The sequence below is a fragment of the Eumetopias jubatus genome, unplaced genomic scaffold, assembly GCF_037043125.1.
Source record: "Eumetopias jubatus isolate StellerSeaLion01/CBP00866 unplaced genomic scaffold, mEumJub1_p1.0 scaffold_16, whole genome shotgun sequence".
Classification (NCBI taxonomy): domain Eukaryota; kingdom Metazoa; phylum Chordata; class Mammalia; order Carnivora; family Otariidae; genus Eumetopias; species Eumetopias jubatus.
Genome location: NW_028274822.1, coordinates 62,178,624 through 62,250,712, shown reverse-complemented (window position 1 = coordinate 62,250,712; position 72,089 = coordinate 62,178,624). Strand labels below are relative to the sequence as shown.

General features: G+C 41.6%; 1 protein-coding gene and 1 pseudogene across 1 annotated transcript; one reads left to right on the top strand and one right to left on the bottom strand.

Annotated features, from left to right (window-relative positions):
• Window positions 1–19,110: 19,110 nt before the first annotated feature.
• Window positions 19,111–70,318, top strand: AFG3L2 (AFG3 like matrix AAA peptidase subunit 2). The gene is made up of 17 exons (XM_028089338.2): window positions 19,111–19,398; window positions 23,621–23,720; window positions 24,321–24,398; window positions 34,420–34,526; window positions 34,665–34,817; window positions 37,299–37,373; window positions 40,663–40,787; window positions 42,569–42,842; window positions 44,027–44,164; window positions 46,745–46,898; window positions 54,779–54,886; window positions 54,985–55,110; window positions 57,280–57,390; window positions 60,010–60,125; window positions 63,372–63,572; window positions 65,667–65,861; window positions 69,483–70,318. Exons 1-17 carry the CDS (start codon window positions 19,282–19,284, stop codon window positions 69,723–69,725), a joined length of 2,421 nt encoding a protein of 806 aa, XP_027945139.1. The 5' UTR covers window positions 19,111–19,281; the 3' UTR covers window positions 69,726–70,318.
• Window positions 47,232–52,380, bottom strand: LOC114198067 (WW domain-binding protein 11 pseudogene; annotated as a pseudogene).
• Window positions 70,319–72,089: the final 1,771 nt, after the last annotated feature.

Here is a 72,089-nt window from a genome sequence, read left to right as displayed (position 1 = left end):
TTGCCATAAACTGTGATCCGCGGCCCAGTCGGGCCACTGCTCCTCCAGCAGGGACCCAACAAGCGGCAGAGCTGGGGAGACTCCCCTTTCTCCCCCGGGAGGAGCGGCGCGGGAACGCACCGCAGGGATCTGCTGGGTTTGGAGACTCCACACGGGTGGACTCTAGAGATAGAAACGCTCGGTCACAGGCCGGGTGAGCACGGAGTGCGGCCGGAGACCGGGGACACGGGAGTGACTGACTGCTTTTCTCTGGGGACGCACTGAGGAACGGGGCCCCGAGTCCTCGGCTCCTCTGGGGCGGAGACTGGGAGGCCGCCATTTTCACTCTCGTCCTCCAAAGCTGTATGGAAAGCTTACAGGGAACAAAAGCTCCCGAGAGCAAACCTGAGCAGATTACTTAGCCCAGACCGGCAAGGGCGGGGCAATTCCGCCTCCAGCAAATACATTTGGGAACCACGGCAACAGGCCCCTCCCCCAGAAGATCAGCACGAACAGCCAGTCAAGACCAAGTTTACCGATCAATGAGAAAGGCACTAGGGGAATACTGCACATAGAATTCATGGCCTTTTTTCCCCCTAATTTTTTACTCTTTCAAAGTTAATTTTTTAATTTTCTTTTTTCTTTTTCTATTTCTTTTTTGAATTTTTCTTTTTCCCCTTTTCAACCAACATCTTATCCATCCCTTTTTAAAAATTTTTTTTAGTTTTCATTTTTACAGTTATATTCTATGCCTTCATTGTAGTTAACCTTATTTTTGGTATATATATATATATATATATATATATATATATATATATATATATATAGGTTGTTTGCTCTTTAAAATTTTGGGATTTAGTTTCCTCTAACAGACAAAAATATACCCTAAATCTCTAGTGTATGGCTTTCTTCTAGTCTTCTGCTTGATCACATTCTCTCCTTTTTTTTTTAATTCTCTTCTTTCATTTTTCAACCAACTTATCAATTTCTTTTATTAAATCTTTTATAATTTTCATCTTTACACTTATATTCCATCCCTTCATCATATTTACCCTTATTTTTGTACATATATAAGTTTTTCTTTCTTTAAAATTTTGGGAAGCAGTTTCTCCTAACAGACCAAAATACACCCAAAATCTAGTGTGTGGCACTGATCTATTCACCAGCCTGATCATATTTGATCATGTTCTTTTTTTTTTTTTTCTTTCTTTCCGTTTCTTCTCCCCTGGTTTCTGGTCTCTTCTGATTTGTTTAGTGTATATTTTTCTGGGGTCATTTTTACCCTGTTAGCATTTTGTTCTCTCATTCATCTATTCTACTCTGGACAAAATGACAAGACGGAAGAACTCACCTCAAAAAAAAAAAAACAAAAACAAAAAACAAGAGGCAGTACCAACTGCCAGGGACCTAATCAATACAGACATTAGTAAGATGTCAGAACTAGAGTTCAGAATGACAATTATAAAGATTCTAGCTGGGCTTGAAAAAAGCATGAAAGATACTAGAGAACCCTTTCTGGAGAAATAAAAGAACTGAAATCTAACCAAGTCAAAATCATAAAGGCTATTAATGAGGTGCAATAAAAAATGGGGGCACTAACTGCTAGGATAAATGAGGCAGAAGAGAGAATCAGCTATATAGAAGACGAAATGATGGAAAATAAAGAGGCTGAGAAAAAGAGAGATCAACAACTACAGGATCACGAGGGCAGAATTCAAGAGATAAGTGATACGATAAGATGAAACAACATTAGAATAATTGGGATCCCAGAAGAAGAAGAAAAAAGAGAGAGGGGGGCAGAAGGTATACTGGAGCAAATTATAGCAGAGAACTTCCCTCATTTGGGGAAAGAAACAGGCATCAAAATCCAGGAGGCACAGAAAACCCCCCTCAAAATCAATAAAAATAGGTCAACATCCCGACATCTAATAGTAAAACTTACAAATCTCAGAGACAAAGAGAAAATCCTGAAAGCAGCTTGGGACAAGAGGTCCATTGTAACCTACAATGGTAAAAACATTAGATTGGCAACAGACGTATCCACAGAGACCTGGCAGGCCAGAAAGGACTGGCATGATATATTCAGAGCACTAAACGAGAAAAATATGCAGCCAAGAATACTATATCCAGCTAGGCTGTCATTGAAAATAGAAGGAGAGATAAAAAGTTTCCAGGACAAACAAACACTAAAAGAATTTGCAATCACCAAACCAGCCCTACAAGAAATATCGAAAGCGGTTCTCTAAGCAAAGAGAGAGCCTAAAAGTAACATAGACCAGAAAGGAACAGAGACAATATACAGTAACAGTCATCTTACAGGCAATACAATGGCAATAAATTCCTATCTTTCAATAGTTACCCTGAATGTAAATGGGCTAAATGCCCCAATCAAAAGACACAGGGTATCAGACTGGATAAAAAAAACATGACCCATGAGGGGCGCCTGTGTGGCTCAGTCATTAAGCGTCTGCCTTCGGCTCAGGTCATGATCCTGGGGTCCTGGGATCAAGCCTCACATCGGGCTCTCAGCTCGGCAGGAAGCCTCCTTCTCCCTCTCCCACTCCCCCTGCTTGTGTTCATTCTCTCACTCTCTCTCTCTCTCTATCTCTCTCAAATAAATTTAAAAAATCTTTAAAAATTTTTTTAATTAAAAAAAAAAACAAGACCCGTCAATATGCTGTCTGCGAGAGACTCATTTTAGACCCAAAGACACCTCCACATTGAAAGTGAGGGAGTGGAAAACCATTTACCAAGCTAATGGACATCAAAAGAAAGCTGGGGTGGCAATCCTTCTATCAGACAAATTAGATTTCAAACCGAGGACTATACTAAGAGATGAGGAAGGGCACTATATCCTACTTAAAGGGTCTATCCAACAAGAAGATCTAACAATTGTAAATATCTATGCCCCTAACATGGGAGCAGCCAATTATATAAGCCAATTAATAACAAAAGCAAAGAAACACATTGACAACAATACAATAATAGTGGGGGACTTTAACACCCCCCTCACTGAAATGGACAGATAATCTAAACAAAAGATCAACAAGGAAATAAGGACTTTAAATGACACACAGGACGAGATGGACTTCACAGATATATTCAGAACATTCCATCCAAAAGCAACAGAATACACATTCTTCTCTAGTGCACATGGAACATTCTCCAGAATAGAACACATCCTAGGTCACAAATCAGGTCTCATCCAGTACCAAAAGATTGGGATCATTCCCTGCATATTTTCAGACCACAATGCTCTGAAACTAGAACTCAATCACAAGAGGAAAATCGGAAAGAACCCAAATGCAAGGAGGCTAAAGAGCATCCTATTAAAGGATGGATGGGTCAACCAGGAAATTGAAAAATTTAAAAAAATTCATGGAAAGCAATGAAAATGAAAACACAACTGTTCAAAATCTTTGGGATGCAGCAAAGGCAGTCCTGAGAGGAAAGCATATAGCAATACAAGCCTTTCTCAAGAAACAAGAAAGTTCTCAAATACACAACCTAACCCTACACCTAAAGGAGCTGGACAAAGAACAGCAAAGAAAGCCTAAACCCAGCAGGAGAAGAGAAATCATAAAGATCAGAGCAGAAATCAATGAAATAGAAACCAAAAAACAGTAGAACAGACCAATGAAACTAGGAGCTGGTTCTTTGAAAGAATTAACAAGATTGATAAACCCCTGGCCAGACTTATCAAAAAGAAAAGAGACATGACCCAAATCAACAAAATCATGAATGAAAGAGGGGAGATCACAACCAACACCAAAGAAATACAAACAATTATAAGAACATATTATGAGCAACTCAATGCCAGCAAATTAGATAACCTGGAAGAAATGAATGCATTCCTAGAGATGTATCAACTACCAAAATTGAACCAGGAAGAAAGAGAAAACCTAAACAGACCTATAACCACGAAGGAAATTGAAGCAGTACTCAAAAATCTCCCAACAAACAAAAGCCCAGGGCCAGATGGCTTCCCAGGGGAATTCTACCAAATATTTAAAGAAGCATTAATATCTATTCTCCTGAAACTGTTCCAAAAAATAGAAATGGAAAGAAAACTTCCAAACTCGTTTTATGAGGCCACCATTACCTTGATCCCAAAACCAGACAAAGACCTCATCAAAAAGGAGAATTACAGGCCAATATCCTTGATGAACATGGATGCAAAAATTCTCACCAAAATACTAGCCAATAGGATCCAACAGTACATTAAAAGGATTATTCACCACGACCAAGTGGGATTTATCCCTGGGCTGCAAGGTTGATTCAACATCCGCAAATCAAACAATGTGATACAATACATTAATAAAAGAAAGAACAAGAACCATATGATCCTCTCAATAGATGCAGAGAAAGCATTTGACAGAGTACAGCATCCTTTCTTGATCAAAACTCTTCAGAATATAGGGATAGAGGGTACAGACCTCAATATCATAAAACCCATCTATGAAAAACCTACAGCAAATATCATTCTCAATGGGGAAAAACTGAGAGCTTTCCCCCTAAGGTCAGGGACGCGGTAGGGATGTCCACTATCACCACTGCTATTCGATATAGTATTACAAGTCCTAGCCACAGCAATCAGACAACAAAAAGACATCAAAGGCATCCAAATCGGCAAGGAGGAAGTCAAATCCTCACTGTTTGCAGATGATATGATACTTTAGGTGGAAAACCCAAAAGACTTCACCCCAAAACTCCTAGAACTCATACAGGAATTCAGTCAAGTGGCAGGATATAAAATCAATGCACAGAAATCAGTGGCATTCCTATACACCAACAACAAGACAGAAGAAAGAGAAATTAAGGAGTCATTTACAATTGCACCCAAAACCATAAGATACCTAGGAATAAATCTAACCAAAGAGGCAAAGTATCTGTACTCAGAAAACTATAAAATACTCATGAAAGAAATTGAGTAAGATACAAAGAAATGGAAAAACGTTCCATGCTCATGGATTGGAAGAACAAACATTGTGAAGATGCCAATGCTACCTAGAGCAATCTACACATTCAATGCAATCCCCATCAAAATACCAACCACTTTTTTCAAAGAAATGGAACAAATAATCCTAAAATTTGTATGGAACCAGAAAAGACCCCGAATAGCCAGAGGAATATTGAAAAAGAAAAGCAAAGCTGGCGGCATCGCAATTCCGGACTTCCAGCTCTATTACAAAGGTGTCATCATCAAGACAGTATGGTACTGGCACAAAAACAGACACAGAGATCAATGGAACAGAATCGAGAGCCCAGAAATGGACCCTCAACGCTATGGTCAACTAATCTTTGACAAAGCAGAACAGAATGTCCAATTCAAAAAGACAGTCTCTTCAACAAATGGTATTGGGAAAATTGGACAGGCACACGCAGAAGAATGAAACTGGACCATTTCCTTACACCACACAAAAATAGACTCCAAATGGTTGAAAGACCTAGATGTGAGACAGGAGTCCATCAAAATCCTAAAGGAGAACACAGGCAGCAACCTCTTTGACCTCAGCTGCAGCAACTTCTTCCTAGAAACATCACCAAAAGCAAGGGAAGCCTGGGCAAAATGAACTATTGGGATTTCATCAAGATAAAAAGCTTTTGCACAGCAAAAGAAACAGTCCACAAAACCAAAAGACAACCGACAGAGTGGGAGAAAATATTTGCCAATGACATATCAGATAAAGGGTTAGTATCCAAAAATCTATAAAGAACTTATCAAACTCAACACCCAAAGAACGAATAATCTAGTCAAGAAATGGGCAGACAACATGAGCAGACATTTTTCCAAAGAAGACATCCAAATGGCCAACAGACACATGAAAAAGTGCTCAACATCGCTCGGCATCAGGGAAATCCAAATCAAAACCTCAATGAGATACCACCTCACACCCGTCAGAATGGTTAAAATTAACAAGTCAGGAAATGACAGATGTTGGCAGGGATGTGGAGAAAGGGGAACCCTCCTACACTGTTGGTGGAATGCAAGCTGGTTCAACCACTCTGGAAAACAGTGTGGAGGTTCCTCAAAAAGTTTAAAATAGAGCTACCCTACGACCCAGCAATTGCACTACTGGGTATTTACCCCAAAGATACAAATGTAGGGATCCGAAGGGGTACGTCCACCCCAATGTTTATAGCAGCAATGTCCACATTAGCCAAACTGTGGAAAGTGCCAAGATGTCCATCAACAGATGAATGGATAAAGAAGATGTGGTACATATACACAATGGAATATTATGCAGCCATCTAAAGGAATGAGATCTTGCCATTTGCAACGACGTGGATAGAACTGGAGGGTGTTACGCTGAGTGAAATAAGTCAATCAGAGAAAGACGTGTCATATGACCTCACTGATATGAGGAATTCTTAATCTCAGGAAACAAACTGAGGGTTGCTGGAGTGGTGGGGGGGTGGGAGGGAGGGGTGGCTGGGTGATAGACATTCGGGAGGGTATGTGCTATGGTGAGCACTGTGAATTGTGCAAGACTGTTGAATCACAGATCTGTACCTCTGAAACAAATAATACAATATATGTTAAGAAAAAAAAAGAAGATAGCAGGAGAAGAATGAAGGGCGGGAAATCAGAGGGGGAGATGAACTATGAGAGAGGATGGACTCTGAAAAACAAACTGAGGGTTCTAGAGGGGAGGGGGTGGGGGGATGGGTTCGCCTGGTGATGGATATTAAATAGGGCACGTTCTGCGTGGAGCCCTGGGTGTTATGCACAAACAATGAATCATGGAACACTATATTAAAAACTAATGATGTAATGTATGGTGATTAACATAACAGTAAAATTTTTTAAAAACTGAAAAAAAAGAAAGGATAAGAACCACATGATCTTGTCAGTAGATGCAGAAAAAGCATTTGACAAAATATAGCATCCTTTCTTGATAAAAACCCTCAAAAAAATAGATGGAACATACCTCAACATCATAAAGGCCATATATGAAAGAGCCATAGCTAATATCATTCTCAATGGGGAAAAACTGAGAGCCTTTCCTCTACAGTCAGGTAGAAGAAAAGAATATCCACTCTCACCATTGCTATTTAACATAGTACTGGAAGACTTAGCCTCACCAATCAGATAGCAAAAAGAAATAAAAGGCATCCAAATTGGCAAGGAAGAAGTCAAACTTTCACTATTTGCAGATGGCATGATACCCTATGTAGAAAACCCAAAAGACACCTCCAAAAAAATGCTAGAACTAATACATGAATTCAGCAAAGTTGCAGGATATAAAATCAATATGCAGAAATCTGTTGCATTTCTATACACCAAAAATGAAGCAGCAGAAAAGGAAATCAAAGAATTGGTCCCATTTGTAATTGCACCAAAAACAATAAGATACTTAGGAATAAACCTAAGGAGGTAAAAGATCTGTACTCTGAAAACGATAGATCGCTTATGAAAGAAATTGAGGAGGATACAAAGACATGGAAAAGCATTCCATGCTTATGGATTGGAAAAACAATCATTGTTAAAATGTCTATACTACCTAAAGCCATCTACACATTTCATGCAATCCCTATCAAAACACCACCAGCAGTTTTCACAGAGCTAGAACAAACAATCCTAAAATTTGTACGGGACCACAAAAGACCCCAAAGCAATTCTGAAAAAGAAAAACAAAATTGGAGGCATCACAATTCCAGATTTCAAGCTATATTACAAAGCTATAGTCATCATGACAGTATGGTACTGGCACAAAAACAGACACATAGATCAATGGAATAGAATAGAGACCCGAGAAATGGACCCACAACTGTATGGTCAATTAATCTTCGACAAAGCAGGAAAGACTATCCAGTGGAAAAGAGACAGTCTCTTCAACAAATGGCATTGGGAAGACTGGACAGTAACATGTGGAATAATGAAACTGGATCACTTTCTTACACCATACACAAAAATAGACTCAAAATGGATGAAAGACCTAAATATGAGGTCTTTTACATATTGCTAGATTTATTTCACGTTTTTCTGATATTGTAATGGAATTGCTTTTGAATTTCAATTTTCAAGTGTTTGTTGATAGTAGATAGAAATATAATTGATTTTTACATGTTGCTCTTGTATTCTGCAACCTTCCTAAACTCAGTCATTCTAGTAGCTTCTGTACCTACTAGTAGCTTCAATCAGATTTTCTATATAGAAGATCATGTCTTTATATGTGAGAAAAATAGTTTTATACCTTCCTTTCCAATCTGCCTTATTTCCTTTTCTTTCCTCAATGCACTGGCTAGAACTACCAGTACAATATTGAACAAAAGTGTTAGGAATGGACATCCTTTTTTTTGTCCCCAATCTTAGGGGGGAATATTCAATCTTTCTCTGTTAATTATGATGATAGCTGTTAAGTTTTTCATAGTTTTTTTTTTTCTATCAGTTTGGAGTTTCCTTCCATTTTCAGTATGCTGAGAAGTTTGTTTTGTTTGTTTGATTTTAATCAGGAATAGATGTTGGATTTTGTCAAATGTTTTTGTTCTGCATCTATTCAGATGACCATCTGGTATTCTTATATATTAGCTTTACTATGGTGAATTACACTAATGATTTGAATGTTAAAACAACCTTTCATTCCTAGGATAAACCCCACTTGGTCATAATGTATTATGCTCTTTCTATATTGTTGGACTCAATTTGTCAAGATTTGATTAGGAATTTTTGCATCTATGTTCATGAGGGATATTAGTATGTCGTTTTCTTTTCAGTAATGTCTTTGGTTTTGATATCAGGGTAATGTTGGTTTCATAGACAGAATTAGGAAGTATTTCCTCATTTGAATTTTCTGTAGAACTGGTATTATTTCCTCCTTAAATGTTTGGTAGAATTCCCTAATCGAGCCATCTAAGCATGGACTGTTCTTTGTGGAAGGTTTTTAACTAACAAATCAATTCTTTTAATAAAGATATAGTTTTTAAGTTATCTGAAAAGTGAGTTTTGGTAACTCGCATCTTTTTTTTAAAAGATTTTATTTATTTATTTGAGAGAGAGAGACAGAAATAGTGACAGAGAGCATGAGTGGGAAGGAGAGGGAGAAGCAGACTCCCCGCTGAGCAGGGAGCCTGACGCGGGGCTTGATTCCAGGACCCTGAGATCATGACCTTACCCGAAGGCAGACACTTAACCGACTGAGCCACCCAGGTGCCCCGGTAACTCATATATTGTAAGAATTTGTCCAGTTCATCTAATTTGTCAAATTTCTTGGCCTACAGTTGTTCATAGTATTCCATTATTATAATTTTAATGTATGTAGAATCTGAAGTGATGTCAACTCTCTATTCCTGATATTGACAGTTTATGTCTTTTTCCTGATAAGTCTGGCTATTGATTTTCTCAAGGAAACAGCTTTTAGTTTCATTCATCTTTCATTCTCTCCCTGATCTCCCACCCTATTTTCAATTTCATTGATTTTTACTCTGTCTTATCCTTTCTTTTTTCTTCTTTGGTCTTATTTCCTCTCCTTTGTCTAGTTTCTTAAGGTAGAAGCTGAGATCATTGATCTGAGAACTTTTTCTTTTCTAATACAAGCATTTAGGGCAATAAAAATCCATCTACCTACTGCTTTAGATTTATCCCACAGGTTTTTATGTTCTTTCATTTTTATTCAATTTTAAAAATGTTATAACTTCCCTTTTGATTTCTTCTTTGACCTCTGGGTTATTAAAAGTATGTCTGAGTTTCCAAGTATTTTCCTGACATATTTCCAGATATATTTCCTGATATTGATTTCCAACTTAATTCCGTTGTGGTCAGAGAATACACTTTGTATGACTTGATTCCTTTTAATGTGTTTTTTCTTTTTTTGGCTCAGAATATGGTTTAACTTAATAAATGCTCCATGTGCACTTCAAAATAATGTGTATTCTGCTGTTGTTGAGGGCTGTTTCCTATAAATGTCAAATAGATTAAGTTGGTTCATCATATTGTTCTAGTCTTCTCTATACTTAACTGATTTTCTGTCTAATTGTCCTGTTAGTTATTGAAAGAAGTATTTGGGTTTTTTTTTTAAAGATTTTATTTATTTGACAGTGAGAGAGAGACAGCAAGAGAGGGAACACAAGCAGGGGGAGTGGGAGAGGGAGAAGCAGACTTCCTGCTGAGCAGGGAGCCCGATGTGGGGCTCGATCCCAGGACCCTGGGATCATGACCTGAGCCAAAGGCAGATGCTTAACTGACTGAGCCACTCATGCATCCCTGAAAGAAGGATTTGAAAGCTCCAAATATAATTGTTAAGTTGTAGTTCTGTCAGTCTTTGTTCCATGCATTCTAAGGCTCTCTTAATGGGTGCAAAGATGTTTAGGATTATTATGTCCTCTTGATGAATTCACCTCTTTATCTTACAAAATGATACTCTTTATAAATCCCTGGTAATATTACTTGCTCTGAAATTGCCTTTGTCCTTTCTTTTTTTTTCTTTCTTTCTTTCTTTCTTTCTTTCTTTCTTTCTTTCTTTCTTAAGATTATTTATTTATTTATTTGACAGAGAGAGTAGCAGGTGGAGTAGCAGGTAGCGGGAGAGGGGGAAACAGGCTTCCTGCTGATCAAGGAGCCCGACGCGGGGCTTGATCCCAGGACCCTGGGATCATGACCTGAGCCCAAAGCAGTTGCTTAGCCAACTGAGCCACCCCGACGCCCCTATATTTCTTTTTTTTTAAGATTTTATTTATTTGAAAGAGAGAGAGCAAGAGAGAGCACAAGAGGGGGGGAGGGTCAGAGGGATAAGCAGACTCCCCTCTGAGCAGGGAGCCTGATGTGGGCCTCCATCCCGGGACTCCAGGATCATGATCTGAGCCAAAGGGAGTCTCTTCACCAGCTGAGCCACCCAGGCACCCTGTCCTTTATTTCTTTTCTTTGAAATCTACTTTGTCTATTCAGTTTTCTTTTGATTAGTGTGAACATGGTATATCTTTTTCTATTCTTTTATTTTTCACCTATTTGTCTTTATATTTAAAGTGGGTTTCTACATGCAGATATGGTTTTGTTTTGTTTTTTTGTTTGTTTGTTTTAGCCATTCTGAAAATCTCTGCCTTTAAATTAGGCTGTACAATTTACATTTAATGTGATTATTGATATGATTAATTTTTAATCTACCATCTTGCAATTTGCTTTCTCTTTGTTTCAACTGTTCTTTGTTCTCTTTCTCACCTTTCTTCCCCCTTCTTTTGGATTAATTGAGTATTCTTTTATTCTATTCTATCTCCTCTATTAACTTTTTAGCTATAACTCCGTGTTGTGTTATTTTAGTGGTTATTTTAGATTTTACAGTATACATCTCTAACTTACCACAATATAATATCGTGATAATAACCTCTCTGCACATAGTAACATTACAACATTATATGACCATTTTTCACCTCCTGGCCATTCTGCTTTTGTGGCCATACTTTTTACTTCTATGTATGTTATACAACCCAGAATACATTCTTACTATGTTTACTTTAACAATAGACTATCTTTTAAAAAGGTTTAAATAATAAGAAAAAAACCCTCTTTTATTTAACTACGTAGTTACCCTCCCCTGTGCTCTTCATTCTTTTGTGTAGATCTAGATTTCCATCTGAGAACATCTTTCCTTCTGCTTAAAGGACTTTTATTATTTGTTTTAGTAGATCTTGTGATGAATTCTTTCAGCTATTGTTTGCCTGAAATAGTCCTTAATTTGCTTTGATTCTTTTTTTTTTAAGATTTTATTTATTTGACAGAGAGAGACATGGGGAGAGAGGAAACACAAGCAGGGGGAGTGGGAGAGGGAGAAGCAGGCTTCCTGCAGAGCAGAGAGCCCGATGCGGGGCTCGATCCCAGGACCCTGGGATCATGACCTGAGCCAAAGGCAGACGCCTAACGACTGAGCCACTCAGGTGCCCCAGTTTGCCTTTGATTCTTAAAGATATTTTCACTAGATGAAGAATTTTCAATTGACAATAAAAAAAAAAATACTTCAACATGCTGTTCTTTGATGTCTCTTGGCTTTTAGTGTTCCCCACAAGCTATCATCCTTATATTTGTTCCTCTGTACCTGTTTTCCTTCTATGGATGATTTTAAGATCTTTTATTTTATTTTTAAAAAAATTTTATTTATTTATTTGACAGAGAGAGACACAGCGAGAGAGGGAACACAAGCAGGGGGAGTGGGAGAGGGAGAAGCAGGCTTCCCGTGGAGCAGGGAACCTGATGCAGGGCTCGATCCCAGGACCCGGGATCATGACCTGAGCCAAAGGCAGACGCTTAACAACCGGGGCTACCCAGGAGCCCCTAAGATCTTTTAAATTGCTAGTATTGAGCAATTTTATTATGCTGTGTCTTGCTGTAGCTTTCTCCATGTCTCTTGTGCTTGTGATTCATTGTGCTTCTTAGATCTATGGGCTTACAGTTTTCATAGTTTGTAAAGTTTCTGATCATTATTTCTTCAAATATTTTTTTTCTGTCCCTCCCTTTCTGTCCTCTCCTTTGGGAAACTCCAATTACACATATATTAAATCAGGAATTCCACAATTTACTGATGCTTTGTTAATTTTGTTGTTCGGTCTCTTTTCCTCTCTGTTTTATATTGGAGAGTGTCTGTTGTTATGTCTTTAAATTCACTAATCTTTTTTTTTATGTTATGTTAGTCACCATACAGTACATCACTAGTTTTTGATGTAGTGTTCCATGATTCATTGTTTGCATATAACACCAAGTGCTCCATGCAGTACGTACCCTCCTTAATACCCATTACCTGGTTAACCCACCCCCCCTCCCCTCTGAAACCCTCAGTTTGTATCCCATAGTCCATAGTCTCTCATGGTTCTTCTCCCCCTCCGATTCCCCTCCCTTCGTTTTTCCCTTCCTTCTCCTAATGTCCTCCATGCTATTCCTTATGTTCCACAAATAAGTGAAACCATATGATAATTGACTTTCTCTGCTTGACTTATTTCACTTAGTATAATCCCCTCCAGTTCCATCCATGTCGATGCAAGTGGTGGGTATTCATCCTTTCTGATGGCTGAGCAATAGTCCATTGTATATACGAACCACATCTTCTTTATCCATTCATCTGTTGAAGGGCATCTCGGCTCCTTCCACAGTTTGGCTATTGCGGACATTGCTGCTATGAATATCGGGGTGCATGTGGCCCTTCTTTGCCCTACATCTGTATCTTGGGGTAAATGCTCAGTAGTGCAATTGCTGGGTCATACGTAGCTGTATTTTTAACTTTTTGAGGAACGTCACTAATCTTTTCTTCTGCAATGTAATCTGCCATTCATCCCATTCAGTGTCTTTTTCATCTCAGACATTGTAATTTTCATCTCTAGATGTTCAATTTAATTTTTTAAAAAGATATTATTTATTTATTTGGCAGAGAGAGAGAGACAACAAGAGAGGGAACACAAGCAGGGGGAGAGGGAGAGGGAGAAGCAGGCTCCCCGCTGAGCAGGGAGCCTGATGTAGGGCTCGATCCCAGGACCCTGGGATCATGACCTGAGCCGAAGGCAGATGCTTAATGAATGAGCCACCCAGGCACCCCTGTTCAATTTAATTTTTATATTTCTGAGTTCCAAGTGTCTATTTAATATGTTCAATCTTTTCTCTTGTTTCTTGCAGATGTAGTAAGAAACATAAAATTAAAACAAAAAATAGTTATAATAACTCTTTTACGTGTCCTTGTCTACCAATTCTAACACCTGTGTCATTTTGGGATTAATTTTCTTTGCTTGGTTTTTCTCCTCTTTATGGGTCTTCCTAGGTTCCTAGATCCACATCTTCAACTCAGAAAAACCACTGGGCTCTGCCTGTTTCCCCTCTGTGCTTCATTGCCTGGAGACTGTCTCCTGTAATAAGGTGGGGTAATCCTAGGGCTCACCTTGTTTGTCCCTGTCTCTCAATGATTACTGTCTTCCATTGCCTGATGTTCAATGTCTTAAAAATTGTATTTCATATATTTTGCTTTCCTCCCCACCAGTTGTTTCAGGCCCTATTGCTCCTTCTTGTAAGGGAGCAGAAGTTTCTCTCATTTAAAAAAATTGCTGCTATATCAAACATCTTTTTACCCACCATAACAGTATGAAACTAGAAATCAATTACAAGAAGAAAACTGGAAAAACCACAAACACATGAACACTAAATAACATGTTACTAAACAACAAATTGGTCAATGAATAAATGAAAGAGGAAACCAAAAAATACTTTAAGACAAATGAAAACGGAAACACAACTTTCCAAAATCTATGGGATGCAGCAAAAACAGTTCTAAGAGGGAAGTTCATGGTGATACAGGCCTACCTGTATCAAGGAAACAAGAAAAATCTCAAATAAACAATCTAAGCTTACAGCTAAAGGAACTGTAAGATGAACAAACAAAGCCCAAAATTAGTGGAAGGAAGGAAATAATAAAGACCAGATCAGAAATAAATAGAGATTTTTAAAAATAATAGAAAAGATCAATGAAATTAAACCTGGTCCGTTGAAAAGATAAATAAAATTGGTAATACTCTAGCCAGATTTATCAAGAAAAAAAAAGAGAGGAACCAAATAAATAACATTGGAAACGAAAGAGGTGAAATTATAAAGGACACCACAGAAATACAAAGAATTATAAGAGACTACAATGAAAACTTATATGCCAACAAATTAGACGATCAAGAAATGGTAAATTCCTAGAAACACTCAATCTCCCAAGTCTTAATCATGAAGAAATAAAAAATCTGAATAGTAATGACAATTACAAGTAATGACATTGAAGCAGTAATTTAAAAACTCCTGAAAACCGGAAGTCCAGGACCAGACAGCTTCACAGATGAATTCTGCTAAACATTAAGAAAAGCATTAGTAGTTATTCTTTTCAAATTACTCCAAAATATTGAAGAGGAAGCAAGACTTCTAAACTCATTTTATGAGGCCAGCGTTACCCTGATCCCCAACACTAAGACACCATGCAAAAAAAGAGAACTACCAGCCAATATCCCTAATGAACATAAATGTGAAAATCCTCAACAAAATACTAGCACACTGAATTCAACAATACATTAAAAGAAGCATACACCATGATCAAGTGGGATTTATTCCAGGGATGTAAGGTGGTTCAACATGTACAAATCAATCAATGTGATACACCACATTAAAAAAAATGAAGGATACAATCATATGATTATCTCAATAAATGCAGAAAAAGAGCAAAATTAAACATCAATTTATGATAAAGTGGGTATACAAGAAATGTACCTCAACATAATGGGTATGGAAGAAACAAAGTGGGTATAAAGAAATGAATCTCAATGTAATAAAGGCCATAGATGACAAACCTATAGCTAACATCATACTCAATGGAGAAAGCTAAAAAAGCTTTTTCTCTAAGATGAAGAACAAGACAGGAACGCTGCTCTCACTGCATTTATTCAACATAGTATTGGAAGTCTTAGCCACAACAATTAGGAAATAAAATGAAATAGAAGGCAACAAAATTAGAAGGGAAAAAGTAAAACTACCACTATTTACAGATTACATGATATACACATAGAAAACTTTAAAGACTTCACCACAAACACTATTAGAACTAATAAATGAGTTCAGTAAAGTCTCAGGATACAAAATAACATACAGAAATTGGTTGCATTTATATATACTAATAATGAGCTATCAGAAAGAGAAATTAAGAAAACAATCTCATTTTAAATTGCACCAAAAAGAGTAAAGTACCTAGGAATAAATTTAACCAAGGAAGTGAAACAAAACACCTGTACTTTGAAAACTATAATACATTGATGAAAGAAACTGAAGATGACACAAATGAAAAGATATTTCATGCTCATTGATTAGAAGAATTAATATTGTTAAAATGTCCATACTACATGGGGGGGATGGATGAAATAGGTGTTGGGGATTAAGGAGTGCACTTGCTGTGATGAGCACTGGGTGATGTATGGAATTGTTTAATCACTATATTGTACACCTAAAACAAATATAACACTGCATGTTAACTATACTGAAGTTAATATTTAAAAAAAAGAAAAAATGTCCATGCTACCCAAAGTAATCTACAGATTCAATGTAATCCCCATCAAAATACCAAAAGCATTTTGAACAAAGAATAACTAATCCTAAAATTTGTATCGAACCACAAAGACCCCAAATAGCCAAAACAATCTTGAGAAAGCAGAACAAAGCTGTAGGTATCACAGTCCCTGATTTCAAAGTATACTATAAAACTATAGTAATCAAAACAGCTTGGTACTGGCACAAAAACAAACATAGATCAATGGAATAGAACAAAGAGCCCCCCAAAAAAACAACTCTAGAAGACAAGGATATACAGTAGGAAAAGACAGTCTCTTCAGTAAATGGTGGTGGGAAAACTGGACAGCTACATGCAAAAGAATGAAATTGGATTACTCTTTTACACTATATACAAAAATAAATTCAAAATGGATTAAAGACTTGAATGTAAGACCTAAAGCCATAAAACTCCTAGAAGAAACCAGAGGCAGTAAGGTTTGACATAAGCCTCAGCAATAACTTTTTGGACCTGTCCCTTTAGGCAAAAGGGCAACAAAAGCTAAAATAAATAAATGGGATTACATTAAACTAAAATGCACAGTGAAGGAAACCATCAACAAAATGAAAAGGTAACCGACTCAATGGAAGAAGATATTTGCAAGTCATGTATCTGATGAGGGGTTAATATCCAAAAAATATAAGGAACTTACCCAACTTAATATTTAAAAAGCCCAAATAACCTGATTTAAAAATGAGCAGAAGACATAGACATTTCTTCAAAGAAGACATACAGATGGCCAACAGGCACATGAAAAGATGTTCAATATCGCTAATTGTCAGGGAAATGAAGATCAAAACCACAATGAATGTCATCTCACACCTGTCAGATTGGCTATTATCGAAAAAACAAAAAATAGTATGTGTTGGTGAGGATGTACAGAAAAAGGAACTCTTGTACACTGTTGGTGGGAATGTAAACTGGTGGAGCCACTGTGGAAAATGGTGTGGAGTTCCTCAAAAATTAAAAATGGAGGGATGCCTGGGTGGCTCAGTTGGCTAAGTGTCTGCCTTTGGCTCAGGTCATAATCCCAGGGTCCTGGGATCGAGCCCCACATTAGGCTCCCTGCTCAGCGGGGAGCCTGCTTCTCCCTCTGCCTGCCACTACCCCTTCTTGGGTGCGCTCTCTCTGACAAATGAATAAATAAAATCTTTTAAAAAAATAAGAATTTTAAAAATTTTTTTAAAAAAAGGAAATACCATATGATCCAGCAATTCTACTTCTAGGTATTATCAAAAGAAAGCAAAACACCAATCAGAAGAGATATACGCACCCCTATATCCATTGCAGCATTATTTATGATAGCTAAGATATAGAAGCAAATTAAGTGTCCATTGATAGATGAACGGATAAAGATGTGGTATATATATATGAATATTATTCGGCTATAAGAAAGAATGAAATTTCACCATTGCAACAATATGGATGGACTTAGAGGGTATTATGCCAAGTAAAATAAGGCAGACAGGGAAGATTTCACTTATATGTGGAATCAAAAGAAGAAAACAAACAAAACAAAACAGACACGGACTCATATGTACAGGAAGCAAACTGTTGGTTACCAGAAAGGGAAGGGTTGAGGGGTGGGTGAAATAGGTGAAGGGGATTAAGAGGTACAAACTTCCAGTTATAAAATAAATAAGTCATGGAAACATAATGTACTGCACAGATCATATAGTCAGTAATATTGTAATAACTTTGTATGGTGATAGATGGTAATGAGATTAATGGGGATCATTTCATAATGTATAAAAATATTGACTCACTATCATATACACCTGAAACTAACAGGATACTGTATGCTAATAAGACTTCAATAAAAAAATTTTAATAATGGTATGAATTTACCATTGTTTTTAACAGTCCCCTATAGATGAATATTCGAGTTATTTCCAATAATTGTGACTACAAACAATGCTGTTAATTATTACCCTTGTGCTCACAGCATTTTATATGTGTGCAGGCTCGTCTTTAGGGTTCATTTCCATAAATGGAATATCCGGGTTAAAGAACACATGCATTTGACATTTAGGCAGACATTGCCAAATTCCCTTCTATACACTGTCATCATTCTTGTGCCCACCAGTTATTTCTGAGAATGCCTGCCAGTAGAGTGAGTTGTCAGTATTTTGGATTTTGCCCCTGTGACAGGTAAGAAATTTCATTACCATTTTATTGTCTATTCTTCCAGTTTTTTCGTATCTGTATATGTGCATATGTGAATAAATTTCTGATGCTACCTTTGTACCCCTCCTCAGGCTCATCTCCTGCCTTTCCTTTTCCTCCCCATCCATAACATCAGCTACCTTTTATATCATACATACTACTGGCAGGGCTTTAGAAAACAGAGTGACATGTGGAACTTGGCTCCAAAGTCCTCTCTCTACTCCACAGTCACGGTGTGCGAAACAGCGTGCAGTTCCATTGAGTTCGTCTGAGAATCATTTCCCTTTGAAACGGTTCCCGATGGGCCCAAGCCAGATGTCACAGTCTCAGCACTTTTATTATTGCATTTAGCTCACTGATTCGTGATTATTTCCATTGCTCTCCTAAGGTTGGGATATGTTTTAGCATGTCCAGAGCCTTGGACGATGCCGCCACTGATTAGACGCTCAATAAAATATTTCACGACACACCCAGGGTGAATGCCTAAAATGTAGAAAATGGCCTCGTGCCCAACCCAAACAGGGAAAGGTCCATTTGTCTCGGGCCCCAGCAGCCTCTGCGGCTCTTTCCCCGCAGGTCCCAGCTGGCCCCGCCCTCCAGCCCCTACCTCGGCTCGCCCTCCTTCCGTTTGGTCTCGCCTCTAGCTCCGCCCCGGCGCTCCTCTCCTGCCCCGCCCACCACCCTCACACTCCTCCCTCTAGGCCCATCTTCGCGCCCGCCCTTCGCACGCCTCCCTTAAGCCCTGCCTCCAAAGATGCACCCCTCCATTTTCCCTTGTTCCCCGCCCACCACCATTCCTCGCTCTCCACGCTCCTCCTTCTTCGACCCCGATTCTAGTGGAGCGGGGACGCTTCGGCCCTCGACCCAAGCGCCCGCTGTACGGCTGACGTCAGCACGCCGGGAGGGGCGGGGCTGGGAGAAGACGCGCGCGTCGAGAGCGTGAGCTCGCCTGTGAGACGGGGGCTAGCACCGCCGTTCGCTGACTCTGCTCCGGGCCGTCTCCCGTGGCCCGAGGCCGCCCGTCGCCTCCTGCCCGCCCGCCGGCCGCAGAGCCGCGCCTGCGCAGCGTCCCCGGCCCGAGCAGGCGGCGCCGGCGGCCATGGCGCACCGCTGCCTGCGGCTGTGGGGCCGGGGAGGCTGCTGGCCCCGCGGCCTGCCCCCACTGCTCGTGCCTGGTGGCCGCATGGGCCCCACCGAACGGTCCTGCCTCCGGACGGTGAGTCCCGGGGGCCCAGCGTCCTCCGCCCCCGGCCCGGCCCGACCCTCGGGCCTGCTTCCGGCCCGGGAGGGCAGGGTGTCAAGGTCACCGGCCCCCGGGCGCCTCGCGCCCGTCCGGGCGTCCGGGGCGGGTTCGTGAGCCTGCGTACGCTGCGTGTTCAATGCTGGGTCGCCCCAGCGTTTCGGGTCATTTATCCCGTGGTTCCCGTAAGCACGCAGTGCGTGTCAAACCCTGGGTATAGAATTGGATTTTTGAAAACAGAATCAGATATTTGTGCGTCAGGGAGCTTCAAAAAGATCATCTGGGAGGGTCCTCTGACTTCATTCAGGACGAACCCATTTTACAGATTAGAGCAGCTGAGACCTAGAAACGTTAAGGAACTTGTCTGTCATATCACCAGTATAGGTTGCCTTTCTTTCACCTGCTTTCATAGTACTGGAAAATAGCAGCTGTCGTCCATGTGTTTTAAGGGTTGGCAACGTGAGCATGATTTAATGAAAGCACAGGTTTTGGAGGTAAGCTACTCAACCTCTCTGAGTCTACATTTCTCCATCTGTTGAATGGGGCTATTGCTGCCATTCTGGGTCTGGCACATAGTAGATAATACATATTAACTATGATTATTAACAACATCACCTCCTCAGAGTAGAGAATGTGTTTTTTGTTGCATAAGAAGGCCTGTGTTTAGTAGGAGGCTATTTCTCTGTTGGTGGTAACGAGCAGATACAGGGCTCCAACGTGTGGGCTACGGTAGTATGTTTTTCTGAAGTGATGATAATGTGTTCTCACGGAACAGCGGCAGTAATCTGTCAAGTAAAGGTTCATGTAATGGGTGGGTAGTCGATATCAGCTTTTTCAGCCACACAGTCTCTTGCTGTCTGCCGGCTTTTTAGAGACCAGCCTTGCATTGGTTTGCTTAGGGGCATAGGGGCAAAAGAACATGGTGGTTAAGGCCCTGAGTCAGTCAGTCACAGGAATCTGTCACTTACTAGCCAGATGCCCTTGAGGAAATTATCTCAGCCTCTCCGCTTAAAATGGGATGTTAATGGTACCTGCATTCATGATTTTCTTTGAAAATCTTGCCAATCTTGGAGCATCTTCATCTTTTTCTTACTCTACTGCCTTGCACTAGGCCTAACATTCGCATTGCGTCCGTGTTGCCATCTTACATTGTTTGTCCCTAGTGAATATTGGACTCAGACAAGAAACAGTTAGGGATCTGCCTTGTGAGTTTGCAGTTACGATGTCAGGAATCTTATCTGAACCCCCTTTCTGTTTTGAGTGGCACTATTGTCCTGTGAGTCTTGGATGCTGAGGTATATAAGGAGGTCTGTGCTGATAGCAGTAGCTGGCTGATTGGGGGGTCTGTGACACATTCCCTGGTGTTGCTTAGAAGATCTCTCTGGGGCTATTAGGGCATTGCTGTGCTACCTGTAGCAAGGGAGTCTGAAAGAACAGATTTGCCTTTAGGTTTGTGCTGCTGTTAAGGTCAGACACAGAAGTATGATTCTCAGTTTTTCTGGGGAAAAGATTTTGGTATGAGATGTCATTCTCAGGTTTATGCTCAGAGGAATAAGGACTGATGAAAAAGTAGCTAAAAAGTGCTCATACTGTCAAACATAAAAGCTAATCCTCTAATATGAGGTACTCTAAACTTATATTTTGTGAGTTGATACTTTTTATCTTATCCTTTGAGTGGGTTTGGACTAGATAAGCAGAGAAAAGTTTCATTGATGGTGCCCTTAGAGAAAATAACCTCAGAGTTAAAATCAGTTACAGGATTATTGCTAGAGGTATTCCAGGTCAACACAATTTGAAAATAGAAGGAGATTTATCGGTCAATAAATGTTTATGGAGTACATACCTTGGGCCCGATTCTGTACGGTGACATAAAGACTTACTTTATATGGTGATGTAAAAGAACCCTTACTCTCCAGTGGCTTTCAGAATAATTGGGAATGGCAATTTAAATCTAGGTATCACCATATGATTTTAACAGTGCTTTTACATACATTATTACATTTGATCCTCATGGTGGCATCCCTGGGAACTAGTTGTTTTCTCCCATTACAGATGTGTAACTGAAGTTCCTAATATGAGATGTGTTAAAGATCGTCGTTCAAAAAGTTCAGATTTCTAGCTTTAACAAAATTAAAAGTTCTGACACCATCTGCCTAGTGATTACAGGTCCTTCAAATCCCAGGCCTAGAACTTTTCTTATAACATCTGTAGGTCCCGTGAACATGTAATCACTTCCTCTGTGCTACCTCTCTTGCATATACTTAGAGGTTTTGTATTGCTGTGTATTATACCATCCTGTAATAGATTTGTCCTCAGGACTCTCTCCTTTGCACTTCTGAGTTTCTTAGAGGTAGGGATTGGTTCTGACTTCCAGACCCCCACCATTTACCAGTGTGTGGCCTGGAATAGATGGCTCAGTGGATCAGTGTGACTTGTTATCTTACCCACCTTAACTAACAGGTCATTTTAATCTGTACCCTTTATGGATTTGGTATTGGAAAAGCTTTATTCACTTACGATACATTATTATTTATTATCAGTGGTGGTTTCATAGGAAGTGTTCCCAGGGGTAAGGGAGGGCCTAACACAATAGAAGCTCCAAATTCTGTCGGACCAGCATTGCTGTCAACCAAGATCAGTGTCAGTGTTTCTGTCCTATTTTGCTGTGTAGAATTGTATATTAATTTGAAGTTAAATCAGCTCATGCTTTATTCTTTATTGACTTTTTTATTCACATCCCATAAAATTAATCATTTTTAGTGTACAATTCAGTGCTTTTTAGTATATTCACATGGTTATACAACCGTACTACTATCTAATTCCAGAACATTTCAACTAGTAACTGCTAATCTATAGTCTCTGGATTTGCCTGTTTCGGACATTTCATATGGGTGGAATCATATAACATGTGGCCTTTTGTGTCTGGTTTCTTTAATTTAGCATAATGTTTTTAAGGCTTATCCATGTGGTAGCATGTATCAGCACTTCATTCATTTTTATGGCTGAATAATACTCCATTGTTTGAGTATACCACATTTATCTCTTCATATCACTTGATGGACATTTGGGTTGTTTCCACTTTTTGGCTCTTGTGAATAATGCTGTTATGAACATTCATGTACAAGGTTTTGTGTGGACATGTTTTCCATTTCCTTGGGTATGAGTGGACTGACTGGATCACATGGTAACTCTGCATTTAACTTGTTCAAAGTGGCTGCACTGCTTCCCATTCCCGCCAGCAGTGCCCCATGAGTCTCCACATTCTCACCAGCGCTTTTTATTGTCTTTTGATTATAGTCATCCTGACAGACCATAAATGGGGCAACGCTGGTGGATACTAATACAAATGAACTTCTCTTTAAACATTCTCATATGTATTTCAAAGTTTGTTCTCCCCAGAAATGGTGATGATTTTTCACTTTGCCAAGGGATAGGATAACTTGAAGTTTTTCACTGTATTCGGATGTATCCCCTCAATGCACCTTGCTTTTAATTGTGAACCTAAAAATTTAATAGGGAGCTTGTTCAATTTGTTTATGTTATAATTCAGTTTACCTGGACTGTATTTAAAAAAATAACTTTATAGCAACATACTGTTACTTAAAGCAGAGATGTGTCTGTAACGGGACTTGCATAACCTGCATTCTCACCAGGATGACAATATATCAAATACCTTTAACAAATGTTGCTAGTGTAAGGATTTTTTTTTTAAGGATTATCAGTGATGTCGGACCATAACTTCCTTATCCTGGAACTAAGATGAATTTAGTATTATGTTTGCAAGCAGTGCTGTTGTAATTTCAGGTGAATAGTCTTGTAGTTTTACACACCCTGCAAACAAGACAGCATGAAGGAGCAGATTTTCTGTGTCAGTTTGTCTTTTGAATGCTACAAATTGATAATGCCAAAGTGAATGTGTTGGTGGAGGATAGTAATTGGGCCACAGTTCTAACCTAGGCAGGAGTTTGAAGTATTCTTGTCTTCTGGATCATAATTTATGTCTCCTGGGGAATAGAGTGCCACAGTCCTGGGCAACTGGAGGCCTCCCTTTTAAAGGGGGGAATCCCCTATGCTAGTGTGTAACCACCTGTTGAGGGGAGAAACATTTCATTCACTTTGAGATATTAGGAAAGGAAGTCCTCTTAAATGTTTTATCTTGATATAATTTTTATGCTTTTATTTATATGTCATGTTGCAGCTTTATCAATATGCTACAACTCAGGCAACAACCAGCAGAAATTCTCTTCTGACAGATGTAATTGCTGCTTATCAAAGATTCTGTTCTCGACCTCCAAAAGGTAAACACACTCAGTGTGATTATAATGTTCTATATTCTTGTTAAAGATGTACCAGGAGCAGCGTGCCTGGGTGGCTCAGTCGGTTGAGCATCTGCCTTGGGCTCAGGTCATGGTCCTGGGGTCCTGGAATCAAGCCCCGCATTGGGCTCCCTGCTCAATGGGGAGTCTGCTTCTCCCTCTCTCTCTCTCTGCCCCTCCTCCTGCTAGTGCTCTCTTGCTCTCTTTCAAATAAATGAAATCTTAAAAATAAAAAATGTACCAGGAGCAGGTGTTTACTAATAGATGCATAGCTGTTGTTTCAGGTTGACTCTTAAATTCTCTCTCCTGTAAGCCACCCCCTACCTACTTCTTTCTGATTGCAGTGATGAAAATGTATCCCCTCAATTATAACACTTTTATAGGTAATGAAATTGGCATGCAAAAGAGGCTTTTTTCTTTAACACCTCTGGTTATTTAAGCGTTGAATTACTTCTACATAAGAAATGCTACACTTTGAGCATAAGCGTTTTAATGATATATCAGCTTCAAAAATGAACATACAGACATAAAACCTGATGAATTTTAGTTTGAGGGTGTGTATTTTTTTTCTTTTTCTAACAGGATTTGAAAAATACTTTCCTAATGGAAAAAATGCAAAAAAAGCTAGTGAACCTAAAGAAGTTACTGGAGAGAAAAAAGGTACCTTTTAAAAAGATTATGTTTGAACTTACTACTTTTCTCTAGTATATGATGTTGCCAATCATTTTCACTGAACAAAGGAAGTGTTCTCTTTTAAAATTTTTATTGTTATGTTAATCACCATACATCATTAGTTTTTGATGTAGTGTTCCATGATTCATTGTTTGTGCATAACACCCAGTGCTCCACGCAGAATGTGCCCTCTTTAATACCCATCACCAGGCTAACCCATCCCCCCAACCCCCTCCCCTCTAGAAACCTCAGTTTGTTTTTCAGAGTCCATCGTGTCTCATGGTTCGTCTCCCCCTACGACTTACTCCCCTTCATTCTTCCCCTCCTGCTACCTTCTTCTTTTTTTTTCTTAACATATATTGCATTATTTGTTTCAGAAGTACTGATCTGTGATTCAACAGTCTTGCACAATTCACAGCGCTCACCATAGCACATACCCTCCCCAATGTCTGTCACCCAGCCACCCCATCCCTCCCACCCCCCCACCACTCCAGCAACACTCAGTTTGTTTCCTGAGGTTAAGAATTCCTCATATCAGCGAGGTCATATGATACATGTCTTTCTCTGCTTGACTTATTTCACTCAGCATAACACCCTCCAGTTCCATCCATGTCGTTGCAAATGGCAAGATCTCATTCCTTTTTATGGCTACATAATACTCCATTGTATATATGTATCACATCTTCTTTATCCATTCATCTGTCGATGGACATCTTTGACTATTGTGGACATTGCTGCTATAAACATTGGGGTGCACGTACCCCTTCGGATCCCTACATTTGTATCTTTGGGGTAAATACCCAGTAGTGAAATTGCTGGATCGTATGGTAGCTCTATTTTAAACTGTTTGAGGAACCTCCATACTGTTTTCCAAAGTAGTTGCACCAGCTTGCATTCCCACCAACGGTGTAGGACGGTTCCCCTTTCCCCACATTTCCCGCCAACATCTGTCGTTTCCTGACTTATTAATTCTAGCCATTCTGAGGGTGTGAGGTGGTATCTCATTGAGGTTTTGATTTGGATTTCCCTGATGCCGAGCGATGTTGAGCACTTTTTCATGTGTCTGTTGGCCATTTGGATGTCTTCTTTGGAAATGTCTGTTCATGTCTTCTGCCCATTTCTTGATTGGATTATTTGTTCTTTGGGTGTTGAGTTTGATAAGTTCTTTATAGATTTTGGATACTAGCCCTTTATCTGATATGTCATTTGCAAATATCTTCTCCCATTCTGTCGGTTGTCTTTTGGTTTTGTGGACTGTTTCTTTTGCTGTGCAAAAGCTTTTTATCTTGATGAAATCCCAATAGTTCATTTTTGCCCTTGCTTCCCTTGCCTTTGGCGACGTTTCTAGGAAGAAGTTGCTGCGGCTGAGGTCAAAGAGGTTGCTGCCTGTGTTCTCCTTTAGGATTTTGATGGACTCCTGTCTCACATCTAGGTCTTTCAACCATTTGGAGTCTATTTTTGTGTGTGGTGTAAGGAAATGGTCCACTTTCATTCTTCTGAATGTGGCTGTCCAATTTTCCCAACACCGTTTGTTGAAGAGACTGTCTTTTTTCCATTGGACATTCTTTCCTGCTTTGTCAAAGATGAGCTGACCATAGAGTTGAGGGTCCATTTCTGGGCTCTCGATTCTGTTCCATTGATCTCTGTGTCTGTTTTTGTGCCAGTACCATACCGTCTTGATGATGACAGCTTTGTAATAGAGCTGGAAGTCCGGAATTGTGATGCCACCAGCTTTGCTTTTCTTTTTCAGTATTCCTCTGGCTATTCGGGGTCTCTTCTGGTTCCATACAAATTTTAGGATTCTTTGTTCCATTTCTTTGAAAAAAGTGGATGATATTTTGATGGGGATTGCATTGAATGTGTAGATGGCTCTAGGTGGCGTTGACATCTTCACAATGTTTGTTCTTCCAATCCATGAGCATGGAACGTTTTTCCATTTCTTTGTGTCTTCTTCAATTTCTTTCATGAGTATTTTATAGTTTTCTGAGTACAGATCCTTTGCCTCTTTGGTTAGATTTATTCCTAGGTATCTTATGGTTTTGGGTGCAATTATAAATGGGCTCGACTCCTTGATTTGTCTCTCTTCTGTCTTGTTGTTGGTGTATAGGAATGCCAGTGATTTCTGTGCATTGATTTTATATCCTGCCACTTGACTGAATTCCTGTATTGAGTTCTAGCAGTTTGGGGTGGAGTCTTTTGGGTTTGCCACATACAGTATCATATCATCTGCAAAGAGTGAGAGTTTGACTTCTTTTTTGCCGATTTGAATGCCTTTGATTTCTTTTTGTTGTCTGATTGCTGTGGCTAGGACTTCTAATACTATGTTGAATAGCAGTGGTGAGAGTGGACATCCCTGCCGCGTTCCTGACCTTAGGGGAAAAGCTCTCAGCCTTTCCCCATTGAGAATGATATTCGCTGTAGATTTTTCATAGATGGCTTTTATGATATTGAGATATGTACCCTCTATCCCTATACTCTGAAGAGTTTTGATCAAGAAAGGATGCTGTACTTTGTCAGATGCTTTTTCTGCATCTATTGAGAGGATCCTATGACTCTTGTTCTTTCTTTTGTTAATGTATTGTATCACGTTGATTGATTTGTGGATGTTGAACCAACCTTGCAGCCCAGAGTAAATCCCACTTGATCATGGTGAATAATCCTTTTAATGTACTGTTGGATCCTATTGGCTAGTATTTTCGTGAGAATTTTTGCATCCATGTTCATCAAGGATATTGGTCTGTAATTCTCCTTTTTGATGGGGTCTTTGTCTGGTTTGGGGATCAAGGTAATGGTGGCCTCATAAAATGAGTTTGGAAGTTTTCCTTCCATTTCTATTTTTTGGAACAGTTTCAGGAGAATAGGTATTAATTCTTCTTTAAATGTCTGATAGAATTCCCCTGGGAAGCCATCTGGCCCTGGGCTTTTGTTTGTTGGGAGATTTTTGAGTACTGCTTCACTTTCCTTAGTGGTTATAGGTCTGTTCAGGTTTTCTATTTCTTCCTGGTTCAGTTTTGGTAGTTGATACATCTCTAGGAATGCACCCATTTCTTCCAGGTTATCTAATTTGCTGGCATAGAGTTTCTCATAATATGTTCTTATAATTGTTTGTATTTCTTTGGTGTTGGTTGTGAACTCCCCTCTTTCATTCATGATTTTGTTGATTTGGGTCATTTCTCTTTTCTTTTTGATAAGTCTGGCCAGGAGCTTATCAAGCTTGTTAATTCTTTCAAAGAACCAGCTCCTAGTTTCGTTGATCTGTTCTACTGTTCTTTTGGTTTCTGTTTCATTGATTTCTGCTCTGATCTTTATGATTTCTCTTCTCCTGCTGGGTTTAGGCTTTATTGCTGTTCTTTCTCTAGCTCCTTAAGGTGTAGGGTTAGGTTGTATGTTTGAGACCTTTCTTGTTTCTTGAGAAAGGCTTGTATTGCTATATGCTTTCCTCTCAGGACTGCCTTTGCTGTATCCCAAAGATTTTGAAAGGTTTTCATTTTCATTGCTTTCCATGAATTTTTTTAATTCTTCTTTAATTTCCTGGTTGACCCATTCATTCTTTAGTAGGATGCTCTTTAGCCTCCATGTATTTGAGTTCTTTCCGACTTTCCTCTTGTGATTGAGTTCTAGTTTCAAAGCATTGTGGTCTGAAAATATGCAGGGAATAATCCCAGTCTTTTGGTACTGGCTGAGACCTGATTTGTGACCTAGGATGTGATCAGTTGTGGAGAATGTTTCATGGGCACTAGAGAAGAATGTGTATTCTGTTGCTTTGGGATGGAATGTTCTGAATATGTCTGTGAAGTCCATTTGGTCCAGTGTGTCATTTAAAGTCTTTATTTCCTAGTTGATCTTCTGCTTAGATGATCTGTCCATTTCAGTCAGGAGGGTGTTAAAGTCCACCACTATTATTGTATTGTTGTCAATGTGTTTCTTTGCTTTTGTTATTAATTGCCTTATAAAAGTGGTTGCTCCCATGTTAGGGGCATAGATATTTACAATTGTCAGATCTTCTTGTTGGATAGACCCTTTAAGCAAGATATAGTGTCCTTCTTCATCGCTTATTACAGTCTTTGTTTTAAAATTTAATTTGTCTGATATAAGAATTGCTACCCCAGCTTTCTTTTGGTGTCCATTAGCATGGTAAATGGTTTTCCACCCCCTCATTTTCAATGTGGGGGTGTCTTTGGGTGTAAAATGAGTCTCTTGCAGACAGCATATTGATGGGTCTTGTTTTTTATTCCAATCTGATAGCCTGTGTCTTTTGATTGGGGCATTTAGCCCATTTACACTCAGGGTAACTATTGAAAGATAGGAATTTAGTGCCATTGTATTGCCTGTAAGGTGACTGTGACTGTATATTGTTTGTGTTCCTTTCTGATCTATGCTGCTTTTAGGCTCTCTCTTTGCTTAGAGGACCCCTTTCAATATTTCTTGGAGGGCTCGTTTCGTGTTTGCAAATTCCTTTAGTTTTTGTTTGTCCTGGAAGCTTTTTATCTCTCCTTCTATTTTCAATGACAGCCTAGCTGGATATAGTATTCTTGGCTTCATATTTTTCTCGTTTAGTGCTCTGAAGATCTCATGCCAGTCCTTTCTGGCCTGCCAGGTCTCTGTGGATAGGTCTGTTGCCAACCTAATGTTTCTACCATTGTAGGTAACATATCTCTTCTCCCGAGCTGCTTTCAGGATTTTCTCTTTGTCTCTGAGACTCGTAAGTTTTACTATTAGATGTCGGGGTGTTGACCTATTTTTATTGATTTTTGAGAGGGGTTCTCTGTGCCTCCTGGATTTTGATGCCTGTTTCCTTCCCCACATTAGGGAAGTTCTCTGCTATAATTTGCTCCAATATAGCTTCTGCCCCTCTCTCTCTTTCTTCTTCTTCTGGGATCCCAATTATTCTAATGTTGTTTCGTCTTATCGTATCGCTTATCTCTCGAATTGTGCCCTCGTGATCCAGTAGTTGTTTCTCTCTCTTTTTCTCAGCCTCTTTATTTTCCATCATTTGGTCTTCTGTATTGCTGATTCTCTCTTCTGCCTCATTTATCCTAGCAGTTAATGCCCCCATTTTTGATTGCACCTCATTAATAGCCTTTTTGATTTCCACTTGGTTAGATTTTAGTTCTTTTATTTCTCCAGAAAGGGTTTCTCTAATAACTTCCACGCTTTTTTAAAGTCATGATTCTGAACTCTAGGTCCGACATCGTACTAATGTCCGTATTGAGTAGGTCCCTGGCAGACGGTACCTCCTCTTGTTCTTTTTGCTGAGGTGATTTTTTTCGTCTTGTCATTTTGACCAGAGGAGAACGGACAAATGAGAGAACAAAATGCTAACAGGTTAACAACGTCCCCAACAAATGTACTCTATACAAATCAGAAAAGACCTGAAACCAAGGGAAAAGAAAGGGAAAGAAAGAAAAAAGAAAGAAAAAAAAGAAAAAGAAACAGATAAAAACAAACAAAAACAAAACAAAACAAAAAAACAGAATATGATCAAATATGATCAGGCTAGTGCATAGATCAGTGCCACACACTAGATTTTGGGTGTATTTTGGTCTGTTAGAAGAAAGTGCCTCCTAAAATTTTAAAGGAAGAAAGACTTATATATGTACAAAGTAAGGGTTGATACAATGAAGGGATGTAAGATGACTGTAAAGATGAAAATTATAAAAGGTTATATAAAAGGAATTGATAAGAAGCTGTTTGAAAGAAGAAAGAAGATTTAAAAAAAAGAAAGAAAAATGGGAGAGACTGTGATCAGGCAGGAGACTAGAACAAAGCCATACACTAGTGATTTAGGGTATATTTTGATCTGTTAGAAGAAACTGTATATTAAAATTTTAGAGAGAAGAACTTACATATATATGCCAAAAAATAAGGGTAACTACTATGAAGGGATAAAATAGGACTCTAAAAATGAAAAATAAAAAATGTTTTTTTAAAAAAGGGATTGATAAGATGTTGTTTGAAAAAGGGAAAAAGAAAAATTCAAAAAAAAAGTTAAAAAATTAACTTTGAAAAACTAACGAATCATGGTAAAAAAGCCATGAATTCTATGTGCAGTATTCCCCTAGCGCTGGAGTTCTCTCGTTCTCCTTGGTCTTCTTGGTTTGCTGGCTGTTCGTGCTGATCTTCTGGGGGAGGGGCCTGTTGCCATGGTTCCCAAATGTCTTTGCCGGAGGCAGAATTGCCCCGCCCTTGTTGGTCCGGGCTAAGCAAGCTGCTCTGGTTTGCTCTCAGGAGCTTTTGTTCCCTGCAAGCTCTCGGTACAGCTTTGGAGGACCAGGGTGAAAATGGTGGCCTCCCACTCTCTGCCCGGAGGAGCTGAGAACTCGGGGCCCCGCTCCTCAGTGCGCCCCCAGAGAAAAGCGGTCAATCACTCCCGCGTCCCCGGTCTCCGGCCGCACTCCGTGCTCACCCGGCCTGTGACTGAGCGTTTCTGTCTCTGGCACCCGACCCCGTGTGGAGTGTCCAAACCCAGCAGATCCCTGAGGTGCACTCCCGCGCCGCTCCTCCTGGGGGAGGGAGGGGCGTCTCCCCTGCTCTGCTGCTTGTTGGGTCCCTGCTGGAGGCGCAGTGGCCCAAGTGGGCCGCGGATCACGGTTTATGGCCATCCCGAGCTGCAAGCCCGCGCCTCGGCTCCGTCTCTGCAGCCGGCTTCCCCGCTCGGATACCTGGGAGCTCTGCTGCACTCAGGCACGCCAGGTCTTTCTGTGACCCTGAGGGTCCTGAGACCACACTGTCCTGCGCGAGTTCCACCCCGCGCTTAGCCACTGGAGTGACATCCCTCAGCGGAGCCGACTTCTAAAAGGTCCGATTTTGTGCTCTGCGGCTCTATCACTTGCCAGAAGTGGCTGACGGAGGCCCCCTCCCCCGCCGTCTATCCTCCCGAATATCGCCTCGGATTCACTTCTCCGCACGTCCTACCTTCTAGTAAGTGGTCGCTTCTCTGTTCAGAGAGTTGTTGCTACTCTCTTCTTTGATCTCCTGTTGAGTTCATAGGTGTTCAGAATGGTTTGATCCCTATTCAGCTGAATTCCTGAGATCAGACGAAATCCAGGTCTCCTACTCCTCCGCCATCTTGCTCCACCCCCAGTAAGTGTTCTCTTAAAGCAGTTCTGAAGTGGAAGGTTACAAGTACATGCAAAGTTCTACAGACCCTGTGTTTCATTTCACCTAATTTTTCTGTTCATATTTTCTTGTCATTTTTCAAATTGAATTAATTTAAGTTCACCTTAGAGATGACCAGTCATATTTAACTACAGATTTGGTCAATATATTTTATACATCTAAATTGTTAAGAAAAATCTTAGAAACCTAATACATGCATTTTTATCTGGCGCATATTTTGATATAGTGCAGTGTTTTTCAAATTGTTCCTCAGAGCCTGTCTTAGCTCAGGCTTTCAGATAGGGTTTCTTAGAGCTTTGTGGTTGGGAGGACTGTGTAGGCCCTGAGTCTCCTGTCCCCCTTTCACACGTGTGATAACATTTACTTTTTATTTTTTATTTATTTATTTATTTTTAAAGTTTCAAAAAGCAAACTTTATTGCAAACATTTCCCAATACTAACTAAGGAAAAAAGGCACAAAAATTCCTGTAATGTTTTAACTATTTTCTCCCTTTGAAAAAGGCATTACTCATTTGCAAGTCTAATGAAGAGGTCACACATGTGATAACATTTAGCACAATGCCTGGCACATTTCAGTTGGCATCTTTGTTTTTAGGGAAATGTAAGGAAAATTATAATACAGCCCTTGTTTTTAAATGAACTTGGATCTAGTCGGAGAGACAAATACATGCTCAGAGAATGCAGGGAGTGAAAGCAAGACCAGGGGCTAAGAGAAGGGAGAAGTGCTAGTGTGGCCTGCCTAGAGACATGGACAATTTGTACAGGGTTTCCCAGGGGCATGGTTGCTCGTCTTTTTATCTTGGTTTAGGGGCAGATTAAGGATAATAGGTCCATTTTTAAAATATAGCCTGTTGCATACTTTTTGCATGTGTGTTACTTTGTCCTGTCCCAGGAGTAGGGAGTCTTGTCAAACAACTTTAGAAATGCGCTGTACTGTTTCCCAGCCCTGCGCCTCATTACAGGTAGAGAGGCTTGCCTCTCTCAGACCCTGCCTCACCTAAGACAGGGGTGCAGAAGCTCCTTGTGTGTATCATGGTGGGGTGAACACATCAGGAACTCAGGGCTAGGTAGCTGCAGTCTCCCATCCTGCACAGTAGAGGGGTTGCTTCATCGTAGTTGAAGATGTTAGAGTAGTATTTGTGATTCTGTCAGAGGGGAGAAAAGTGGGGGGGTGGAGAGTGTTAATAGTATATTGGTTTCCCGGGGCTGCTGTAACAAAGCTCCACACCTGGGCATCCTAAGCAGCACAAACATTCATCTCACGGTTCTGGAGGCCGGAGGTCCAAGATCAGTGTGTTGGCAGGGTTGGTTTCTTCTGAGGGTCACCAGGGAAGGCTCTGTTTCAGACCTTTCTCCTTGGTTTATAGGTGACTGTCTTCTCCCTTGCCTCCTTCTCTCTGTGCATTTCTGTGTCCAAATTTACTCTTTGTATAAGAATGCCGATTATATTGGACTAGGATCTACCCATATGACCTCATTTTAAACTTGATTATTTTTCTCTAAAGACCCAATTTCCAAATAAGATCACAGTGGGCAAGGACTCTCAACATATGAATTTGGGGGAGGACACATATCAATCTGTAACAGTGACTAATTTTCAGATTCTTACAAACTAATTTTATGTGGGTAAGTTTTTTTGGTTGTTGGGTTTTTTGTTTTGTTTTTTTGGGTTTTTTTGGTAGTCCATTATCAAAATTATGCCTCGCTTATAAAAGAAACTGTTACGGTATTCACTTCATGGGAGTGGGAAGGGGGAGCACCTCCCTTTTACCTTTAAGTGGGCATTCAGGAATTCGTTTACCTTCACCTCAAACACAACTCTGTCACTCTTTCAGTGTCACTTGACACTGCAACCAACTTATTTACCAAGTTTATTAAGCTACACCTTTTTTATCTGTAAAATGAGTATAGTAGTGTACTTGCCAGCTTGTTAGCATATTGTGCAGGTATCACGGGATAGTGTGTGTAAAGCGCTGGCAAGCCCCCTCGAATGCTAACTCTCTGTTAGTCTCCTTTCTCATGGCAGACTGATGAGTTGCCGTAAGCTATTTCACAAGAAGCCCTTTTTTTTGGATTTGTATAATGTTTTGATTTTTTTCAAAGAGTAACTTCCCTCTCATTTTTGATACGACCCTATAAAATAGGGAAGATGGCTTTATTCACATGTTATTGTTCCTACTTGACAAGAGCACAAAGAGATTAAGTAAAATCTCAAGGTGTCAAGGTAATTTGAAGAAAAACTGAATTCCAATCCTAGATAGGCTTCTGATTCCTCAGTCAAGGTCAAAACTTGTTCTAAAGCCATAGTAACAACAAAATTGATGCTTCTGTCTCCCAGGAGGATAGCTATTCTGTGCTCAGTGACTTTTATACTTGGTTTAAATCTTGTTGAGGTACAGGATAGGATTGCCTTACAAAGACCCAATGTAACTATCAAATAACGAAGCTAATGTTTCGTGTGTGCCTGATGAAACTCTGCCTCCCTATTTTATAGTAACATCAAAGACGTGTATGTGAGTTATAACAGAGTGAAACAGTATTTCCTTCAAAGTCATCCGAACTTTGAATACTGAGTATTGTCACGACACCATAACACACGGGCTGATTCCAGAACTACTGGTTGATGAGTAGCTGAGACAAGGGGCGCTGAAGGGTTTCCTATTCCTGATTCCCAGAAATAAAAGGCCTACATTTATTTCTAAGCATATAATACAACAAAGAGGTCACAGCTATTAATAGTTGGCTCTGGATATATCTTAATGAAAAAAGATTAACAAGTTATTGTGAGACTTTTTGTAGTAAGTCGTTTATTAAACCATAGTAATGAGAACTTTGTTGAGAGAGATGAAATTCTGCGGTGATGCTCTCTGTGCTCTCTGTTGATGAACAGAATCAAAGCCAGCTGCTACCCCACGCCCTTCTGGAGGAGGAGTTGGTGGCGGTGGAAAACGAGGTGGCAAGAAAGATGATTCTCACTGGTGGTCCAGATTCCAGAAGGTGTGATTCCAGGCTGTGTATTAATTTGGAGGGTCTGGGGTGGCCCCAGGAGAGGTTGGGAGGAATTTGTGTCCAATATAGCCTAGATCATATTGTGACATTTTATTCTTGACAGAGACTGTCTCCTTCTTTGCCCAGGGTGACTTTCCATGGGATGACAAGGAATTCAGGATGTACTTTCTCTGGACTGCTCTATTTTGGGGTGGAGTCATGTTTTACTTCCTGTTCAGGAGCTCCGGGAGAGAAATCACATGGAAGGACTTTGTCAATAACTATCTTTCCAAAGGAGTAGTAAGTATTTTATGGGATGGGTGGTTTATAGTGGTTCCAAAGGTGAAATTCAGTAGATTGCACCAGTAAAGAAACAGTCAACTAGTTACCCAGCTTCTCCTGTTGATTTTTTTTTTTTTAAGATTTTGTTTATTTATTTGATAGAGAGAGACACAGCGAGAGAGGGAACACAAGCAAGGGGAATGGGAGAGGGCTCGATCCCAGGACCTGGGACCATGACCTGAGCCGAAGGCAAACGCTCAACAACTGAGCCACCCAGGCACCCCTCATCTTGAATTTTTTTAATGCTGGAAAAAGTACTTGCAACCAAGAACCCTGTTGGTTTTGGCCCAGCTGTCCCCGCATTTACCACAAAATCCTTTTCTTTCACTTCTACTAGAACCTAGCTTTTGACTTCTACTAGAACCTAGCCATCCTCCATCTCGTTTCATCATTTTATCATTTTCCTGTGCTCCTCGGTCACCTCTTCCCCCTGCTGGAGTGTGCCACCGGCTCCGGCTCCTTTATGCCTCCAGGGCTTTTAATCTCCCAGGGGCTTGGAATTGGTAAATAAGTGGTGAGTGCTGAAAGGGAGAGCAGATGGGCTCTAAGTGGGGGCCTAGGCAGGGTTGCCTAGGAGCCTTTGTCACTACCAGCAGGTCTTTACCCAGTGAGCCTCTACTCCAGTATCTTTTAGATGCTGTGGACTGTAAGACACGTTATTTTATGTATTCCTCAGAAAAATTTAGTAAGCTGCCAGTGAAACTATAAAATAATACCAACTGTCAAACATATCCTAATTTCTCAGAAGTTAAAATATGAAAAATGTCCACCTTAGAATTGATGAAGTGATAGTGAGAGAACCAAGCTGCTCTGTCACTGTGGGGAAATTATTTAACCTCTCGGTACTGGGCTTTTCATCATTGAAATGGATAAAATAAAGGTGAGATAGTAATACTGGTAGCATAAAGAATCAAAAGTTATTTTTATTTTTTTTAAAGGTTTTATTTATTTATTAGAGGGTGTGCAGGGGGAGGAGCAGAGGGAGAGGGACAAGCAGACTCAGCACTGAGCACAGAGCCCAGCCCAGGGCTGGATCCCAGGACCCTGAGATCATGACCTGAGCTGAAATCAAGAGTCAGAGGTTTAACTGACTAAGCCCCCCACGTGCCCCTCAGAAGTTATTTTTAAAGGTTGTACAGTAAGGTGAGGTTGGAAAAAATGGAATCGATTATTTACTCGGCTTTTTGAGGCAAATGTTTCTTGTGGAAGCCAAGGTATTTATGTATGTATCCCAGTTGTTGGGAGAGCCTGCTTTCTGAGAAGTAATTTGTGTCCGTGTAGGGAGGGGGCCGTAGCCATCCTTTGAGTGTGGTGACAGGGCTTTGAGGAAGATTCTTCAGAGAAGCATCTCCTTTTGGACCCACTGGTTCTTTGAAATCAGTCTGCTATTATCCCAGAAGTTTTATGGGGAGTAGAGTACTTTAGTCCTCCTTTCCAGATGGCGTGCCTTTAGGAACAGATAGTCCCCTGTCCCAGCTCCTCCTGGAATTACCCAGGGCTCCCTCACTTTCCAGTTTTGACTTGTACCTTTCAGACTTCTGCCAAAGCAGACTTAATGACAGGAGGAAGCAAGCCTCTTCCAAAGGGCTCATGCTCCAAGTCAACCCAGAACTTCGGGATGAGGTTTTTAGTGTCTTAAAAACCCTGTATAATTAGGACATTAAAAAAACAAGTTTATATCATTTTACACCCATAAAATGGCAAAAATTAAAGTCTTCTAATAGCAAGTGAGGATGTAGACCAATAGGAATATTTTGTTGTGCAGTGTGAACTGGAGAGCCACTTTGGAGAGCAGTTTCACAGTGTCTAGTAAAGTACGTATATCTTGCAACCCAAGCCTTACTGTATCTATCTACAGGTACATGTCCAGAGAAAGTTTTGAAGATGTGCCCAAGAAGGTATATGCGGCAGGACTGTTCATAACAGTATTGTTAGTGGTAGCCAATGTTTTGAAACAGCCTAAGTGTCTATTAACAGGAGAATGGATAAGTAACTTGGGGTGTGCTCATGAAGTGGAATACTGTGCAGAACTGACATGTCAGCAAGGATGAACCTCACAAATAAGATAGGAAGGGGAGAAAAAGTTATAGAAGAATATATACCAAGCAGGACCATTTTTAAAGTCCTAAAAACAGGCAACAGTGAGCGTATGTTTAGGGTTACATCTGTGTGTGGCACAAGCACCAGGACATGCTCTGGGACAGTCAGTACCTAATGCCGAGAATGGCCACCTCTGGGAAGGGGACATGACTGGCGGCTTCAACAGTGTTTGTGACATTTTTATTTTTCAACCCAGAGAGGGGGAGCATGGGTCCTCCCTATGTTGTCATTCTTCTTTGTGTGTCTAAAATACCATGTGCAGTTTTAATGTTCTTGAGAGAATATCTCAAGTCGTTTCTGTAAATTTGTGTCTAAATATTTAACTTTTTAAAATTCCAGGTAGACAGACTGGAAGTCGTCAACAAGCGTTTTGTTCGAGTGACTTTTACACCAGGAAAAACTCCTGTTGATGGGGTAAATGATTTTATTAATTGATGTGGATTAGCTATAAATTAACTTTTCAGATTTAGAGTTGAAAAGCAAGCATTCCTCACATTGCAGTAGCTCTGTGCACTGGGGATACCAGAATTAGGCAGCACAGCACTTGCAAATTTCACTAACATCGGTAAGAATGTGAACGCTGTGTATGTAGTTGTGTTATGAAGACTAGGTCAGTTTTGGTTTGGTTTTTGGTAATCATTTGGCTGTACATTTAGGAAACCGTGAAATCCCAGTTTTCAGTGTTCTGATATCGTCTGTGATTTTTCAAGACTGAGAAAACAGTTGTTTGGTTAGGGAAAAACTGTTAAATCTGCATTGCTATATTTTGAGGTAGCTTTTTTCTAGTTGGTTTAAGAAGCATTCTGATCATATCTCTCCCAGCTGTTATGTGATACTGGATTATTTTAATTTACATTTCTTTTCCCATTTCAAAAATAGTATGTGTATCCAGTCCAATCAGTTTGAACTCTATTCCAGATACCCTAGACTGGGTTGAGGGGATTGTGGGGGAGGGCAGCAGAGGGGCAAATGAGGTTCCCAGGGGATCCCCAGCCTTTCCCAGGCCTGCCCCCGAGGACTGTCCCTAGTCCCTTGGTGTCCTGCTATCTTACCACCCTCCCCCAGGGCCAGACCTCTTTACCAGGTTGCATCCCTCCTTCCAGATGATTTTGCTTAACGGTTTCCTAGTCATCCTGCCTGGATGGGGCAACATTTAAGGAAAACTAGAACTGATGGTGACCACCTCTGTCTGAAGCACATCAGTAAATAGAGGAGTATCTGTAAAGCTGTGTAGCTCTGGTATTTCAGTCACTTGTTGGAGTGAGTTCTTTTACCTGCCTTCATTTCTGCCCCCCTCCCCACTGTCTTTACCTTTTATGATGAAATGTTCATTAATAACCACGCTACTTTTTTTTTCCCCAGAACTATTCCTCAGAGTTTTAGTGCTGGAAATTAAATTGGCACTCCCTTTCAAGAGGACAATTTGGCAGTGTATATCAGCAGTTTTGAAAGTACGCACACACTCAGTAATGTTGCTTCTAGGACTGTATCCTAGGGAAATAGTTAAGGTTGCATGTAAAGATGTCTATACAAGGATGTCCTCCAAAACATTGTTTCTAGAGTGGAAAATTGGAAATCGATAAATGTCCACAGTAGGCACCTGGTTAATGGTAGGGGTTCCTCATTTCCCTTGCTTTAATCTCGCCGCTAGACTAGTGGCTCAGCGGGACAGTCCTCTTCCCTAGAGGGCAATTTTTACATCTAGTATTGGCATGCACAAACATTTATATATTGAAATTCATACTATTTTATTATAAATTGTTTTCTTTTTGTTTCTCCTTTCTATTGCAGTTAAGGTTTTATATCAATTTCAAAATTGTGCATGTGTTTCAAGATTATAAAGGGGATATTATGAAATCTTGAAGGAATGGCATCAAAATTGCTAATAGTGTTTGTCCCTGGGTGTTGACGTTACAGATGCTTCTTATTTTCTTTATTTTTATATTTCCTTAGTTTTCTACAGAGGGCATGTTTAATAAAAAACTTCATTTTGAGCTCTCAGAAACAGAAGAGTTTCAGTGTCCTGCTTATAGAGTAGCAATGTTAGTTGTTGCATTGTATAATCACAGGCTTTGGAGTCTGACAGACTCTGCCTCACATCAGTTCTACTCTTTACTACCTATATGGCCTAAGTCCCCTAAACCTGGATTTCTTTATAGCTGAGATCAGAACAGCAATAACAGCTCTTTAGGGTTTAGTGCTAAATGAGATCATGAACCTCAGTGGGGGTGTTCGAACTTCAGTATGTCTAAGAATCACTTGGAGAGCTAGGACCCACCCTCAGAGGCTCTTAACTAGATCTGGTCCCCAAATCTGCTGCTGAGCCTTTATCTGCCCCGAATCTCTAATGTGATTCATGCTGCTAGCACAGTGTCCAGCTGATAGTAGGTGCTAAGTAAGGGAATGCTCAGTCACGTGAGGTCAACCTATTATTGACTTGTTTGGGGGCTTGTAACCACAGGAATTTTGTCGCTTTGACAGTGAACTACTCAGCAAGGACTGTTATTATATAATATAAAACTTAAGAAAAAGTACATGTATTACAAAACTTACTCTCCATCTTTTGTTTTTAGATACTTGGAGAGAAATATCAGAGTGATATCCTCCATTCAGTAGCACTGGTTGGTGGGAGGAATATAGGATGACATGTTACTCTATTCTGTGAATTGTCTTACGTTTTATATCCTAGATTTATTGTTTTGATTTAAAAAAATCTTTTAAAAGCGATTACAGGTTTAAGGAGGAACAGGGTCTTTTTGTGCTATAAAATGCAACTACTCACTGAGTGCTTAGTGTGTATATTAGAAACTCAGTAAGTGTGAGTTATTGTGGTAAGTATGTGTGTGGTTGTAGAAGAGAGGCAGTGTGACGTGCCAGTTAGGGTCGCTGGCTCAGGACTGCTTGGGTTCAGATCCAGCCTCTTAACCAGATTTGTAACCATGGGCAAGTGAAGTCACCCCTTAGTTTTCTCATCTGTGGGGTGATGGGGACGGTAAGAGGGCTGATCTCCACCCAGTAAACAGCTAGAACAACGGGGAATACTTACGTGCTCGAGCTGGTGGGTAAGTAGCCGTTGCCTCAAACCCTTCAGCTGTTCCCCCCTAGGGCCTCAGTAACTCACCAAATCAGGTGAATAGAAGAGTAATGTCTGGCACAGCGAGGTACTCTTCTGTTGTCATTGGGTGGTGGGGGTGCCTTCCTAATGTTCAGATTTTGAATGTGACTTCTGGTGATAGTACCTACTTCTTAGGGTGGTTCTGAAGATTGAAGGAGTTCATGTCTATAAAGGACTAAGAACGATGCCTGACACTTAGTAAGTGCTCAGTAAACTTTAGCTGTTGTTACTGTGTCACATTAGTTTTTAGGCAGCTGAGACATATGTGGGAAATGAAGAAGAGGAAAAGGACACATATTTATGAAAAGGATTGTCTTTTTAAGTAGATTCTTCATTTGTTTGAGTTTATAGTTGTAGAACCACTAAGGAATATTGCTTAAGAAATGCTTATTTGCAAGGATTGCCAGGTGTTCTCATTGAGTGAAACTTAATTGCTGCATCATTAAAACCAGTCTTTTATTATTGTTGGGTTTTTTTTTTCAATTTCTGAACTTTCAGTATTTCTGAGAAATTCTTTAAAAGTTGAACCTCCCAGTAAATTAAACTTTGCTTTCATTCTTAGGATATTTTGTTTTTGTGTTTTTATAGCAATACGTCTGGTTTAATATTGGCAGTGTGGACACCTTTGAGCGGAATCTGGAAACCTTACAGCAGGAATTGGGCATAGAAGGGGAGAATCGGGTTCCTGTTGTCTACATTGCTGAAAGTGACGGGTAAGAAGACTGTTGACTGTGCCCTGCACAGCTCACTGTGTGTTCCGTCACCAGGTGGCAGGTTATAGACCACATTCTCAAACAGGCCTTTCTCAGTGTAACCAGACTTCTTGTAAATCGTTGGTAATTTACTGGGTTTTGCTCATGACTGATTTTTCTGCACATTTATATTTATCTTTGATTAAGTGATAAATTGGGGTATCACCATCCTTTAGTAGGATTTTAGCATCAAGAGCCCCTGTGTGTGAAAGAGTGACATTGCCGTCTTTTAACCATCATTTACATTTATGTTTCAGAGTTTCCCAAGAATTTTAAGTAACTCTTCCTTTCTTGTCAGAACTTCTTCTCTTAGGGATTATTTGTCTTTAATAAGACCACTTACAAATCTGAGTCTTTCAGGAAGGGCCCATTGATTTCAAGAGTCTCTTGTCTCTCAGTTCTGTGGGGATTATACTGTCTTTGGGTACTCACCCGCATACTACACCGGGGTAGATTTCCTCACAGTCACTTCATTCGAATCGAAGTGTACCTCACTGTAGAGTTACCAGCTCAAGAGCAAAAGTAGAAGGAAATCTTAAATTTTCTGACTACGTAAAAGAGCAGAAAAGCAGATTGCTAGTGTGCTAATCGAGCTGGTAGTATTACTCTGTTTTAGAGACTTTTTTGCATCTCAGTTTGTATAGACCTACAGTCTCCCTCTGTATTTAGATCCAGAGAACTATCCAGGTGGTTTCACATACACTATGTCCCTCTGCCCCTGGGGCTGTCGTATAGTCGGTTAACTTTGCTGCTGAAACGTTACGGAAAATTTTGTTGCACCATTCTTTGAACTTTTACTGTCGGTGTCTATTTTTTTCTCTCCAGAAATAAACCAAAGGTAAAGTTCTCACAGTTCTTGCTGCCTGCTGTAGGGGCATTTAAAATATTGTAACAGATGAAAACTTAGAAAGTTGATCCTGGTTTTGTTTTTTGTTTTGTTTTTTGAGCTAACCTTTGCACAAGGTTTTGATTCAAATTTCTTAGGGTAAGTTCAGCTAAATTGCATTATATTAACCAATGCGAGTATGTATCCATACTCATGATTGTATTGAAATTTACTAAGACAGGCAAAAGGTATCTCCCAGCTTTACGTCCTATCTGAGCAGTGTCCTCCAGAGCAGGCACGAGTTTGAAGGGTAAATGATTGCTCCCCTGGGAGTCAGTCTCTTAAGTCTGCACAAGCTGCACAGAGCGGCCTGTGCAGTGCTCACCAAGAGATAGCTGTCCCCATTGTACACGGGACTTTGGAAGCTGATCTGCTGTTAACTTAGCAAGGATTTGATATTTGGAAGACATCTCTTTAGAATAAGTCAGTGCGTTCCAGTAAGAGAACTGGAATTTTTGCCCAGGCTAACACCAGATCATGTTAAAAATGTTAAAATTTTTAAGTAATTCAAAAGAAATTTCTTTGAACTGCAGATATAATGATAGTAAATTACAGGTGGGTCTGTATTGTGCATAAATGGTGATTATGGGGATAGAAAGAAAATCTCAGTAGACAGCGCATAAAGAACAGCTTTTTCTTTGGTCTCATCTTCTGCAGTTCTGTGTCAGTAATATCAAGGCACTAGGATTCTCTTTGTGCCTCAGACAAAATATTAGAATATTCCGGTTTTCTAAAAATAGAAAATCTATACAGTCATATCCTAAGCAGTTACCAAAAAGTATATCTTGCAAAATATTTACAAAACCAAAGTTTAACAGACTTAAAACATGTCAGTATCGTCTGTGGTTTCCTGTAGCTCGTTTCTCCTGAGCATGTTGCCCACGGTGCTCATCATCGCCTTCTTACTCTACACCATCCGGAGAGGGCCTGCAGGGATTGGTCGGACAGGCCGGGGGATGGGTGGACTCTTCAGTGTTGGAGAGACCACTGCCAAAGTCTTGAAGGATGAGATAGATGTGAAGTTCAAAGATGTGGCTGGCTGCGAGGAGGCCAAGCTAGAGATAATGGAATTTGTGAATTTCTTGAAAAACCCAAAGCAATATCAAGATCTAGGAGCAAAAATCCCAAAGGTAAAGTGAACTTTCAGATTATTTTCAACTGATTAACCCAAAAATCTTTTGAATTACTTTTTGATCTCTAAAGTTAAAATTTTAATGAAGTTTGATTACTTATGATAAAGTATTTGTTATTCTTCTATCTTACCAGTCTGCTTTTTACTCCAGGGTTTTTTCAGGTCATTTATTCTGTAGGAATGTTTTTGCTTGCATATAGTGTGTATGTTCCTGGAAAGATTTGTGTTCTCTCCCCTTGGAAGCCTTCCCTGATTTGCCTTTCTTCTCCCTCCAGTCAGATCTAGATAACCCATCTCTCACCAAGTGTGCACCAGAGCATATTGCCCCCTGCTGTTACCCAGTTATCCCTCCCTGAGCAAATTTGAGCAGACTCTGTGCCTGTGCCTGGGACTCAAGACTCATGGCACAGGATTTGGTGGAGAAGAGATAGACAACACTAATTCTAGCCTCCCCCGCCCCCCCCCCAAGGAGACATCCCCATGCCCACTGCTGGTGATGGGCTGGCCTTACTCATCTTTGTATTCTGAGGGCCAGGCTCAGTCATTAAGTAAATGAATCAAGAATGCTTAATTATTTTAAAAATCCATTAATAAAGGAATCCTTTGTAAAGGAAATCATCATTTCCTTGATTTCCATGTCCTGACTGTATTGGATAAAAAGTCATATTTGATAATTTTGTAATTTGCTGTTTGCACATCATGCCTAAGTATCTCCACAACTTAAATAATTATACTGTTTGAGCAAGCACATTTTCTCTTTTTAACTATGTTCACAATTGGTCATTAGATTTTTACTTCATTTGTGAAATTTTAAAGGGAAGAAAGCAAAATGTAACTTGGGAATGTGTTGTTTTGTGTCTCCTTGACTTATCTAATTAAACCTTGGTTGGTTTATTAGTAGATATTCAGCTTAAGTCTAAAGGTCTGAAAAGCAACACTAAAAATCTTATTAAATAAGCGAAGTATTTAAGATTTCACATTCTTACTAAATTTTTAAAAAGTCTCTAATAATCCTTTTCTTACTAATATAAAAATGTTTTGCCATAGTTCAGATGTTTAAGGAACATTTAGTATATGTCAATAGAGTTTTAGACAGGTTTTTATCTCAGAATTGTTTATGGATATGCAATTTACTTTTCTGAAATTCTAGTTAAAGATACTTTTCCTTTTTTATATCTGAAGGGTGCCATTCTCACTGGTCCTCCAGGCACTGGAAAGACACTGCTGGCTAAGGCCACAGCTGGAGAAGCTAACGTCCCTTTCATCACCGTTAGTGGATCTGAGTTTTTGGAGATGTTTGTTGGTGTGGGTCCAGCTAGAGTAAGTCTTTTGTTCTGTTAGGATGGCACAGTTTCCATCCTCTCCCCCTGAACTTCCCCCCAAATATGGAGTTGCTAAAGATGGCCCTGGCCATCTTTATGCAGTCTGTTAATCGGGTTGTCCTTTTGTCATTGAGTTGTGAGAGTTCTTTGTATATTCTGGATACTAAATTCTAATCAGATACGTTATTTGCAAATAATTTCTCCCATTCTGTGGTTTGCTTTTTCTCTTTCTTGATAGTGAAGTACAAAGGATTTAATCTTGATGAAGACCAGTGTATCCATTTTTTTTGCCATTGCTTGGACTTTGGTATCCTATCTAAGAATCTGTCACCAAATCCAAGGTCATAAATACTTACTCCCACGTTTTCATCTAAAGGTTTTATAGTTTTAGCTCTTACATTTAGGTCTGTGATCCATTTGGAGTTAATACGGCATAAGGTAAGGGTCCATCTTCACTCTTTCACATGTGTGTATCCAGTTTTCCCAGCACCATTTGTTAGATGATTTTCCCATTCAATGGTCTTGGCACCCTTGACCATAGATAGATACACGGGTTTATTTCTGGACTCTCAATTCTATCCTTTTGACCTATATGTCTGCCTTTTTTTTTTTTTTTAAAGATTTTATTTATTTATTTGACAGAAAGAGACACAGCGAGAGAGGGAACACAGGGGGAGTGGGAGAGGGAGAAGCAGGCTTCCCACAGGGAGCCCGATGCGGGGCTCGATCCCAGGATGCTGGGATCATGACCTGAGCTGAAGGCAGATGCTTAACAACTGAGCCACCCAGGCGCCCTTATATGTCTGTCTTTATACCATTACTGCAGTCTTGATTACTGTTGCTTTGTAGTAAGTTTTGAAATCAGGAAGTGTGAGTATGGATTAATTTTTAAAGCAGCACTTAAATTTTTACTCTTGTGTATTTCATTAAATGTTGACTTTTTTTTTTTTTTTAACACCTCAGAGAGGTAAAGTGCTATCACAGTTGCTTTTCCAGACATCAGGATATAGCATACAATCAATAACTAGGTGTTGTGTCATTAACTGGCAGCATTTTTTTTTTTTTTTTGGTCAATGGCAAATGTATTAATGATGTGTCATACCACTGATGGCATCTTAGGTAGAGTAGGTGGATTCATGAGTCTTGTCAGGCAGCTAGGGGAGTCTGAAGGAGTTAAGTGTTCATGATGTTGGACTGTGGAATCTAATATGGGTGGGAGCAGTGGGGGTGACTGAAGACTGAGGGGCTGTGGGTCGTGGGAAAGCAGTGAATCTAATGGGGTGGAGACCTAAGAGGAGCAGCTGTCAGAGAGGCTTGAGCCCGTGAGCAGGCTAGACCGACAGAAGAGGGTCAGAGTAGACTGGAAAGCTGGTTATGTAGGGAAACGTTGGCAGAGCGGAACAGAAGGTGATTGAAATAGGTGCTCCAGGGGACCGACCAACCAGGAACCACTAAGAAAATAGTGTCCAGTGGGGGTGGGGTGGAAGAGTGGGAAATCAGGCCCAAGGAGTACTGCAACGAGGAGGGTGATGTGTCTACCCCACGGTGAGAGCCTCTTGAGCAGGGGTTTTCCAGCAGAATTATTTTGGCAGTAGTCATGGCATGTGAGGGAGACTTCAACTCCCATGGGCCCTGAGGGAAAGACAAAAACCCCTTCTAGTTGAGAGCTTTGCGGGGACAGACAAATTTGAGTTCAGGCAAGAGGGTGAAGGAGGTATTTAGGGAAGAGTGAGAGGGTGGGGGTCCGTTGATCACAGATCTGGAGTTCAGAGGGGGAGACCCTGAAGGGACATGGGTTACCCTAGAGGATGTGTTCAGAGAAGTATAGCAGTGAAAACCTGCAAGTCCAGGCAGGAAGGGTGACAGGGAGACTTGGACTTTGGTGAGTGAGGTGAAGAGGGATGTGAGGCATAGGAGATTGTTTCTGGATCTTAGTGTGAGACTCGGAACTCTTCGCTGGTGGCAAGGTATGGGGACGGCCAGTCCTTCAGCCCGCTGAGCCAGTGGCCTGAGGGGACATGGGTGGTAGGACGGGATGTCGGTGCGGGGGCCTCCTGCAGCAGCAGGGCTGGGGGTAGGGGCACTGTCTGTCAGGGCTCTGCGGCGGTCGGTGTGCGGGCGCGGGCATGTACCGCCTCCGCCTCCCTTTGCCGCGCGGGCATGTACCGCCTCTGCCTTTCAGTGAGTGTCTGCTTGTTAACAGCTGCCTTGGGCATGAAATGCAAACCCCAGAGTAGTTTGAACTTTTAAACTGACTATAAAGTTTACGGTTCTACAGTGTTCTCTTTTTATAGGGCAAAAATGTGTAGCATTAATAAGTTGCTATAAAAAGTAGCAGATATTGTTAGTCTTATGATATATACAGTAACTTATTACAGAAATAATGTTTGCTCACCTTAAATCAGTTACCCACCAACTTCATTTGTCACCTCCTTGCTTATAACTTTTTAAATACGTACTGTACAGTACAGTATGTAACAAAAAGATTTCCTATTGGATGGAAGTATGATGCTTATTTTAGTAGGAGGAAAATAATATTCACTTGTCAAGTGACTCTAATGTATGTATTTTTATTCAGGTCCGAGACTTATTTGCCCTTGCTCGCAAGAACGCCCCCTGCATTCTCTTCATTGACGAGATAGATGCCGTGGGAAGGAAAAGAGGAAGAGGCAACTTCGGGGGACAGAGTGAGCAGGAGAATACACTCAATCAGCTGCTTGTGGAAATGGATGGTGAATATTCAAGTCTTTTGTATTCTATTTTTTTTCTTGGTGTAGAACATTTAGTCCATGAAACACTCAAAGTTTAGGTCAGTGGGAAATAATTGTAATCAAAGGATTGTACATTTTTTTCCCCACATATCTTACTTTATATTAGTAAATGACATTGTAATCCATTTCACTAATGGATTGCAAAAATATTTGCAAGAAAATATTAAAATAACTCAAACACAAAAGGCAAGATGCGGTAAAATAAACTTTTTTTTTTCAGAAATCTCTACTCCAGTGCCCACTGTACACAAGAGAGAATCAAAACAAATAAATAACAAAGATTCCCCCCGCCACTGATCACAAGTTTCCAAAGAATTGGAGAAGGGGAAACAAACGGGGTGAAAATGGTGGTATGAAAGGGAATGGATGTTAGCAGCACTGCTTCAGTAACCAGTCTGTTCTGAATGACATAATCCTCTCTTAGATGTGATAAATTCTGAACAAAGCTTAAACTTTAGGATATTCCTTGAACTGAAATTTAAAAATACCTTGACAGTGAAAGCTGCTCCTTCACTAAATTTAGTAAGAGCCTCTTTCCCCACAAACCACTGATGCGAACAGAAACCTGCTGTGGCATTAAACACTGTTTCAGGATCTCTTCCATCCTTTCGTGAAAGCTTCAGAAAAGTCATCCTTAGTCTGCACTGAGACGGGAACAGATGGACCAGATTTGGGAGCTGCTTTGGCTAGAGGCACAGCAGAATCATCCTCTGACTTTCTTTGGGGAGCAGCAGTGGCTCCTTTATCCTCCTGATGTACCCTCAATGCAGTGGGCATGAATCGAGTAATCTCTGCCTTGGGATTAGTGATCTATGGCTTGGCACTGATGGTTGTCGTGGCTTTCTTCTCAGTGGGGGCTGCGCTTGTATCATCCGCCTCGGGTCGCTGAATCGTCAGGTGGAGAACTTAACACCCCCTGGGGTCAGCAAGGGAGCTGGTGGGAAAAAGTGGGGCAGGTCCAAGTGGAGGCACCAAAGGTGGGCACTTCTGCCGGGACGAGGTGAAGGGATACCCGGAGGTGCAGGGAGAGGTAGCCTTGGTGAGGGTCCCCAAGGAGAAGGAGGAGGGCCAGGAGGCCGACCTGGAGGTGGACCTGGGGGAGGGCCAGGGGGGTTGGTCTGGTGGTGGGCCTTCAGGCAAAAGTCAGGGTGAAGGTCCTCGGAGTCCCGGCATTCCAGGTGGTCTCAGGAATGTAGGCGCTCCCAGAGGTGGTCCTGGTGTGGGAGGTGCTTGGATCTGAGAAAGAGGAACAGACTGGGGGGCGGGGGGGAGGCTTGCTGCTGTGAAGAAGTAGTAGATGTGCCATCAGAAAGAGAGTCGTCTTTCTGCCATTTTTGTGATTGCTTTTCTGCTTCACAATCATTAGAATCCTCTTTGTCATCATCCTCTGAAAATTCTTCTACTTCTCGTCCCTCCTCAGGGATTTCCTAACCTGCCATTCGAAGCATCATGGCTTGAAGAGGGAGTCAGCTCCTTCATGTTCTTTTTCTTCCTTGATTTTCCAGGCATATCTGTAAATCTTACACTCAGACCTGACTTTTTTCCTTCATTATTGTCTCTGTTGTGATCATCATGGTGCACGAATTCACCCCCTTCACTCTCTCCATCTGATCTGTCAGTGTCACTGTCATCAGTATGGTCATCATGCTTATCTTGATCCAGTCATCTTCACTTGTGCTGGAAACACCATCATCATGAGCCCGTTGAGCATTCCGGGCTATATAACATGTCTTCATCCTGCCTACAAGGGGGAAGCTCTAGGGCAGAGCCCCTTTTATGGCCATACATTTGCAAGACTTGAGGAGATGGTAGACTGCGGGGGACCAGGAGGTTTTCTGCCAGGGGGCAAACGTGACACACCATGTCCAAGAAGAGGAAGTATAGAAACTGCCTGTGTTGGAGGCCCATAGGCTGAGGTCTTTTTAAGGAAGGAGGGTGGCTGGGCAGGAAGTGGAATGTCCCGGATCTAGATGTTGGAAGGAGCCTGTGACGTCCCTGGTGGGGAATACTCTCCACTTCCACAGGCTGAGCATTCTGTACAGCGTCAGAATATTGGCTAAGTTGAGCCCTCTTCTACTCATATTCTGCTTCCAGCTTTCTCAATTCTTGGTAAATATCCGGATTCTCATTTTAGTAGAGTCGTAGAATAGTACAGAGGTCTCACGCAGCTTTTTACGCTTGTCTTTCAGCACCTTCACATTTAATTGTGGTTGCTGCGCTGGGCTAAACCCCATTTCAGCCAGTTTCTCCATGTCCCAGATAATCTGGGATCCTTCATCTTCAAGACTGCAGCTCATACCATCATGCACTGTTTTTTGTTCTTTAAAAACTCTCCCTTCGGGCTTCTTTTCGGGCTTGGTCTGTGGGGTTCATAAATTTTCCACTCGGTGGATGATGTAGATCTCCATCCCGTGTTGACAACTTGTATGGTTTACTTGTATGGTTTTGTTAAAACAAAACAACACTTCTACTGGGCCCCTGGGCCTGCAAGAAGTGGGGAGGGGACGATTCTCGGCCTCTTCTACCTCATGGAGGCCTTCACCTCTGTCTGCCATTCAGCTACCCAGCCACTGCCATCTTGAAGGTCTTTTCGTATTTTAAACTACACTTCGTAATTGTTTTCCATATTCTAAAGTGAGAATCCTTATGCCGGGAGTATAAATTTTTAAAAAGCATTCTCTAAAACAGCCCTTTTTCAAGGCTCTTCTGTACCAGTACAGAGAAGAGCAAAATATTCTTACCTAGCAGAATGCCAGAACTTAATATTGGTGTTAAGGTTGTGTTTTTACCTGGTATTGAATAAGGGAAAAATTGGTGAAATGATCCACAAAAGAATTATAGTCTCATTCTTTTTTTTTTTTCTTTTAAGATTTTATCTATTAGAGAGAGAGCAGGGGGAGGGGCAGAAAAAATCTCAAGCAGACTCTGAGCTGAGCACAGAGTCCAACATGGAGCTCAGTCTCACGACCCTGAGATCATGACCTGAGTGGAAACCAAGAGTCAGATGCTTAACCGACTAAACCACCCCAGTGCCCCTCTTTTTTTTTTTTTTTTTTTTAGGATTTATTTTAGCGCATGAGTACGAAGTTGGGGGAAGGACAGAGGGAGATGGAGAGAGACGGTCTCAAGCAGACTCCCTGCTGAGCAGGGAGCCCAACACGGGGCTTGATCTCACAACCCTGAATGACCTGAGCTGAAATCAAGAGTCAGACACTTAACCAACTGAGCCACCCAGGTGCCCCAAGTCTCATTCTTAAAACCATTTATCTTTCTGAAGCATCAGGAAAACCCACACACAACCAAGTGTGGATTTGGCAGATTTTGAATACTCCTACTAAGAGAGTAGCAATCTTTCCGCATTAGTTAGCTTTTTCTTTTATTAGGAAAACCAGTTTGTAGCATGTAAGAATGCTGCTTGCTGTAAGATACATGGATGCTGTTGTGTGCTCAGAGAGGGTAGTACAATGCTAAGTATTGAACTGCTTTATGTGACCGGGCTGGGCATTGTACCGGCACTCCTTGGAGATATTGCGGCTTCCATTCCAGACCACCGCTGTAAAGTGAATATCATCATAAAGCAAGTTAAATGAATGTTTTGGTTTCCCAGTACATATAAAAGTTACGTTTACATTATACTGTAGTCTAGTAAGTGCAGTATGTGTCTTAAAAAAATGTACATACTTTAATCAAACAATGCTTTATAGCTGAAAATGCTGACGATCATCTGAACTTGCAGTGATTTGTAATCTTTTTGCTGGTGGAGGGTCTTGCCTCAGTGTTGACAGCTGCTGACTGATCAGGGTGGTGGCTGCTGAAGGCCAGGTGGCTGTGGCAATTTTTAAAATTTATTAGAGAGAGTACAAGTGGGGCAGGAGGAGAGGCAGAGGGAGAAGCAGACTCCCTGTGGAGCAGTGAGCCCCACATGGCTTGATCCCAGGATCCTAGGATCATGACCTGAGCTTCATGAAGGCAGATGCTTAACCAACTGAGCCATCCAGGCGCCCCCTCCCCCCCTTTTTTTAAAGATCTTATTTTTCAGTAATCTCTGCTCCCCTTGTGGGGCTTGGACTCATAACCCCAGTATCAGGAGTCACATGCTCCACCAACTGAGCCAGCCAGGTGCCCTTCTTTACTGCCCTTCAAGAGTCTTCACAGCAAGTTTCCCAGGAATAGATTCCATCTCAAGAAACCACTTTCTTTGCTCATCCATAAGGAGCAGCTCCTCATCCATGAGGGTTTGATCATGAGATCACAGCCATTCAGTCACCTCTACAGGCTCCACTTCTAATGCTGGTTCTCTTGGTGTTCTTACCACATCTGCAGTTACCACCTCCACTGAAGTCCTGAACCCCTCAGAGTCATCCATGAGGATTGGAATCAACTTCTTCCAAACACCTGGGAATGTTGGTATTTTGACCTCTTCCCATGCATCACAAATGTTCTTCATGGGGAGTCCTTCCTACGATCTCTGGCAGCTACAGCCCTGCGAAATGTATTTCTTGAAAAATAAGACTTAAAAGTCCAAATTACTCTTTGATGCATGCAGTACAGAATGGCTGTTATGTTTGCAGGCACGAAACGTTAATCTCAACATCTTCATCAGAGCTCTTGGGTGGCCAGGCATTGTCTGTGATCAGTAATATTGGGAAGGGAATCTTTTTCTGAGCAGCTCTCTCCACCCTGGGCTTAAAATATTCAGTAGACCATGTTGTAAAAAGATATGCTGTCATCAGGCTTTGTTTTTCCATTTCTAGAGAACAGGCAGAGAGATTTAGCATAATTCTTTAGAATTTTCAGAATGGTAAATGAGCACTGGCTTCAATTTAAAGTCACCAGCTGCATTAGCAACAAACGAGAGAGTCAGCCTGTCCTTTGAAGCTTTGTAGGGAAGCATTGACTTCTCCTCTTTAGCTATGAAAGTCTTAGGTGGCATCTTCTTCCAATACGAGGCAGTTTTATTTACATCGAAAGGTGTTTAGTGTAGCCACTCTGAACTGTCTCAGCTAGACTTTCTGGATCACTTGCTGCAGCTTCTACATCAGCACTTGCTTCTCCTCTTGCACTTTTATGTCAGCTTCTTTTCTTAAACCTCAGGAACCACCCTGTGGCAGCTTCCAACTTTGCTTCTGCAGCTTCCTCACCTCTCTCAGCCTTCACAGAATTGAAGAGACTTAGGGCCTGGCTCTCGATTAGGCTTTGGCTCAAGGGAACGTTGTTGCTGGTTTGATCTTCTGTCCAGACCACTCAAACTTTCTCTGTATCAGTAATAAAGCTGTTTTGCTTTCTTATCATTATGTATCCACTGGAGTAGCATTTTAATTTTCTTCAGAAACTTTCTCCCTTTGCATTCACTCCTTGGCTAACTGCTTGGCACAAGAGGCCTAGCTTTCAGTCTACAGTGTATCTCACCTTCCAATGTCCCTTCCTTACTGAACTTAATCATGTCTAGCTTTTGATTTAAAGTGAGAGACATGCGACTATTTCTTTCATTTAAACGCTTAGAGGTCTCTGTAGGGTTGTTAATTGGCCTAATGTCAATATCGTGTCTCAGGGAATAGGGATGCCCAAGGACAGGGAGAGAGACAGGGAACACTCGGTCACTGGAGCAGTCAGAACACACACAGTATTTATCAATTAAGTTCACTTATATGGGTGCAGTTTGTGGTGCCCTAAAACGAACATTATAACAACATTAAAGATTACTGATCACAGGTCACCACAACAAATACAATAATGAAAATGGGGTTGCCTGGGTGGCTCAGTTGGTTAAGTGTCTGCCTTCAGCTCCTGGGTTCGAGCCCCAAGTCTGCTTCTCCCTCTGCTCCTCTTTCCCCCTTCCCCCCGCCGCCTATGCATGCTCTCTCTCTCAAATAAATAAATCTTAAAAAAAATAACAACAAAGCGGGTGCCTGGGTGGCTCAGTCAGTTAAGCATGTGCCTTCAGCTCAGGTCATGATTTCAGATCCTGGGTTCGAAGCCCGCATTGGGCTCCCTGCTCAGCAAGGAGTCTGCTTCTCCCTTTGCCTCTCCCCCTGGCTTGTGCTCTCTCTCTTGCTCACTTGCTCTCTCTCTCAGATAAATCTTTTAAATAATAATGATAAAGAAAATGTTGAGGTATTGCAATTATAATGAAGTATTGCAATAATAATGAAAATGTTGAAGTATTGCACCAAAATGTGATAGAGACACAAAGTGAGCAAATGCTGTTGGAAAAATGGCACTGATAGGTTTGCTTAACATAGGGTTGCCACAAACCTTCAGTTTGTAAAAAAAACACGGTATGTATGGAGTGCAGTAAAGCAGAGCACAGTAAAACAAGGTCTGCCTATATCCAGATTAAGAAGGTAGAGCTCTTCCCTCACTCTGTGGTGGTCAGTCCATGTAGAGCCATATTTGTGGGGTACCAGTACCAAAGCTCTTTTGGGGCCAGGGTCCTGAGGGTGAAGGCTCTGTAGCCAAGGCATTGACATTTGAGAAGTGGCAAATAGAACCAAGCAAGTTGAGCCTGGCTAAGAGGTTGGAGGTGGAGTTTGATACTTGTCATCAAATAATTCAGTGGGTTGTCCTGTGACCCAGGGAGGTTAGACACATTGTTTGCAAATTTAATCTCACTGATTTTATTATTTTTTTAAGGATTTTATTTATTTGTGAGAGAGAGCCAGCAAGCTTGAGCTGGAGGAGGGACAGAGGGCGAGAATCTCAAGCAGACTTTGCACTGAGTGCAGAGCCCAACGTGGGGCTCCATCCCAGGACCCTGAGATCATGACCTGAGCTGAAATCAAGAGTCTGACGCTCAACCGACTGAGCCACCCAGGCTCCTCTAATCTCACTGGTTTTAAAACATTTTAAAAATGAAGGCACCTGGGGGCGCCTGGGTGGCTCAGTCGGTTAAGTGTCTGCCTTCAGCTCGGGTCGTGGTCCTGGGATCAAACCCCGCCCTGGGCTCCCTGCTCAGTGGGGACTCAGCTTCTCCCTCTCCTTCCGCCCCTCCCCCCACTCATACACTCACTCTTTCATGCGTGGTCTCTCTCTCAAATAAGTCTTTAAAAAAATTTTTTTAGGTATTTAAGAAATGGACAACATATTCTCAATTTAGGGTTATATAAATTAAAATCTCTGGTATTTGTGTTAAGAAAAATGATGCTTGGGCTCCTGGGTGGCTCAGTCGTTGAGCGTCTGCCTTCGGCTCAGGTCATGATCTCGGGGTCCTGGGATCAAGCCCCACATCAGGCTCCCTGCTCAGCGGGAAGCCTGCTTCTCCCTGCCCCACTGCCCCTGCTTGTGTTCCCTCTCTCGCTGTCTCTCTTTCTGTTGAAAAATAAATAAAATCTTTTTTTAAAAAAAAAAAAAAAGAGGGGCGCCTGGGTAGCTCAAGCGTTAATAAGCGTCTGCCTTCGGCTCAGGTCATGATCCCAGGGTCCTGGGATCGAGTCCTGCATCAGGCTCCCTGCTCCACAGGAAGCCTGCTTCTCCCTCTCCCACTCCCCCTGCTTGTGTTCCTGTTCTTGCTTTCTCTCTGTCTCTGACGAATAAATAAGTAAAATCTTTAAAAAAAAAAAAAAGGTGATCCTTTAGGGGGGACGCCTGAGCGGCTCAGTCATTAAGTGCCTGCCTTCGGCTCAGGTCATGATTCCAGAGTCCTGGGATCGAGCCCCGCATCTGGGCTCCCTGCTCATCAGGAAGCCTGCTTCTCCCTCCCACTCCCTGTGCTTGTGTTCCCTCTCTTGCGGTCTCTCTCGCTCTCTCTGTAAAATAAAATAAAATAAAATAAAAATAAAATAAAATAAAATAAAAGCTTTATTAAAGCTTTAAGTCTTGCATTTTTGTTATTGTCTCTTTAGGTTTTAACACAACAACAAACGTCGTCATTTTGGCAGGCACCAATCGACCAGATATTCTAGATCCAGCACTGATGCGGCCAGGGCGCTTTGATAGGCAAATCTTTATTGGTGAGATGATCTTCATTGGGTTCAGTCCAGTTCTTTTGAGGAGAGATGTAACTGTTTCACCGTGATTTTTTTCCCCCCCTTAAAAATAATTTCTCAAGGACCACCTGACATAAAAGGAAGAGCCTCTATTTTCAAAGTTCATCTCAGACCACTAAAACTGGACAGTGCCCTGGAAAAGGAGAAACTGGCAAGAAAACTTGCATCCTTGACTCCAGGGTTTTCAGGTGAGTGGAACAGAGCCTGCTATCTGTTAGAAGTCCTTTAGGTCAGTGACATTTGCCAGGTACCAGTTTACTTTTACCTCTCACCTTGGGGCCTCTTCAGTATATTTTTTTACCTTTTTATTGTAGGAAATTTCATACATCTACAGAAGTTAAGAAAATAGTATAATGAACCCCTCTGCATGCATCACCTAGCTTCAGGAACAATTACTAATTCATGTTGAACCTTCATATATACCCTACCCTCTTCCTCCTGCCTCTCAGTTATTTCTGTGTGGGTTTTAGTTGTTTTGTTAAGATTGATTTATTTGTTTGAGAGAGAGTGCACATAAGCCCTTGGTTGAGTGGGCAGGGGGCAGGCAGAGGGAAGAGAGAATCTCAGGCAGACTCCCCAAAGAAATCAGAACCTGCCATGGGGCTGGATCTCATTGCCCTGAGAAAGCGACCTGAGCTGAAATCAAGAGTCGGACACTCAACCAACTGAGCCACCCAGGTGCCTCGTGAGGTTTTTTTTAAACAAGTCTATTGAGACAAAATTCACATACCATAAAATTTATCTGTGAGTTGTACAAGTGTACGATTCAGTGGTTTTCAGTATATTTACAGGGTTACACTGTAACTACTGTAGTCTAATTTTAGATCATTTTCATCACCCCAGAAGAATCCATTAGCAGCCACTCCCTCCACCCCTAGCCCTGGGCAACCCCTCACCTACTTTCTGTTTCTATAGATTTTCCTATTCTGGATATTTCATATAAAAAGAATTATGTAACATGTGATCTTTTCTGCCTGGCTTCTTTCACTCAACATAGTGTTTTCAGAGTTCGCCCGTGTTGCAGAATGTGTCAGCACTTTATTCCTTTTTCCAGCTGGATAATGTTCCATTGTGTGGATAGACCGCATCTTCATTCATCATTTGGGTTTCCATCTTTTGGCTATTAGAGATAATGCTGCTATGAACGTCTGTGTATAGATTTTCATGTGGACATATGTTTCAATTCTCTGGTTATATACCTAGGAGTAGTGCTGCTGAATCACTTTTTGAAAAAGTGATTTTCCGAAGTGGCTGTGCCATTTTACATTCTCGCCAGCAGTGTATGTGGGTTCCAGTTTTCCACATTCTTGCCAATGCTTGTCATCGCCTGTCTTTGTGACTGTAGCCACCCTGGTGGTATCTCATGGTTTTGATTTGCATTTCTCTAATGACTAGTGATGTTGAGCATCTTTGCATATGCTTATTCCAAGAGTTTTTAAATGGAAAATGTGAGGCTTTCTTAAAAAGGAACATTTGGAAAGTCTAAGAGGATTATATATATAAGTGTATGGTTAGAAGAAGATAGGCATCTTAAATGTCCCAGGGTCTTAACTTTACTTGTTTTCTATCTTTGGACTTCGGAATTTATAACATTTCAGTGTTTATTGAGTACATACATGTGTTATCGCTTATTTGAGTTACCATATATTTTATCTGAAAAGTGAATTTAAAGAGACTTATGGGGGTGCCTGGGTGGTTCAGTCGGTTAAGCACCTGCCTTTGGCTTACGTCATGATCCTGGGGTCCTGGGATTGAGCCCCACGTCGGGCTTCCTGCTCAGTGGAGAGTCTGCTTCTCCCTCTTCAGCCCACCCCCTGACCCCTGTTCGTGCTCGCTCTCTCTCTCAGATAAATAGATAAATCTTAAAAAAAATAAAGAGACTTATGGATCTAGAAAGCATTTGGCAAGCTTCACATATTTAATTTTTGTTATTTAACTGAATGCACTGAGTTATTTTAATGCTTATGTTTTTCATTATATTTCAGCATGTTGCCTAATACCCGCATTAGTCACTCTCCCAGCAGAGCTCATAGAACTAAGTTAATTAATGGGCATTTTTAAAGACTGCCTTAGTTCACTGTTACATGAACCATATTGCCTATAAAGGTAGCTGCCCATAATTTATCTCCTTACTACTAATACTTGCATCTTAGTTCAAAGGGCCAGGATTGTACCAGGTTGCTACTGAATGCTAGAACAGCTTAGGGTTATCATGAATCAAACTGAATTATGTTACACTAAACCCTTATTCAGTCTACCTGCTGGTTGAGAAACTGTGGATATGGTCATCCATAATGTGTGACTAATCAGTTCGAGTATATTTGGTGGGTAAGCTGTTCTGTACATTCATTTTGTAGGAGCTGATGTTGCGAATGTCTGTAATGAAGCGGCTCTGATTGCTGCGAGACACCTTTCAGATTCCATAAATCAGAAACACTTCGAACAAGCTATCGAGCGAGTGATTGGTGGTAAGCAAACTGAATGTAACTCAAGTCAGAAGGTTGATGAAATGAGTTTGAGGCCATAGGTTTCTCTGTTTTGGCAAGATCTAGAAGCAAAGAAAAGTCTGTCCACCCAGCCTGGGGTTACCATGCACCTGCTGTGTTCCCTCAGTGCTGTGAGGCGCCCCCCCACCCCCCTCAGCCATGGTCTTGGGGAGATGGATGCTGTTGATTTGGGTGAGTCTGAGACAGACAGCATCCCACACCGTGCCTCACTCACATGGGCAGCAAGCAGCAAGGTGTCTTCCCCTGAATTATACCAGTCTAGTGTTTTGAAAATGCTCACAACCTTCCTGTTTCCAAAAATTGTATTGCATGAATTAAATGTGCTCTCTGCTTGGTAGAGGTGATGGATAAACAGCTGTTGTAACAGCTGGTTAGCCAGGAAATGCTCACCCCACAAGCACAGTTGGGAAAATATATAACATGTTTTCCTTGTTTTCTAGGGAGCTTATAATTTAACACCCATAAAAAGGTAACTAGCAATTCCAGAACTTGGGCATTCAAAGAAGGGAAGGGTGCTGTGGTCAGGCAGGGCTCTACAGAAGAGGCGGGATTTAAACCAGCCTCAATTGAAAGAGGAGGTTGGTGTCCCAGTGGCAGGAACAGAAGGTGCTTGGTAGCAGTGTTAACACCCTGTGTTTCAGGGAGGGAAAGTAAACCAGTCAGATTCAAGTTCCTTTGGGAAATAAGGCAAAGCTGGAAATAATTGCTTAAGTCTAGATTTTAGAAAGCCTTGAATGTTAAGCTCAAGGGCTTTTTAAACTGTTGAACTGTGGCCAGTATTGAACGTGGGATTTTTCTTGAGTCATCGAGTAGCGTGATAATCGGTGATGAAGAAGATGGAAGCATCAGAAGGCAGAGAACCCTGTAGTCATTAATGTGAGATAGTGGATTTTAGCTTAAGTAGTCCCAATGGTAATAGGCAAAAACAAAACCGGACAGCCTTACATGCCTTGGGAAGAACAGGGTGCTTCAAGAGGCAGCTGGCTGGGCAGAATTTGAGACGGGGCGAGCTATCCATGTGGAACTCTGCAGCACCACCGTGCCACAGGCTGTGGTTCCCGTGGTGTGGAGGTGGGTGAGAGGGCTCCGGGAGCCAGGCCCGCAAAGTGCATCGAGTTCAGACAAGGAATAGATGCCATTAAAGGAAACCCAGGAGGTTACCAGAGATAGAAGATAAGGGCAAAGACACGTTTATAAAGCACTTGTCAGCAGGATCAAGTGATGCTAGAGGCTAGTATAGCAATGTGTTTAACCTGGATTAGGTGTTACATCAATAACCCTTGAACAAATGAATAGACTACTTATTCTAGAAATTTGTTACTGAAAGGAAAAAAATCTAAGATGATAGAGTTGTAAGTGGAATTAAAGCAATTCACTGTAGAGGCAGGTGAAAGCTGCATGTCTGTGCCTTTTAGGTGAGGCAACAGTCAGTGCTCAGTGTGAAAGACGTCAGGGTGGCACATCCAGGAGGGGTCCTCGCTCTGAGGTACACAGACACTTACCTGCTCACAGCTCAGCTACTGTAAACCAGCTACGAGCAGTTGGTCTGTAGTAAGCATACTGGGAAAATGAAAACTTCCAGGGATCAAATGGGGGGAGGGGGGTCAGGATTCTTGTTTTCTCATATAAGCAAGAACTGCTCAACTCTTCTTACTAACTCACCCTCTGTAAATCTCCACCCTTCCAGCTCTGTTACTGTCTTGGGTTATGTCATTGGGAACATAGCACTCTTTTTTTTTTTTAAATCTTTCAGACTCATTAATATGTTACCATTTGAGAAATTCTCTCAGATGGGTTACCTTGAACACAACAAAACTCCTTTTGTCACAGTGTGACGAACTATGGAGTTCGTTTCTGTGGTACAAAGGGGCAAAGGAGGTTTAGTATCCACCTTGATCCAGGCCAGAGAAGACTTGTACTTGGACTAGGGGGTCCCCCAGCTGTGTAGTCAACACATGGGCCCAACACAGGGGCATCTCTTGGATTTATTTTCTCAGGTCTACCCTGCTGCTAGCTCTTGGAACCCCCTGGGCCAGTTGATTAGTGTGCTGGGTGCTGTAGCATTGGCCTAGCCAACTCGCTGGCGAGGTATTTTCACATCTTCAAACAGCTCCGTTCCTCCTCTCTTGTATGCTTTCCATCAGGAACAGACAGCAGGCAGTTTCGTGCATGTTTGTTTACCCAGTGCTTGAGAATTCCAAGTACCTGGATTATAAAAAGGAGATCATTCCACATCTCTTTGTCTTTTCTGAATTTTATGTTTTAAATTGACCTAAGTGCTGAATTTTATTTTGTATTTCTGTTTCCCAAAACAAGATATATGGCTCAAAAGAGTGGGAGAGTTAGAGTTAGAGAGTTAGTAGACCTGGGGGTAATGAATGCATTTTGCAAGTAGCTGGGTATACTTTGGAGTTGGTCCTTAACTTTTAGTCTGACCGTGGCTGGGAATTTCCAAATTATAGGCAGCTTAGTCTCTAAGTCACCTTTTAGATAAGGCATGTGTAGATTGTATAATTGTCTTTTTATGTCAGTGCCACTGAGACAGTGGTTTTGATTTTAACTTGTTATTATTTTGTATAGGCTTAGAGAAAAAAACCCAGGTTCTGCAGCCCGAGGAGAAAAAGACTGTGGCTTACCATGAGGCAGGTCATGCAGTTGCCGGGTGGTATCTGGAACATGCAGACCCACTCTTAAAGGTAAAGCAGTTTGTGTTGAACAGTAGGCAAGCCAACTGATCCTGTGAGCAATTACTTAAGGAGAAAATTGCATTCCCACAAAGGACAGGTATATAAAATTTGGTCAAGACGTCTGGTAATGATGGTGGGATGAAAAGGTTTTGCAAACCCTCCTGCAAAGAAGTTACAAAGTTTGGAAAGAAAGCTGCTATTTAAAGGGACCGAACAGTGTCCAAAGCAGACCAAAGCTGGAGGAGAATTTTCCTTTTGAAAAGCAGTAGCTGCAATGGGTTAGAATTGGGAGTTCGTGGCTTCCTTGCCTGAGGGTTTTTTCTATAGCCACAGTGATGGAAAAGGCTGGTCTATCATATTGAGGTAGCAGAGGAAAGAATTCGGGATTTGAAGAATATTGGAAATTTAACAGGAAAATCCTGGAAGCAAGAAAGCTACAGAGGAATGAGACCCAAGTCCAAGTAGAAATTCCTCGGCTCCCTGGCTGCCCACTAAACTATGCCTGCACAGGAAGACCCCAGAGAGCCTGGCAAAAATAAAAAGAGACCAAAGGGAAATCTCCTGAAAGATGGGTGCATCAAGTGAGATTGGTAAATTTTTGCTTTTTCAGCTGAGTGCAGTCCCCAGACTGGTGCAGCACGAACAACAGGAAGCCGCAATCTGATTGCAATGTCAGGGGACCACTGGAAATGGAGGGGGATCCCCTGAAGCAAGGGAACCACAGAGAAGATAACATTAAGTGTGCAGAAAACATCCTGGATAGGGGTGCCTGGCTGGCTCAGTCAGTAGAGGATACCGCTCTTCTTGACCTTGGGGTCATGAGTTCAGGCCCCACGTTGGGGTAGGGTTTAAAAAATAAATAAATAACCACCCTAGATAATCTACAGAGAAGCCACTAGAACCAATAGGTGAAATTAGCAAGGTTACAGAATTCAGGATCCATATACAAAAATCAATTTATTTCTGTATATTAGCAATGAACAATTAGAAAATAAAATTTTAAAAATTCAATTTCATTTATAACAGCATCCAAAACCACGAAACATGTAGGGGTACATTTATTGAAGTACTTGTAGGATCTGTACACTGAACGAAACAAGACCTAAATAAAAATAGAGATACAGGGACCCCTGGGTGGCTCAGTCAGGTAAGTGTCTGCCTTCAGCTCAGGTCATGATCCCAGGGTCCCGGGATCGAGTCCCGCATCAGGCTCCCTGCTCAGCGGGGAGTCTGCTTCTCCCTCTGCCCCTCCCCCTGCTCTCGTGCTCTAACTCTCTGTCTCTCTCTTAAAAAAAAAAAAATAGAGATATACCGTGTCCCTGCAATTTTATGATCATCGTTCTCCCCAGATTCATGTGTAGTTTCAGTGCAATCTCTGTGGTAAACATAGCCAACTTGTTTTGTAGAAATTGATAAGCAGATCTAAAATTTGTATGGAAGTCACGTCAACTAGGGAATAGCCAGAACGGTGAAGTTCGAAGGGGTTACACTGCCAATTGTAGACCTTGTATATAGCTACAGTAATGAAGACTAGTACTGCAGAAGGGGCTAAACAGACCAGTGGGATGGAGTGGGGCCCGGAAATAGACCCTCACACGGAACCGATGAATTGATTTTTCAACAGACGTCCCAAAGTAATTCAAGGTAGGGAGAATTCTCTTACCAGCAAATGATTCTGGCAACTCAGTGTCATGGGGGAAAAAAGCCAACCTTAACTCTCAGATCATATTTAAAAAATTAATTTGAAATAGATTGTAAAAGCTAAAACACAGTAAACTTTTAGAGGAAAACATAGGTAAAAATCTTTGTAACCTTAGATAGGCAAAAATGTCTTAGTACACAAAAAGGATGAACCACAGAAGAAAAAGTTGATAAATGGGATCTCATCAGAACTGAAAATGTTTTGTCTTTGAAAGACACTGCTAAGAAAATGAAAAGCAAGCCACATATTTTGAAAAATCTTGCAGTATATATATGACAAAGGACTTGTATCTAGAATACGTTAAAAAAAAAAACTCTTAAAACTCAAAAATAAGCAACCCAGTGAAATCATGGGCAAAAGATCTGAAGGTATACAAGTGGACATTAAGCACATGAAGATAATTTCACTAGTCATCAGAAAGTGCAAACACCACATACCCACTGGAATGGTTGAAGTTAAAGTCAGTCCTAAGTGTTGGTGAATGTCATTCTAGCTGGAGCTCCCTTCCATTGATGATGGGAATGTGAAATGGTATAAGCATTTTGAAGAATAGTTTGGTAGTTTCTTATGAAGGTAAACAAATGCTTCCATACAGCCAAACAATCTCACTCATATAATCACCCAAGAGAAATAAAAATATGTCCACACAAAGACTTTTACTGCTTGATTCATAATAGCAGTAAACTGGAGACAATCCTGATGTCCCTCAAAAATGAAGTGGATGTTTGGTATGTTTATACAATGGAATGCTACCCAGCAGTAAAAATGAATGAACTATTAATACACATAGCAGTGTGGGTGAATCTCAGAAACGGTGAAAGAAACCAGACAAAGTACATACTGTATGAGTCCATTTATATGCAGTTCCAGAAATTGTGACTAAGTCCCTATGGATTGGTCACATCTCCAGCTGGGGCTGGAGTGAAGGGGGTTGGGGGGTCGGGTAGGTAAGACTGACCAGAAAGGGATACAAAAGAACTTTGCAGGACGAAGGAAAGATTTTCTGTCTCTGTTGTGGTAGGAGGTTGTATTTGTCAAAACTCATTGGACTTGTACACTTAACATGGTGTATTTACTGAATATAAACTATTCCTCGATAAAGTTGATTTTTTAAAAATTTAAGGAATTTACTCCATTGCAAAAAGCACTAGGAAAGAAAATGAAGACTGTTGAGCATCTAGGTCTGCCTTCCCTTTCATCCTGTAGAGGAGGATGTGGCTGGGACTCCGTGAAGTTGAATGACAACTAGGCCATGTTTGAGCTGCCAGAAGGAGTCCTCACTTACCAGCTGTCCTTTCGTCAAGATTAAATAATTTCAAGTGTGTATCACAAAAAGACAAGAGATACTTTCTAGAACTCTTAAGGTGAAGTTATTCTAAGAGAAAATACTCCCTCTGAACAGTCAACTCCTGCTAGACCTCATCTTGCCAAGGCTGACGGGTTGCCCAGCTGCTATGCTTATGTTTCGGCGGCGAGCTTATCTTTGTATAGGTAAACCTCGTGGTCAGCATTTGGTGGCGGAATACTCAACATGTATGTTTTCTACTTGCCAGGTCTCTATCATCCCGCGGGGCAAAGGACTAGGTTATGCTCAGTATTTACCCAAAGAACAATACCTGTACACCAAAGAGCAGCTCTTGGATAGGATGTGCATGACCCTGGGTGGCCGGGTATCGGAAGAAATCTTCTTCGGGAGAATTACAACTGGTGCTCAAGACGACTTGAGGAAAGTAACTCAGAGTGCCTATGCTCAAGTGAGTATATGAAATGGAGGGTTTCTTCCTTGCTCTCTCACATTTGCACCAGAAATGGGCGTTTGTGATTGGCTCTGAAACAGCAGACTGGCTATTGTTGTGTTGTGTTTGACTGGCTTAGACTTTTCAGGCAAGAAGTAATTCCTAAAAGGAACTTTTTTTTTTTTTTGATAGTACAATATTTAAAGTTTACAGATTTCGGGGCACCTGGGTGGCTCAGTCGTTAAGCATCTGCCTTCAGCTCAGGTCATGATCCCAGGGTCCTGGGATCGGGTCCAGCATCGGGCTCCCTGCTCGGCGGGAAGCCTGCTTCTCCCTCTCCCCCTCCCCCTGCTTGTGTTCCCTTTCTCGCTGTGTGTCTCTGTCAAATAAATAAAATCTTTTAAATAAAATAAAGTTTACAGGTTTCTCCTGCTATCTGAATTCCTATGAAACCGTTTGGAAGCTGAAATGGCTCAAAGCAAAGAAGCACTTATTGTTAATTGATATGGGAAAATTTCTGAAAGTTCCCAGACCCCAAAACTGACGTCTGGTAGACTGCTGTACCTTGGGACACATCTGTAATGGAGCCTGCAGTGCCACTCACTGCTCGGGGGTGTGGTGCCTCTGTCCCAGCTTGCTGCGGAACACATGCGGAGTGCTCTTTTCACCTCTTTTCATAAAAAAAGTCCTTTTTCAGTTTCTTTTCGGTTAGCGAAAGTACGTACTGCCGTAGGTCTTTCATAAAAGCAAAGTGACACAAGATGAAAGGCAGGGGATACCTAATATTACTAAGAGTCTGTAAAGTGGGTATGCAGAGTTTAAAGTTCTGTTAGAAGCCTCTGTGATCCCATAGTGCAACACTGCCTGTACTCTCGGCTGTCCCTAAGAGCATCCCTTCTTGGTCCCCTCCCTTCCTGATGGACCAGCCACTCTCCTGACTTGTTACTGTCATACCCACATTTTCCTTGTTTATCCCTGGTGCATACATCCCCAAACAATAGAGTTTTGCTATCTCGGAACTTCATCTAAATGACTTTCTCTGAAAACTCGTATAACGCATATGTCAGCTCTTCTTCTGGTCTGTCACCTTTTCCAGTCTTTTTTATTTATTTGTTTATTTTTATTTTTTTATTTTAAAGATTTTATTTATTTGAGGGAGCGAGCGAGAGAGCACGAGTGGTGGGGGGTGCAGAGGGTGAGGGAGAAGCAGACTGGCCGCTGAGCAGGGAGCCTGATGTGGGGCTTGATCCCAGGACCCTGAGATCATGACCTGAGCTGAAAGCAGACACTTAACGACTGAGCCACCCAGGCGCCCCTTAAAAAAAAAAAAAAAAATCTTTAAAAAAGACTTGAGGGGTGCCTAGGTGGCTCAGTCTGTGGAGCATCTGCCTTCAGCTCAGGGCAGGATCTTAGGGTCCTGGGATTGCACCCCACGTCAGGTTCCCTGCTCAGGGGCGAGTCTGCTTCTCCCTCTCCCTCTCCCTCCCCCCCCCCCCGATCTCTCCCTCAAATAAATAAAATCTTTTTAAAAAACCAAAAAAACAAACATAGCTTCCTGCTTTCTGAGTTCTCTTGGCTCTGTTCCTGCTCCTCACTTCATCTGGGCCTTCTCTTTTCTAGTCAATTTGGATTTTACTTCCATAAACTTCTTAGTGTGGGGCTTTTTAGTTTTGGGGGCTCATAGGGTCTAGTCTAGACCCCGTAGCTTGAGGGAACAGGAAAATGCAAACTCCCTTCCAGGTTGGCACACTGCCCTTTCCAGGAAGAGCCTGGAGGGCATGGGTTTTAACCTCTTCGGTCTGTCAGATCCTTCTTGCCTCTCTACTTCCCCTCGAGCAGGGAGAAGTATCTTGCAGGTCTCATAGATGTTGTCCATGGGCTTCTTGTGTCCCTAATTGAGCAGTTTAAAATACTATCCATTGCTGCACTGTCTACATAGAACACCCTTGTCCACTCAGCCAACCCAAGGCTGCCATGTAGATTTCGCCAGGTTAGAGTACTAGTACAGTGAGATGTGTGGAGTTAATGCCATTATAAAGACTTCCTGCCATTTTTTTAAGTCAGCCTGTCAGCAAAACCAATGCCCACTACTAATCATGTATCCTTTTTCAGATTGTTCAGTTCGGCATGAATGAAAAGGTTGGGCAAATCTCCTTTGATCTCCCACGTCAGGGTGATATGGTTTTAGAGAAGCCCTACAGCGAAGCCACCGCAAGACTGATAGATGATGAAGTACGAATACTTATTAATGATGCTTATAAAAGAACAGTGGCTCTCCTCACAGAGAAGAAAGCTGATGTGGAGAAGGTAGGTGCCAGGCGTATGAATAATTCTCTACATGGTTTTGCCAAAAAAAGAAAAAAGAAAAAAAGAAAAAGGTTAAAGTGATGGATTGACTGCGTTGGTTTATAGACATGAGCATTTCCTGTAGCGGGCTCACTCATTCTGATTCTGTGTCCGCTCTGTCTCTGAGGAGGTGGGAGTGCAGTAGTGAGCAAAAGTAGGACACAGCCCTGGCTCTTGTGGCTGTTAGCAGTGTGAGTGCAGGATTAATGGAATCTGCAAATAACCACAAAATACGCAACTGAGGCATCCCTCCCCCCTTCCGTGTGTTTTACCTGTACTCCTCAGTAAGGAGCACAGGGGACCAACGGATTTACCGATGTCTTTCGCCTCTGGCATAAACAGGTAGTGATGAAAGTGCAAATAAAAGCTAGCCCATGTGAAATTGGCACATGAAAATCACCTTTGGCTTAATTATGAGCTTTGCGAATAAACATGCTCTGTGTTTTCTGTCCTACTTCATATGATAGCACCTACCAAAGGAAGGGTTTCCTTCTGAATTCAGTGGATTTCTCACATCCAGTAAACTCTTATTAATTATTTAGAATCCATGCAACCAAAATTAGAATTTTTTGTTCTTTGAACATTCCACACTCCTAAAGCACAAATGAGAGAGCCTTTTAGGAGGGATTGACACGGATAAAAGAATATTCCAAGATGTGCTGTTCCATCAGTAAGGCAATCCAGAAGCATCTGTGATGTCTTTTCACAAAAGTGCCCAATGCAGGTGGAGAGACCTGGTGCCCTGCACACAGGAACTCTGAGAAAGGAAGATCAGAGTGGTCAGCGAAGGCCTCGTTATAGAAGATAGAACTTAGATTTTATGTAGAAGGGTAGTCATGTTACAGTGAATGAGTTGGGGGGCGGGGGGAGCAGAGGGTGGTGTGGAGGCCTGGTGAGCAGGAGGTGTGTGGGGAGCAGGGCAGGGTTGAGCAGATAGTTGGGGGGAGGGAACTGCAGTACCCAGGTTCTCAAAAGCTAGCTAGGAAGTTTAGAAACACAGTTTTAGAAATAAGAGTGACCTTCAAAATGATCTGATCCAGCCCTTTGTTTTATAGCAAGGAGTCCTTAAAGAGTGTTGAAATGATGAAGTTCATCATTTGCGGGAGTGTGGCAGCCCGGGGAGTGGCAGAGACTGGCTCAGGGGCTGGTGCGGGTCGCTCAGTCTGACACAGTGCTGGGGCTAGCACTGGAAGTAGGGCAAAGGCAGATCTGAAAAAACTGAGATTTATTGGTTAAATGCATGGGGTGAACGAGAAGAAAGCCCTTGAGATGATGACTCCTGGTGGCCAACACAGAGGGTGGGGGTCAGTCTTGAACCCAAGAGAACGCGGGCAGTGGGCATTTGCGAATGAAATGTGGACAGCAGGTCCAGGCCGGAGATAGGATCTGTTGGTGGTCCCCCCATAGCCAGATGTAGAAAAGATGGATCTGAGCCATGGAAGACCGTGGAGGAGCTCACTCGAGACCCCTGGCTGCAGGAGGACAGTGTGCATTCATGGATCCAAGAGGAACCTTCCACGTGCACACCACAGATGCCAAACAGGTCCAGGGAGTTTGACCCAGTTATCTAGCCTTCTGCACATACAGTGCCTATACTGACAGTGGTAACAAAGACGTGTGTGGGAAAGGGAAATTGATTCAATGGAGTGAGGATCTGGAAACACTGCAGAGTCCTGAAGTACTGTTTGGCCCATTTGAGAAAATTAAATCTGTAAAGAGTAATGTTGAGCCAGCCAGGAGATGGGGAGCCATCAAGAGGAGAGGTGGCTGGAGACTTTGCTGCTAGGACTAGTGTCCTCCAAATTCTGGGCCTCAGTTGACTCCTCTGCTGGACAGGATAGTACATAAGGGCTAAGCTTTAGGAGAATAAGAGTAACCTGCTAGGATCCACCTATCATCCACCCGGTGTACCGGGTACTGCTTAAGATGCATGAACTTCTCTAAAGTTCCTTGCAGCCTTAGGAGGTGGAAACACTGTCATCCCGTCTTACAAAAGAAGAAACTAGTACAGGGAGAGGTTAAGTAACTTTCCTTAAGGTCTGTACTGTACTGTTGAATGTGGCTAGTCCCAAGTGAAAGTGTGCTCTGAGCACACTGGGTTTTAAAGACTTGCTATGAAAAAAGGAAGGTAAAATATCTCAGTAATTGTTTATATCATTACATGTTAGAACGATACTGTGGGGGTACCTGGGTGGTTCAGCCAGTTGAGTGTCCGACTCTTAATTTCAGCTTAGGTAATGATTGCAGGGTCATGAGATCGGGCCCCACGTTGAGCTCTGCACTCAGAGTCTGCTTGAGATTCTCTCTCTCCTCTCTCTCTGCCTCTCCCCCCCTTCTCACTCTCTAAAATAAATAAATCTTTGTGAAAAATGATACTGCATTTGATAATATTGGGTTAAACAAAACATATTATTGCAACGTAAGTGTAAATAGGCAAATTGAGAGTTAATGGTGGTCTAAGAAGACAACCTGGTTATGTTTTTAAGAGTTTTTATCTCTTAGAAATAGAGACAAAAATATATATGGATAAAATATGACAGCTGGGATTTTCTTCAGAGTAATCTACGGAGTAGATGAGACAAAAATGGCTCTTAAGTTGAGGACTGTTGATAGTGGCTATATGGGGATCCGTTACCCATTTTCTGCTTTTGTGCATATATGCAATAGTCCATGATAAGGTTTCTAAAAACTGATAAAACAAAATAAAATTGATTTATTTTTTGGTATCTTTAAAAACAGGGCATCTAGTGTAAAAGTGCAGATAAGTCAAATTTCTAAGTAGGGAGTTACCTTAGAAACTAAATCTATTTTATGAGATCAGTTGATATTTTAACCCACTTTGCTGTCTTTGTAATGGTCAGATGCTCTAATGGCCATTGTCCTCCACCCTGACACCCCCACTCACCTCCACACACATAGTTGGTCAGGTGTCCCTTTCCCAGTGTCCTGTTAAGATGTGTACTGTCAAATTTCTGGTTCAAGCATAGAAATGACTAGAACTTCAAGATACATGTTTTCATATAAACATTCCTGGCTTCCTTTTGTATCTCTGCCCTTGTATTTATTTTTTCAACTAACTTTTTTTAAATTTCTTGCTTACCTCTTTCTCTCCTTTCCCCTACCTTGCCCTCCTAGCCACTTTTCTGAGTTTGTAATGTATCCTTCCAGAACTTCTTTATGTACATGTAAGCACATAAAAAGATATATATTCCTTTCCTTTTAAAGGCAAATGTAGCATACCATAAAGGGTGTGCATCTTGCTTTTCTCACTGAGTATCTTTCTCCAAGATGTATATAGAACAGATTCTTCATTACAGGTGCATAATTGTTCATTGTGTGAATGTATCCAAATCTATTAATATAGCCCCTCCCTTACTGGTGGACATTTGTTTTTTCCAATATTTTGTTTATTTTACTCTAAAATCCTGGGACCTTGTCTGTATCTTTTCAGTGGTCTTAAATCCTATTTTGGAGTGGGATTAGCTATAAATAAAAAATTTTTTTTGTTTTTTTTTTGCGAAGTCTTTGCGTGCGAAGACTTTGCTAAGAAATTGTGTTTAATGGAAATTGTTCATATTTCAGGTTGCTCTTCTATTGTTAGAAAAAGAAGTGTTAGATAAGAATGATATGGTTGAACTTTTGGGCCCCAGGCCATTTGCGGAAAAATCTACCTATGAAGAATTCGTGGAAGGCACTGGCAGCTTGGACGAGGACACTTCACTTCCAGAGGGCCTTAAGGACTGGAACAAAGAACGGGAGAAGGAGAAAGAGGCGCTCCGGGATGAGAAAATCACCAGCCAGCTCCGAGAAGGGAGACCATTTTAGCTTGTGCCTTTGTCAAGGTCGACTCTGGCTTTCTCAGAGGAATAAGGACACTGCGGGGTTGATCATAACCATCTGCTGACCTGGTTGAGATGGTGGGAAGAGGAGTCCTTAGTCCTCAGCCTCTGAAGTCACACCCTGGGTGGCAGGGTGACTTTCTGAAGGCCCAGGAGAATGTGTCCCCAAGCCCGCCAGGCTCTCAGCGGCCGGGAGCACGGAGAGGGCACCCAGCGCCGCTCCCTCCACCATCCATGGTGCCAGCCGATGTGTGTTGGGGACCGACCGACCATCTGTGGAGGCTTGGCGGTGTGGAAGAGGTGTGTTGTTCTCTTCCCATCCCCCACTCTTCATTCCTGCTTCCCTTCAGAGTTTCCCTCTGTGGATGAGCTGTGAAATTACATTGGAGTCCTGATAAGAATATTTTAATTTGACTTAATACTTTAAAGATTGAATCCAGATCACATGTTGCTGTTTTAATGGAATGGTTTTCTACAGAGAGCTATAACATATCTACAGATATGAATGTATTATGTAAATATGGCTTCTTTACATCAAAAATAAAGTGTACTGTACTTTTCTCCTTCTGAACTCAACAATGGGTCACTGTTTCATGCTTGGGGTATTTTCTTTTAGAAAACGTAATGGAAAGGAATTAAGTGTTCTAACTTTGGAGAGAGGAATCCTTTAAAACCTCACTCCTGCTGGTTCTTATACCAGCTCCCACAAGAGGCTTGGTAGCTTCTAGAGTTGTACATTCTGGAATGATGAACTCTGGATATAAAGTACATTGATACGAAGTCAGTGCAAGAATCTGATGATGGCATCAGTTTACATTCTCACTAGGCTGGTCGTGACGTTGGTCCTGGCATCTGGGTCTAGAAGTCAGTGTGTGATCATAGCAGGTCCGGCAGGCTGTCCCAAACCATCACATTGGATCTCAGTTATTTCAGCTTGCCTCGTGTGTTCTTGATGCAGTTAAGTATGTTGTGGGAACAACCATTTCTCAGACTTCAGACATAGATTCAGGTGGCATCCCTGGAACAGCACTGGACCAATGGGGAGAGAGGTGGTATGGGCAGGCTGCTCTGACCCTGGGCCACTCCTCTAGGTGGCCCAGAGATGCCGAGGTCCAGCTCACTGGACCACAGAACCATCTGTGTGGATGCCAGTAACTCAGTATTCCAGGAGCATGGGAGCCTTCCTCAGCTCATCCTGCAGTCTCAGCTGTTCTGCCCAGTGACCTGCAGATGTAATAGATTTACTGCCTCCCTTCTTCAGAGGATGTTTGTGGGAGGTGATTCAGTGAAGAATTGGTTGAAGGCTGTATGATTCACTTGGCCATCAGCATGTCAGTGTGCTGTTCCCCACACAATCCGTAGACAATAAGGAGACTACTTGTACCACTGTGAGGAGGGGCGCCAGCAAGTGCGGAGGTCTGGTAGGCCTTGGCTGTGTGGCCTCCTGAGTGGAATGAAGTGGGTGGTGCCAAACATGAGTCAGGTTTGAATTAGTAAGAAAAGGGACAAAGCCGTGTGTGAGATGGTTGGTCAGATGGTAACTCACATCGGCACTTCTAATTCAAGCTTGTGGAGTCTTGAGAAGGCAGCCAGCATGGCCTGGAATAGTTACCACAGCCATCCTCAGGTTTCCTGACCTGCACAAGGAGGCCCATAGCACTGTGGTGAGCAGTGCTCATGTTGGCTCCCACATGGAGCCTGACTCACACCAGGGTTTCACAGCACTCATCCTTTACCTCTTCCAGGGTCAGTCAAACCTAGCATATTTCCAGGTTAGATGTGGATGGTAAGATAACTTTTACTGTAGTCTCACAAAGTGTAGGGCAGATTTCTGCAGAAATGGGGTCTGTTTTCACCACAGTTCAAGTCATGCTGCCCTGTTTAGTGATTCCCTTTCCGTCTGCCCAAGGTTGGGGCTCGGCACAGGATAAATAGTTATTGGGTGTAAGCCATGGCATCACAGAGCTCAGGCCTTCTGTCAGGTGGGGGAGCTAGGGTACTGTGGGGTAACCCCAGAATGGCTCCAAATGACAGTCATTTCTTTCTCACTCCTTGTCCAACAAAGGTCAGAGGGGGCTATGCTCAGCAGTTACCAGGACCCAGACTGATGGAGGAATCTGGCAGAGGCAGAGGTGACGGTTGAGCACTAGCATTTAGACCTTTCCACCCGGAAGTGACATGCTACTCACATTCTTTTGGCCGAAGCAAAGTCATGTTCACAGCTAACTTCAAAGGGGCAGAAAGGAGAAATAAACCAAAAACACTGGTGAACAGCAATGTCTGCTAATTACTAGTAGGACTAGCCTGGTCATGTCCTATGGAGTTTGACTTTACAAGACCTCTTACAGAA

What these genes read in the sequence shown, in the direction of transcription:
- AFG3L2 (XM_028089338.2), top strand. Translation starts at nt 19,282, where the DNA reads ATGGCGCACCGCTGCCTGCGGCTGTGGGGCCGGGGAGGCTGCTGGCCC. An exon ending in TTGGTGTGGGTCCAGCTAGA is followed by an intron (nt 44,165 to 46,744) that starts GTAAGTCTTTTG and finishes ATTTTTATTCAG; the next exon opens with GTCCGAGACTTATTTGCCCT. An exon ending in TGATAGGCAAATCTTTATTG is followed by an intron (nt 54,887 to 54,984) that starts GTGAGATGATCT and finishes TAATTTCTCAAG; the next exon opens with GACCACCTGACATAAAAGGA.